At 46.8% G+C, this 52,761-nt stretch overlaps 3 protein-coding genes across 8 annotated transcripts; all 3 read left to right on the forward strand.

The window, feature by feature from the left end:
* Positions 1–1,136: 1,136 nt before the first annotated feature.
* Positions 1,137–14,423, forward strand: LOC135394773 (uncharacterized). The gene is made up of 6 exons (XM_064625738.1): positions 1,137–1,369; positions 3,407–3,467; positions 5,153–5,278; positions 10,819–10,878; positions 11,799–11,978; positions 12,635–14,423. The coding sequence occupies exons 1-6, from the start codon at positions 1,334–1,336 to the stop codon at positions 12,796–12,798; spliced, it is 627 nt and encodes a 208-aa protein (XP_064481808.1). The 5' UTR covers positions 1,137–1,333; the 3' UTR covers positions 12,799–14,423.
* A 2,958-nt stretch (positions 14,424–17,381) lies between these two features.
* LOC135394779 (uncharacterized) lies at positions 17,382–33,507 on the forward strand. 3 transcript variants are annotated; one of them, XM_064625755.1, is made up of 7 exons: positions 17,382–17,500; positions 17,564–17,669; positions 19,496–19,550; positions 19,986–20,099; positions 30,363–30,422; positions 31,143–31,319; positions 33,145–33,507. In XM_064625755.1, exons 3-7 carry the CDS (start codon positions 19,511–19,513, stop codon positions 33,303–33,305), a joined length of 552 nt encoding a protein of 183 aa, XP_064481825.1. In that variant the 5' UTR covers positions 17,382–17,500; positions 17,564–17,669; positions 19,496–19,510; the 3' UTR covers positions 33,306–33,507. The 3 variants fall into 3 exon arrangements, with proteins under 3 accessions (XP_064481825.1, XP_064481826.1, XP_064481824.1); XM_064625756.1 differs by lacking the exons at positions 17,382–17,500; positions 17,564–17,669 and adding an exon at positions 18,017–18,409 and having other exon boundaries at positions 31,203–31,319; XM_064625754.1 differs by lacking the exons at positions 17,382–17,500; positions 17,564–17,669 and adding an exon at positions 18,024–18,409.
* A 6,715-nt stretch (positions 33,508–40,222) lies between these two features.
* LOC135394776 (uncharacterized) lies at positions 40,223–50,789 on the forward strand. 4 transcript variants are annotated; one of them, XM_064625748.1, is made up of 7 exons: positions 40,223–40,477; positions 40,562–40,612; positions 45,674–45,734; positions 46,104–46,241; positions 48,166–48,225; positions 48,995–49,189; positions 50,579–50,789. In XM_064625748.1, the coding sequence occupies exons 2-7, from the start codon at positions 40,577–40,579 to the stop codon at positions 50,749–50,751; spliced, it is 663 nt and encodes a 220-aa protein (XP_064481818.1). In that variant the 5' UTR covers positions 40,223–40,477; positions 40,562–40,576; the 3' UTR covers positions 50,752–50,789. The 4 variants fall into 4 exon arrangements, with proteins under 4 accessions (XP_064481818.1, XP_064481817.1, XP_064481820.1 ...); XM_064625747.1 differs by having other exon boundaries at positions 40,223–40,612; XM_064625750.1 differs by lacking the exon at positions 40,562–40,612 and having other exon boundaries at positions 40,223–40,437.
* Positions 50,790–52,761: the final 1,972 nt, after the last annotated feature.

Raw genomic sequence — 52,761 nt, forward strand, 5'->3', positions numbered from 1 at the left:
CCACAAACGTCATTGAAGAGCGGGTGATCGGCGATACAACTGCCCCTGCACTTTCACAGACTGCCGACACCCGGCATCCGTCAGGTTCCACTGGAGTACAGCGAGTGCAGAGGCATCTGTCATTTCCGAGAGGACAAATGTCAAAATGCCTGACAGTGCACAATCATCATGAGCGATAGGGTATTATACCTGAAAGTGTCGTCGCCATCGCACGGCTCGTTTTCACTATCTGCACCGGCGGCAGGGTCAAGTGGCAGATGGTCTGCCAGTCGAATTCGCCGCATGGGATCGTTATTATCATTCAGACTCGTGCCCGTTACTCGAAAAAAGTAATTGATTACCGTTACCATTACTTGTACGGAAAAAGTAATTGATTACCGTTACCAATTACTCGACTCCAAATGTAATTGAGTAATGGGTAGAAAAGTAACGCGTTACTCCAGTCGTTACTCTGCATTCACGCAAATTGTACCCATCTTTGTGTGCCCCAGAAAAGAAAAGAAAAAAAAGGCCCAAAAGCAGTACAGATGAGATTACAAAAAAAAGAAGAAAAACGCCTAGGACAAGTAGATCTGTACGTCTACTGTATTCATCGCACGGGAAGACGTTGACCCGATTGTGGAAGAACATTGCGTGGAACTTCCCCATGACTCACTAAACTTACAAAGCTTCAGGTACCACTAGAGTCACTAAATAAGCTCCACTAGAGTCACTTATTTAGTGACTCTAGGTATAACCACACAGGTGTAGAAAGAGATTAGGGAGAGAGCCCCTGAAATTCCAGAACTTTATTACAATGACTACCGCTTCCTATAATACAACGGCCCAACAAAGGCTGGCTGACAGCACGAGGGGATTGACCTGGGCCAGAACACCTGAAGGATAAGTTAATCTCTGCCGGAAAAGTAATCAATTACTGAGTAATCGATTACTCCGAAAAGTAATTGATTACTCGAAAAATTACTTTGACAGTAAAGTAACTGATTACTCAAAAAATTACTCAAAAATGTAATTGATTACAAGTAACGTAATTACTAGTAACGCGTTACGCACAAGTCTGTTATCATTGAACACTTCCCCCAGTTCCGACGTCACTCCGCGGCGTTTTCCCTCACTCTCTCGGTGAGCCCGTTGATATTCTCATATTCTTTCTCCCGCCCGCACAGTTGGCTTCGAGCAACTGTACTCCTCGGTAGAGCCGTAAGCGCACTCGAGTGCTAGTGTCCCGCGATACGTGAAGGGTTATACCAGCTCCTGAAACCCGTGGCGCCGATGTCGTTGCTCTACCTGTCATCGAACATTGTCGAATGTGCTCCAGTGTCACTCCGTTGAAATGGCGTCGGAAAGGTCACGACTCGTCGGAGTTCAGGTAGTCCTTTTGTTTCACATGTCCTTCGCTCGTAATCCTTTATTTTAGTAAGCATGCTGTAGAACATTGCGGTGCAGCAAAAAAAAAAATATATATATATATATTTCATCACTATCGCATCGTATTAAGACGTGACAAGTTGCTTGATACCCCTGTCACGCGGCAAACCGAATGTCATTCGTTTGTCTTACATCGAGCTATACGAAGAAACATAATCTCATTCGCAAATGATGTCGGTGTCCATAATTAAGACACCAGTGCCGAACATTTAAAGCATTATAGAGATGCATTAGTTACATTTTTATTTCTTTTGCTCGAAACTAGCGAAACACTAGATTTCACAAAATCGTTGCTTTTTCAAAGACACTTAATGGGCTAAGTACCACAAGCAAAGATAAAGCCTATCTGCACCGCGCTTGGCAACGTGGCGACTGGGAACGAGAGTATAGTTCTCGGAGAAACAGTGTTTAGCCTTCCCTCCTTCGTGTCAAAAGTTATCAAATTCGTGATAAAATATTGGAGTACAACTTTTCATTCGTCTTTCATTTCTCGGAACGATTTATCGTTGTTGTTGTTTTTGCTACCTCTCTACTGCGAGGATACGCTGTCGGTGCGAGAGGGAAAAGCGAATGAGTTCCCCGAACTCACTCGCTGGGCGAATATCATTCGCATGTATTGCCATTTGATTTCACCGTGTGTGGCACGAAGCGAATGTCATTCAGTGCGAATGTCATTCGCTGGGAATGACATTCAATTTGCCGTGTGACAGGGGTAGAGTTGACAAGTCGGCACCGGACCAATTCTTCGATTCTGTTTCTGGGCTGTTTCGGTTGAACCCAAGCAGCACAATGTACTGAAAGTCGAGTCCCAAGCAGCACAATGTACTGAAAGTCAAGTGCAATAGGGGTGGACGGTATGTGTCTTATCAATGTTCTTTAGTTTCATCAGTCTGTTCAAGGCCTTCCACCTGCCCGTCCACCCCTATTGCACTCGACTTTCAGTACATTTTGCTGCTTGGGGTACAACGGGGTAGGACAGATAGGTGAAAGACCTTGAACAGACCTGTGAAAGAAAACATTGATAAGACACGTACCGTTCCTCCCCTGACAACGTTATCTGCTACAGATATGCGTGAGCTTCCAAAAAATTGTGGAAAATTGGGCTGAAAGAGAAAATATCTGCGCCATGTTTCGCGTGTAATGGGGTAGTGTACTGCTTTATTTAATTATTTGCTGCACGATTTATTTGTTGTTGTTGTAGCGCCATCACACGCACACTATGTTTTGTATGTGTGTTGTCACAACAGCATAAACGAGACTCCGAAAGGCCGCGTTTCATTATTATTATTACTTTAAAGGCGATGACAAGGGAATTGCGCTACGAGACCTGGCGCTGGTGAGGCTGAATTCGTCTGCTGTGCAGTTGGCGATTATGTTCGGTTACGCGAGTGTACAATGTGTCAGTATTTAGTGTTCCACTTTTCGCTGATCTCCATGTATGGCGGGCTACTGCCTGCGACCGTGCTTTATTTTTCCGTTTTCAGGGATCACTAAGTCATCATCACACTGCTAGGAAAAAAGTTATATCGTTTTGAACATAAACTGGGAGCTTGCCTAATGTCGTACCTCCTTCAAGGTATAATAATTTTGTACCTCACTCAAGCAATACTATATACACCTTACAGGAGCTAACTCTAATTGCCTAAAGGGTATTGTTTTCAAAACGTTGCGGCACACAGCTCCTTCCGATGTACTAAAACGCGCAAAAAAACCGAGCTCCATGTCTGCGCATTTGCATACACCCCAACTGCAGCCCGATAAGCTATCTGCAATGCACCAGAAGGGAGCACGAGAGCTGTACGTTGTTGTTGACTTCGCGTATTGCGCAACGTTGTGTAACTAGATTTCGCGGGACGAGACCCATGAGTAATTCTAGCTTCGTGACGGCAGCGTGTTGTCAAAGGAGGAAGCAGTATCGTTTGAACTCGTCCGTATTTTATTATGTGTTTTGTAACACGGGCGCCTTTTCCTTTTGCAGACACAGGAAACGCATGTGTTGGTTATTCCACAAGAGGCGTCGATAAACGTGGACTCGGATGGTACGGTGAACACAGTCTGAAAGCAGCCAAGGCTTTCGTATTGCTATATGCCAACTATGTTCAGACGACGTTTCGTTTCTATGGAGGGCAGGATTCGAGTGAGGTTTTGGCAGGGGAAGTGATATGCGTTGCGAAATATACCATACGCGATACTCGCATATACGCTTCGTTAAAACTTTGTTGTATTTTTTTTTCCTTCTTGGCAAATTACAAAACAATGAAACTAATGTATACGCTCCGTCTGTTCGTCCAAAGGTTCGTCTTTTTAGTTGTAGAAAAGTAAAAAATAACAGACGGTTAAGAGCATCAAATATTTACTATATACACGTTAAAAACAAGACTATCGTGCAGTAGGCTGCACTTCTTTAGGTTTGAGAACCTGTTACAAGTGGTGAAGGATATATAAAAAGAAAACCAGTCACATGGTACAAGAGACACACCCTCCCCCTTTTCTCTTGTGTCTCTTGTACCACGTGACTTTTTTTTTATATGTCCTTCACCACTCGTAACAGGTCCTCAAACCTGAAGAAGTGCAGCCTCCTGCACGAAAGTCTTGTTTTTAACGTGTATATATATATATAGTAAACAGTTGACGCTCTTAACCGTCTTTGTAGAAGAGTCGAAGCTCAAACAAAGACATGGACGAAGAGTGGTGAGGGGATATATATATGTCCTATAAATAAAAGGGAGGTAAAAGTTAGCCCATACGACGGCTCGCTATGTTCCCATCAAAGAAAAAAAAAATAGAAGAGAAGAAAAGAAAACAAACACGAAATTGGCCACAGCTCTCCCAGAAGGCCACAGACCGGCAAGGACTGGACAAGTGCCTTTGTCACCTGACTATGTTGTGTGGGGGCCTAGCATCGTAGCTATAGGGAAAAGTCCGATATCCTGAGGCGAGCGGTGTTGGCTGTAGCGTGTGCAGTGGAGCAGCAGGTGCGGAATGTCTCTCCTTCAACGTGACAGGTGGGGAAGTTGGGTGATGAAAGGTGGCCCATCTTAAAGAGGAGCAGTGGAGTCCGCGTCACATCTAGTGAAATCTGGCGCAGGCGTACACACTCCCTAACACGAGCTGGAGGGGGGGGGATTATATTTACCTAAAAGAAATAAAAAGGGGGAGGAAAGGCGAGTCAAACAACACGTTGGCTTGCCATTCCGCAAAAAGAATAGGAACGAAAGAGAGGAACAAAAGGAAATTAAATAAAAGTAAAATAAAAAGAAAAGAAAAGAATTGGAAAATAAAGGATAAACTAACAGAAGGTGAAGGCAAGATGAGATAGATTAAAGACAAAGATGACTTTAAAAAAATATGAAGGTAATGCGTATGAGGGTGATAGGTGAGGGTGGGACACTGAAGAATGAGGAATTGGGTTTATATTGTGTCCACGACACCTGTGTCGCTGAGCTGTGGGGTTGCTGAAAGTAAGCGCTAGTTTGTCTCTCCTCCGCTCTTCGTCCGAGTCGTTTTTTGCTCTTCCACTCTTGCACATGTCGTTCTTACCTAGGATGCCCAAATATCAACGTTACTCAAGCACGTTTTGTTGTTCTATTTACCGAGCAATAGTGATGCAAGCTCGAACTCGTTCTAACCCGACTTTTACGCATGCTAGTGTTGACAGTACCTGCCCGTCTCCTCTTGCAGTAACAAACACAGATTCATCAATCTGTCCCGTTTGCTTTCCTAGGAGCGGTAGTAACAAGAGGGCTTTCAAGGGTTGTACGAGTAACTCAAATCAGACGTATCGTTGGCGTTCAGAGCGTTGAAGCGGTAGAAAACCAAGAAGATGACTGCGCATCATGTTGTAAAGCAAGTAAGTGTATATGCTCCTAAAAATACGTGCCTAAAAAGGATGCTTTGTGACGCCTAGAGACACTAAATACGGGTACAGAGTATCGCATTCCTTTTCCGCGCCAAAGCCGCCGTTCGGTGTCTGCTATTGGGCCGATCGTGTCACGTGATTTCTCCTTCCAAGAACTCTTGGAGCGCGCCGTCCATATTGAGTCCCCTCCATCCAAAACCGGTCTCCTGGCGAGCTGGTCCGACCTCTAGGTTCGACTGCACGCTGCTCTCCAGCGGATAAAAGGGAGATTGGCGTCCCATTGCTAGGCAACGCAGCCGTGCCGGACTCAAAATGGCGGGCGCGCTCGCCGGCGTTTCTCAGTGTCGCTACTCTTCTCCCTATTTAGTGACTCAAGTGACGCCGCCTTTCACAGTTTTTATGTTGCTACTTTTATTTACGTCTTCACTATCTACTATTTGTATCTTGCGTGTCTGCTCTGTCGTTAGCAAACTGGAGGCACTTACGAGACCGGCGAACAAGAAGTGAATAAGTGACCAGTGGCGCCTCTAGTTTCTCCATTCTTTCGCCTTCGTTCTCTTTCTTTCTTCTTTCTAACTTCATTCCTTTACCGCCATATCTTTTCTTCAATTTATGCGTTCACCACGTTGCATGGTGGTACAGTGCTGGACAAAAGCTTACGGAACACTCTCCGGCGCCTTCCTTCGTCAGAATGACACGCAATATAGCAGCGAATGGGGACCGTACGGATTTGCAAACGGGTGACTGGGTTATGTAAACGCATGTCTGTAAGTCCGTATACGGTCCAATTCGATACTAGCGTTTCACTCTGAGGAAGGAATGCGCCCGAGCGTATTCCGTAAACGTTTGTCACTTGGTTTTGTCACTTTTGGTTACGTGACAGGGCTCTCTCGCCAAACGCACAAACACACAGATATACATAACAAAGAAAAAAAAACACTGTTTACAACTAGGAAAGAGCAGTAACGATGTTCAACAACTGAGGACGCTAAATAGATATTGATATTTTTTTAACAAAGAAAGTACGAATACTCTTTTTGGTACGTGGATTCTCAGTAGCACCGTTGCTGGGTTCTTGATTAAGTAACTCTGGCAGATTATGGCGAAATGATTGGCTGCCATAAATCATACGGGAAAATTGAATTTTCCACTTGTTATATCCGCGGAGGTTTCATCCTCCGCTTTCGTCGTGCCAGAGGAGTCCCTGTCATGCGGGTATAAAAGCTTTCGCGCCGCATGTCCATCCACCTGTGACGCTATACTCTTTTTCCTGAAAAAGCTATTGGGGCGTCACTTTCAACCCAGCTCCTGGGTGATCTATACTGGTTCTAAACCAGCCCTACAGTGTATCGAAAGCAGAGGCATTCGAGGCTCCGTGGCATCAATCGCTACTGACATATTGCACGAAGAGACTACAAGAATAGGGGCACCGACGGGTTTTACAGCGGAGATCCTGGGCCACATCGGTATACGCGGTAATGAAGACTCAGACTTAATAGCTGCAGAAGCCCACCGCCGTCGACATACGATCTCCGTCATATTGCCAAAAGATGACAGACGATCTTAGCTGTTGGCGATTGCATCAACAAAGGCCTCCCATCAATGGCGTCAAGACATCCCGGAAGGATGCCTCCTCCACTCAGTAGATCCCACACCGTCCTTATTCCACTGGGTATTCCAATGAGCGACGAGTCCTCCAGCCTCAACTTGAACCCACTGGGACACCCTCACTTGCCCTTCCTCAACTGCTTGGTCTCCTGGCTAACCCAGTGCATCAGCTACGAGTTCGTCAAGCCCTCATCACCATTTTAGCAGCAACAGAGCTTCTGCGTGAACTCTGAACATTCATCATCATCATCCACCACCTTCACCCCCTCAAGCAATGGGACAGGGTGCCGCCTCAGCGGCGATACATCCCACTACACCGTCATTACTTATTTGTCGTTGTTGTTGTTGTTGTTGTTCCATAGAGGCAGATGGAAGGATTGGGTTCTTCCGACTCCGAAGCACTTTTTAGAAAGTATACCAATCTATATAAGTAAGTACCTTTGTATAGATGTCGTCCCGTAATTTGCTAGTTTACTTGCGTCTCCCCCTTTAAAAATTACTGAAACCTTTGAACGTTCACCTGTTCGGCAAGCTTTCCTCGTGAAAGCGATACACTAAAGATGAATTCTAAGCATGGAGCAAGAACTTCAATGACACACTTGATCGGTTTTGTGTTCAGTATCATTAATGTCTCTACTTCTGCTATTCCTAATTTTGGGATTCTGATCGGCTACTAGTGGACACAAAATGGCTGTCAAGTGCATTGGCGAGAGCTATGCCGGTTAGAACTTTCCTATCAACTAAAAGTTCTCTGATTAGGCCCTGTTTCACCAACGCCGATTAACATTTGAACCGAGATTAACGGTCCCTTAACTTGAATTTAACGCTTAACTCTGCTTCCCTAGAGGGAGCTATTGTCACCGAAACATTCATCATGTCACCAACTAACGTTTGTAAAAAAGAATAGAGTGTCAACTTCAAGTTTTAGCAACCATTGATCTGGGTTCAAAGTTAACCAGCGTTGGTGAAACCGAGCCGGCTGTCATGTGAACGAGGTTTAATGAACTCGTTGGTAGCTCCGTGCATCCTGTGCTCTCTCCGACATCGCGTTGTGAAATAGCCTATATTGTCGTGGTTGACTTTCGCAATGTTTACTGTTTTTTTGTTACTTTTTAATTGTTTGTCTTGCTGACTTTTTCTCTGCTGTCACAATAAAGGTACCCCCCCCCCTCCTCCCGCTCATGGGTGTTCCTGGGATTTTTTTTTTCCAGGTGAAGGCAAAGGGTTTCCTAGGGAGAGGGGGTAGGCGTGAGGTGACACTAGAGAAAGGACAACGGGAAACCGAAACGTCTTGCACAGAGTAATGATGAGACGACATGACAGTATAAATCATGACTACCTCCGAGTAATGATCGCGCAGTCTCTACAGGTGGCCTAGAAACTCCACCCGGGAGGGGAGGGGGGCACGGTACCCCTTGCCTCTCCCCGCCTCTCGGAACTCCCTCGCTAAGTTGGTCAGGGAGGGAGAAATTGCTTGGTTGCTTCGCCTGCGTGCACTGTGTGAGTGCAGTGAAAGCACGCTTTACAGAAAACTGGGACGGACGGACGGACGCATTTCTCTGGTAAAGGAGAGAGGGAGAGAGCGACGAGACAGATGTCGTTTGCGAGCATCCAAATGGCTGGACGAAAAGAGTCCGTGGGGCTGCCTAGAAGAAACAAGAAAATATACGTATGTTGGAATCGAGCTCCAGGCCAGTGAGTCGCTCCAGCCATGTACGAACTTCACCTTCACGACGGCACGAAATCTATGAAGTAGAGATGGGACGAGTCCAGTATTTCACGAATTCTAATCCAAATCCAAGGGAGGTTCTGTGAATCCACGAATCTTAGGAATCTCGAAAAAGAAAACGACTGTGAAGAGTAAAAAAGAAGACTAAAGACATCTCTACTGAAAAGTGTTTTAATCAAAATTTGACACCTCTGTTTAATGAAAAAAAAAAAAAACTTTCGAGAGAAAACATGGCCCTATACTTCTTAAATGTAATTCCTTCGATCAGCTGTTTATGGACTACAGGAAATACATAAACTCTAGGGTCTTAATTTTTGCCATAAGACTAAAACAATCAAAAGCATAAAACTAAAACATCAACATCACTAAAACATGAAAAGCATATCAGCACATAGCGCTGATACCGCCATTAGTGCTCCAGAAATTTCGATTGTTTCATAAATACATTTGAAGCTCAGATACAGCTACAGACGCGTAATCATTACGGTAGTGTGAGAAGATATCACATTTGATCAAACCGTTGTTTGCGTTCATATTGGGTCGTTTTCGGCGACGTCCGGATTGCGCTACAGTGGCGTTCGTACGATGACTTCCACGCAGTCGCCAGTGCAAGAAAAGCTTACGACGATCACTGTCACTAAACATCAGACGTCTAAGACTAACATTACTAAACTTTATCTATTACAAAAACGGGCAGCAAGATTGATTGCAGGTGTTCCTTTCGATCATCACACAGCAACTACTTTTGATGGCCTAAAAATTATCAAGGTACAAAATATCTACGATTTCCTCCTTCTAAAAACATACCCTACGGCTGTAAAATATAATAATACATTAATGTTGTCAATATGTAATCTACAACATCATATAGCTAGCAAAACACGTCAGGCTCTATATTGGAAGGTCCCAAGGACGCGAACAATATGCGGAGATCAGTCGCTACCCCATAATATCACAAAGCTGTTGAATTATTATTTAAAGAAGGGAATTGATCTTGGAATCCATGACTAAGGCGCTCTGTTTTCTGCTGCGGCAAATTCAAAATTCCGCGGCACTGACTTGTAAATTCTGCGATTTTCCGCGGTGAGCAGTCAACAGCTGCTTGAAATGGGAGACACTTTCTTTTCTTGGATAATGTGGGAACAAACAATATGTTATAAAATTAGATTCAAAGCACTGTTGTGGCTCAGCATTACATACATGGTATCTCGTGTTCTCATCTGATGCGGTCTGTCGCCTGAAATCATTTTATACCTGCTGAAAGACCTTTCAGCATCTACAGAGTTCATAGGAACTTTATAGGAAGGAGTTTACAATACATGCCCTGGGGAAATTACGTTTTTAGTACACCCCTTTTTGTTCTTGGGCTGTGGCCATTATTTAAAAGTCTTAAGGCAACCTCCCAGATATCAAATCAAAATTCCCCACTGCTACCACTAAACTGCATACGGGAGGGACGCTGCCCATTCCTCAAGTGAAGTATACACAAACTTGGGCTAATGTTATCCTGAGCTAAACTACAATCTGTCTGTTTTGTCCTGCAGCGTAAACAATTTCGTAAAGCAGGCTTCAATTTTGTAGGGGCGGCTTCACCTCATGCAGGGAAGCGTCAGGTGAAGCCCACTTTCGGAAGGTGTCGTCCGTATTCGGCGAATAGTCAAATTATCCGGAAACCCGAATATTGTGTATTTCGATTCGCGAATCGTATACGTCCAGTGATTGATATTCGATTCGAATTTGAGAACTCTAATATCCACACACCCTTAAAAATAAAGGATTCCGTGAAACTCTGAGCCAAACGAAGGATTCCGCGATTAATTCCGAATTCCGCGAAATTTCGCGGAATCACGGAATCGCGGAAAACGAAGGGCCTTATCCATGACAGCTGTCGCACTCCGGGCCATGTTTAGTGGTTAATGCTGTCTGCGTTTTTTTTTTTATTTACTGTTATGTATATATGTATATTTATCTCGTTTCCTTGTTTCATTGTAGTATTTTTCAGGCTTAAGATTGGTGATCACAATTACTGTATGTTGCTTGCTGTTGCTGCACTGAACGAGGGGGATGCGCCCTCATCAAACAGCATGATGCTGTTTTTTGGCCACTTTCCTATGTAACTCTTACACTTGCATTGCAATAAAGTTAAATTGAATTTAAAAACATTGAATTAAAAATTGTCCGTTTCTGTTTACAGCGTTCCTCCTGTTGCTTGCGCTTGTGCTAGTTGCTGTCTCGCTATCCATGATCATCATTGGTGAGTCATCTTCTTGAAAAAAAAAAATCGAATTGGGAGTAGATTTGCACGTAAGGTGAGTCAGCCCACTTGTGTGGCAACATGCTGTACGTGCCGCGTGGTTGGACCGCGGGGGGCAGAATATATTTATTAGAGGAAATGAAAAAAAAAAATGGGGGAAAAGTCTGCCAAACAGGACTTGATATTCCGCAACAAAAAGAAGAAGAAGAATGAAGATGAAGAAGAATGAAGATGAAGAAGAATGAAATAAATAAAGAAAGAAAAGAAGAATGAAGATGAAGAAATAAGAATAAAATAAATAAAAAGAAAAGAACTGGGAAGTGAAGGATAGACCAACAAACGGTGAAAGAAGGATGAGATCGATTACAGAAGATGACTTTAAAAGAGCCGCGGATAATTTCGCCCACCTGGGGTTTTATCATTGACACAAGCTACCATTTTGAATAGCGTTGTGTCTTGTTAAAAGATGAGCGCTAGAGGGGCTAAGGGAATTACACATTTGGATGTTGCGAGCGCGTTCTTTTATAGAGCATGATAACTGGAGAATGTTCGCCGATCCGTTTACTGCACTCTTAAAAAAAGGGTGTACTTCCTCCTGTAACTCCTTTCCTTGCCACATATATAACACCCTTTTGGAGAGTACAATTACGCTCAAAAGGATGTCTCCTCACTCCCTCAAGGGAGTAGCATAACACCTCTTCCCTGCCGGGGAGTAATATTACTCACCAGTAGGGAGATAGGTGTTACGCTACTTCCTTGAGGGAGTGAGGAGACACCCTTTTGAGCGTAATTGTACTCTCCAAAAGGGTGTTATATATGTGGCAAAAAAAAAAGGAGTTAAAGTACACCTTTTTTTTTAAAGAGTGTGCCCCTGCTAAAAAAGAAAAAAGAAACATGCTAACAGGGTTTGTGTGTTTCAGGGTCGCTCTACTTCAATGAATGTCCTGCTCAGAAGAATATTCCTATTTACCTCGTCGTGGCCGGTGTTGTCCTGTTGCTAGTGTTCCTGAGTCCGTGTTGCCACTCAGAGTCTTGGGAGAGTTGTTACATCTGCTTCTTAGGTCTCGCCTGCTTGTTCCTCATGGCATGGAGCATTGCAGGTGCTGTATATTCTTTAAAAGCGCGATTCACATTGTATCGCACCTTCAAAGTTACGGAATTTGAAAGCGACGGGAGGGAACGGGACTGCAAAGAGGAACATGCGGAGAGGTGTGCTGATTGAGTGGGGATGGCGGTTGAAGAAAAGGCACGAGCAGTGGGATTCGAACTCACACCCTCTGGTTGCCGGTCAGAGGTGCTACCAATTACACCATCCTATCTACCCTCCCTACAACGTGCCAGGCGTGTGTTAGCATTGGTAGCTCTGCTGAATGTGAAGCGCACTGAACGATGCCACTTAGCATGAAAACAGTGGAAAAGTTGACGAAGCTGACAAAATGCTGTTCAATTTTAACGGTCGACTACAAATACAAAGAAAGTGATGACGAACTTCCAGTGTGCTCTTCGCGCCTTTTCGACACGCCGATTACATAGCCACAGCTGATCAAAATGAAAAACAAAAAGAAGTGCAACGAGACGCAGATTTTGATTTCTGACATTGTCCTGTCAACCGCATGCCTTCCATTTGCTTCGTGTGTAAGCTACAATCAAAAATGGCATCAACGGAGATTCCGGACATTTTCTAATTTGTTTAGCCTTTCAGGTGCGTTTTCTTTGAAGGAGAAGTATACTCAAGTGTAATCTTATTCTCTTTCAGGGGCAGTGTGGGTGTTTAATGTGGAAAGAGTGGATACTAACGACCCTCTCAGCGCACATTACTGCAACCACATAGTCTACACGTCTGCGAAGTACTTTGCTGGCATCGGTGCTGTCTTGATAATCGCCCTTTGTTGCTGCCGCTGCTGCTCATCTTCTGGTTAAGGATGTCAAATAGATGCCAGACTGCAGAATGAAAATAAGTGGCGTACAAGGTTCGACTTCTAGACAACGAAACGGGCGTACATAATCTGCGATTAGAGAATTGCATGTGTTTCTATGATGTTAATAAGTCTTCGTACGTTTGTGTTTCAAGTTTCTATTTTTGTTTCACAAATTCAGCGCACCGGCCAGCAACACAGTAAACAACATTATACTTGACGTTTCGGGTTCCATACGGGTCCCATCATCAGAAGTGAGCCGTCCTATCCGCTAATCTGAGTTATGTACTAGTGGGGTGTAACAGTCTGGGAGAGGGCCAGGGTGCTTGTTGATAGTATCTTTTGTTTTCTTTATGTACCAGGATTCGAGATGCTTCCGTACACCCCATTTGGTTTCCCGTGCAAGAATGGATGGATTATCAAGGTTTACCACGTGTCCTACCTTGCACGCGTGTTCACTTAGTTCAGTCCTGTTAAGCGCAGACTTCTCGATATCTTTCTTGTGCTATTTCACCCGAGTCTTCATTTTTCTTCCCGTCTCCCCGCGATGTAGACCGCCGGCCAATCTTGACAATATATCTTGTATACAACGCCCCTCTCATCCTCAGGCGGCGTTCTGTCCTTTGGGTGACTAATCAGGCTCCTCAGTGTTGAAATGGGCTTGAAGTGAAGGTGGTCTTCACGTTTATCTGAGACAGTACGCGCCTGATGGGTTCCGCTAGACCTTTGATGTAAGAAATGGTGACATATATATGGGCTTGTCCTGGATTTCATCATGTACCTCCGGGCGGGGCGATAACATTCTATGGTATGTGTCATTAATGAAAGATTCCGGATAGGCCCTTCTTTGAAGGTTTCTTTTCGCTTGGGTGAGTTCCTCCTGCCTCATTTGGGGTTCTGAGGAGATCTTAATGGCACCTGATAGGAGGGAACGAACTACTGACCGCTTCTGCTCCAGCCTCCTGTCGAGGTCAAACACCCAAGGAGGAGAACATGACACGTGCCTACTTCTTATGTAGGCTTCATGTAGCTGGCGTGGAGCAACAAAGATTTATTATCGGCGCGTTATTATTCATTATCATGGGCGCGTTAAGTAGCTCCTCTCTTACTCCTTCTCGAGTGCTCCGAGTTTCGTGCTCCTGGAGCAGCTATTAAACGGCACTTGGACGCTTGAACACACCTCGCTGTGCTGCCGTTTCTCTCTTTCTCTTTTTTGTACTCTCTCTGCCCTGCTGCCGCTCCACCGTCCTGCGTTCTCTTTCTTCGCTTTCGTGGGGAGGGGGGGAAAGAGGTCACGTGACGGAGCACGGTACCCCTTTTCCTTGCACCCTCCAAAAGGTGGGGCGTAAACAGCGCGCTCGCGTACGAAACTCGGACTTCGAGCGTAACCACATAACGGTAGGAATTCCAAACGCACGCGCTCCGTAGCAGCCACTTAACGCGCCCATTGTGTCTGTGTGCTTATTGTCCGTCGTCGTTCTCTTTTTTTCGTCGCTTTGGCGTCTGGTGGTGACTGCCCCACATTCAATGGAGTTATGAAATAAACGCAGAGGAGAGAAATCATCGTGAAAATCTACAATTTCGAAATAAATTATCTAGTTACTGAGAAAAGTAGCTAGTTAGTTACGAGTTACATCTTTTGTTACCAGTTACAGTAACTACCTAAGTTACTTCACGAGACTGCTGCCAACCACGCAGTTCACGTTCTTTCAGCCATCTTTGGCTCAACTCACCATGTACCTGCACCGCTAATTACATTCAAGTAGAGACATCATCTGATCCCTCGATGCCTCACCTGATACGACATGCCTGATCATCATCATGCCTGATGCCTCGATGAATGGTGATGTGATTCAGTGTCAAACTATGGGATTTATGATCATTGGGTTCTTTGCCAGTTCTGAAGTACTCCGCTACGCTCTCCCTCAAACGCTCATATTCTTTCGCCCACCGAGACGACTTCGTACAGCTGTGCTCGTCGGGAGAGCTGTAAGCACTGCAGTTTTGTCTGGCTAGTTTCCTGGGATAAGTGAAGGGTTAGGTTCCAAGCAGCGCAACATCTTGGCCCAAAATTGGCCCAATATCGGCAATATTGGGCCGGTATTGCCGATATTGGGCCAATATTGGCCAAGATGTGCTGCTTGGGGTGGTATCACCTCAATGAACCTCTGTGTTTCTCATTCTGTGCGGATCATCTCGGAAAGAACTGCACATGTGGAGTAAAATGTCACAGATGTAATACTATGAACGATCCCATATAGACTGATACTTTTTTTTAGTCCTGTGTGGACAACGTTGTTGAATTTACGCAAATTTTTGTATTCTTTGCATATGAATACATGGAGCTCAATGGGAAGGAACACTAAAATACTCATTAAATTTTTCGTAAAATGCAGAGCAGCTTGAGAATGGTGTCAAATTGTAAGTCTGCTCTCAATGATCATAATTCGAGCCAGTTTTTTACTTGGACTATCCTAATATTTGCGACAAACTGGACAAAAAGAGATGCATTCTGTCGTCCGCTTATATGTAGGACTGCATTGTGCTCACACCGCAAGCAGTTTCCAATTCCGGAGAGGAGCACTATAGGGAATGGGGAGTGTAAGAGTTGTACTTTTTAGAAACCTCGCGAATATTGTACATTTCCAACTCAGTGGAATAGCCACCCGACAGAGATTCGGGGAAGGCACGTTGGACGGGGGACACTTGACGCCTCAGGGGGTCTTCGCGACCAGATGCTCGCTGGCAATAAATCAGTAGAGTGGGCCAAGGAAGTTGCACTGTCCAATGTTGCACGGGTTGACAGCTTGGTCCGTTACCCATAAATACCGAGTAGTGGGCGGACAATTAGGAGGTGCCTGGTTCGGTCTAAATTCAAACTAGGCCAGCCATGAGTTGGAGATGTTTGGACCGGGCTTCTGGGGATTGGCGTTTGCTGGCGGGGGTTGTGTCTCAAATGTCGCCCTTTTAAGCGGAGGACACACGAAAATTCGGGTGTGGAAGCCGCAACGATTTTGATGAAGACGAGGCGAAAGCCCCGTGACTTCAGTCGCTATAGTATTGTCTTGTATATAGTTATGTAAATAACTACGTTAATAAAGCCCAGTTATTGTTCGAAAATACCGCCTGTCGGACGTCTCTTGGGAATATCTTCGATCTGTGAGCACATCAACGGACCACCTTCCAGCAACAACGGAAGAAACTTTACTGTGAGAGAACGTTCCCAGAAGTTGAAATCGAATCCTATATGCAGTGTGCGTAGATTTTGACCTCTTTCTTTTTTTTCGTCGCATCAGCTACGCATAGTTTTGACGAACGCATACAGGCATGTGTTCGAAGGCATCGGCGCCAGAATGGAGGTGGGCATTATAGGTGTTCCATGCATCTGTAGACAATCTCTCACTTTTATCTAGTGGCCCAAAATTAATGAACATAACAGCAGTAGGCAGGCTAGCTGATGTTGGCTTGATGTTAACATTGCCTTTGGGTTTGAAGGAAAAACTCGGGACGAGAAAAGAACACACGACAGACTCACTCACGAGACGAAAGCTGCATTGCGGGTTCGCGAGTCTGTCGTGTGTTCTTCTCGTTCTGTTTTCCTCAAGACTCAAGGCAATGTTGACATAAAAATTTAATGATTGCTGTGGAGCATCTTTGTTTGCCGACTGCTGCTCCTGTTTCTGCGGGATGAGGATGTATACATGATACAGAGGTACAGGTACAGAGGTTCGGGGACGGGGGCCGTGCTTTTCCTCCTTGGGCTGAATTTCGCACGCTCACAGATCATTCCACTTTGCGATAGAAATCCTGAGTTTCGACGGCTTCCACAAATTGTGCATGACGTAGCCGGCTCATTTCGTCATGTTCCCGCGTTCTGATAAATTTCAGTGCTGTAGGAATAAATTTAAGATAATTTAAATAAGGATATAATAAATATATATATATATATATATATATATATATATAAGGATATAAATAATAAATAAGGATAAATAAGGGATAATTTAAATCAGGGGTCTGATAAATTTCAGTGCGAATTTCGGTGCTGTAGGAACCCTCGGCACAAAGGGCGCCAAACGGCAGGCCCTGTCAGGTTATTTGTACAATATAAAGCGGGAATGAAGAAAAATTGAATTTACGATCTCGGCAGTGCGAATGGGCGTTTTCTTTTCTTTGTTTACAGACCTTCTCACGGCAGTGAGAGAGAGAGAGAGGGGGGAGGAGGGGGGGGGGGAGGCGCTTCACGTTTACCCTGCCTCGGGCGATAGGGTAATAATTATTTTTTTGCAAATAACTAGGTTTGAACTGTACATCTTTGTGGATAGCTTAATTTATACTGATCACAAAACTGCATACGTGAAATGTAATTGACGACAAAACCCGACGTCAACGCCAATTTGGCCAATAACGCTGTGGACGGCTATTTTCGAGCGGTATTTATTTATTTATTTATTTTCAGTACCTCAAATGCACTCCTGGTGCGAATTACCAATACAAATACATCTACGAGTGTGGTTCAATAAGTCATCTTAAATAATTTCTTGACGAAGAGTGAAAATGAATATTCTGGGAAGCATTTGTGTAAGTTATTGACGAACTTACAATGTACTAGGTGTCATCTTGCTGTGGACTTGGCTAGACCCTTCAAGATTTTGACATTTGCTGAGAATAACAGTTTTCCTGCTTCCCTAATTGCTTCAGATGTGGTGAGCGTTTTGGTACCTTTTGCTATATTCCAACGTTTTCACCATACAGTTTACGCATTGCAGGTATATTACTGATCGACCGCAAGAAACTTCAGTGTGAACAGCGAGAAAAACGCTACTCTGCCCGTGACCAATCAAAGTACTAACATAAAATTCGCCGCAAACCGTGGTACAATATCTATTCTTACTCAGTTTCGTACCATAGTTGGGTTCCAGTGGATAAATTCAGTAGATGCGTTAGCGGTACCCCAAACAAAAGGAAGCGCATGTGTCAGCACTCATATTCGAGCTTGTAGCCTTCTTCAGCCCTAGAGTGGAAGTTTCTTACTATGGGTTTTTCTTTTTCTTTTTTTTCAACGGCATTCTCGTTACGTAGCGCAACTTTGCTTTCTGACGCTTTTTGCTTTTTGATGTAATGTTTTCCGTAATGTTAGTTTTCGCACATTGCTCGAACAAGAGTGGCACTAAGACAGTCACAAAACCATGCATCACATTTCTTCTTCTTCCTCTTCTTTTTTATTTTTTTTTAATTTTTTTTTTGAGCGACCCTTTTAGCGGTTTATACACAGCGGAAGAAACGGGCAGAAGCGCAAGCTTGCGCGTCTGATCCTGGAAGAGGGCTTGATCTGATCCTACGAATGATTATAAGCCGATACTCGATCACGGAAATAGAAATTCGCTCACAGAAGAAGCACTTCAGGAACGATACCTCCCATCTCTGTTTACGACACTGACGTGTTCGAACAATGTACGTACACGTCACTTCCGGTTGTGCGCCGAGGAAAATTTCACACTATACTCGGTCGCTTGTGGCGCCATCCGTGGACATCGGCCATTGTTGCGGAGGATTTACTCCGGTGTTCCTCAGTTGAAATGGCGGCAGAAAGATCTCCACTCATTGGAGTACAGGTATTTCTTTTGTTTCAGATATCGTTCGCTCGTTATCCTTCATGTTTGTAAGCATATATCGTAAAACCTAGCAGTGCAGAAAAAAAAAAATCGCAGTTGTTATGGGAAATTTTATTCAAGACGCAGGGAACTGATCAAACAATCAAGAAATGAACAGTTATATACTACACTAGATGCCCCACCCAATCTCATCGTCAGCATCTATAGATGAAACTCCCCATTCATCATCTCGCAGTGAAGTTGTTGTTGTTCTACACAGACATTACAAACACAAACATACACACTCAAGACAGATGCATACATAAACCCCACATTATCTGCATTACATTATAGATTACACTCTATACATTACCTACGACTAGTATATATATATATATATATATATATATATATATATATATATATATATGATCGATACAATATGCATGCAATATGTACATATACATATCCTCGTCGTCAGTTGAGATAGCCGTGGGTGAGTAACCGTTTAATGACTGTGACATGAGATGCAGGGAATAAACATGCTGTGATCAGTACGCAGCCAAGTCCAAAATGAGAACATGAAGTACGCACTCTCGCGCTTCTTCGTTAGCCACCAGTGGCGCCACTACAATACACATATACATATATTTGCACTGAACATATATAAGCACATATTTCTCACTATTTGCGTGATCTCGCTGTAGAGATCACGCTGTTGAGCGTTGAACAACAGGCTTGTGGCAATGAGTAATTCTGCCTCCGGGACCAAGGTATGTGTTGGGAGTGTGGCCGACCGTGTGTGAAAGACTGAAGGCGAGAGGGTGAACTTGGACACATGAGGTGGCTGTTGCTTCGTAACAAACACTGTTTAACGTTAGCGCTTAGTCTGTGTCGTACCTCGGTGCTCCTCGTATTGGTTGGTTTCCTTTGGCGCTCTGCTACGTAATGGATATACGGCAACAAGCCCAAGGAAAAGTGCATGAGGTATAGTCGTCGAAAAGCGTAGCAGTATACCACAGTTTCGTTCCAATTTGTTTGTATTTTTTGTTCGGTGATTTGTATACACTTCGAAAGAAAGAAAAATGTGCGTGTTTCCTTTTGCAGACTCAGCCAGCATGTATGGCTCCACAAGAAGCATCAATAAACGCCCACTCGGATGGTACGGTGAATAGACTATGAAAGCATGTACATCTTGTTGTTGCTATGGCAGCTATATATTCAACTGATGTTTCGTTTCTATGAAGAGCGCAATTACGAGTGAGGTTTCCGGCAGGGGGAATGATGCGCACGCGCAGTTTCCATGTGTTGCGAAGTATTCGCATTAACGATGTACTAGCATTAACGCTTAGATAAAACCCAATGTTTTTAACTTGTTTTCCTCTTGCAACATGGCGAAACTAATGTATGCGCTTTATCTGTTTGCCTTTATTTACCATAACATAGACGCTGGAACTGGACAGATCTGCTTGAAATGCACTTAACGGTCAAACCATCTGGTCTAACTCTTGTTCTAACCCGATTTTTACACACGTAAGCGTTGGCAACAGCCTCTCCCGCAGCAACAAACAGAGGACTGTCCTCTTTACTTTCGCAGGAGATGCAGAAACGGGATGGGTTGCTAAGCTCGCCGCAATGAATCGAAGACGTAGCGTCAACTTTCAGCGGCTTGGAGAGATCGGAAATGACGGTGTATCATATATTAAAGCAAGTAAGTGTATGCTTCTAAACACACGTGCTCAGAAAGACCCGCCTTGTGACGCCGTTCCACAATTTTCCAACTGGCCTCCGCGTCCTCCTATTGGCCGGCATCCAGGAGGCGGAGCCTTCCTCGCTCTTGGTCAGCAAACGCAAAAATAGTACGCGGAGACTCAACACTTGCAGCTTTTGAAATACATATATTATATTGAGAAACATTGCACGAATTCACGAGCCCAAACATTCGAAACGAAACCCATGAGCAGGTCATATTATCCAGGGTAGAATACACATGTTTTTCCTGTATTTGTATGAATAGCCTCGGAAATTCTAACGCGTGCGATTAACGTTGGGACGGAATGATTCTCGAGCAGAATGGCCATAGCATGAGGACGTGTGTATTGGGTGTCGTGCTCTCATAGCAAGTACAATGCAATATCTTTATAGATATGATATCTTGTATATGTCTTATTTATCTTATTTACGATTTCATATACTCACGGTTATCTGTTGTGTTGCTTTATATTTATCACGCAGGGAATGCCCGCAAGTACTTGACGAATCGTAGTTTGAAAAAGGTTGGCGGCTGCGTTTATGACGAACTGTGTTGCCAATAAGCGCAAACAAAGAAAACAGCAGGCAGGAAGTAGTCTTTGTGGGATGCACTTTTGGGAGGACCTTTTCTCCTACACCCTCTTTGACTTGGTGAAGTGCAGGCTCTACACTAAAGTATTAGCAAAAGGTGCAAAAAACGCTGCGAAGTGTTACAAAACGGACAGCGAAGGGACAAACAGAAACGAGCGCCACTAACAACTTTAATACAATGAAGAAAGAAAACACACTCAACCCGTAAGAATCATAGCGGGCTCTAGAAGCAGCAAGCTGACAATAGCCTGGCTGACATGTCCTTTTTTTTCTTTTTTTTTCCACTCTATTAAACATATCTCCCCCCCTCCCCCCGGAAGACACGCCTACAACCTCTATCTCATAGCGAGACAATAGAGACTTAGCGAGACCTAGCAGCATATCAATTGATATGCTGGACGTGTTTTTGTCTCGCTAAGAGATAGTGGTGCACTGAGGGTGGACGGTGGGTAATGGTCGGGTGCAATGAGGGTGTGCGGTATGTCTTATCAATGTTCTTTAGTTTCACGTGTCTATATAGTCACGTGTCCCTATTGTCACTCGACTTTCAATACATCGTGCTGGTTGGGAAGCTCCCTCCCGCTCCGTGGCGCAACCAAAGGCACAACCGCTCGCTACCGAGCCGCCAGATATGATAAGCTTCTATCACTTCCCTCTTTAACCTATCTGTCGCCCTATCCAAAATGGTTGTGTCACCAGACAAAGGCGGTGTGCAGTTTTTTAACACTTCGCAGCGCTTTTGCGCCTTTTTCCACGGCACACAAACCAGCCCAACGGTCTGGTGTTATTTGACTAAAGTCTCGTTCATTGTACTGTGTACAAAGTGTCTCTATACACGTTTTTACCTCCCATTAGTGTAATCACAGTTAGTAGGACTTTGGCATCGCTTCTTACTTCTTTGATTGTATTGTTATCTAGTGTGTATTAGAGTCACTAAATACACTCTTAAAAATGAACTTCACCACATAGCACGCTCCTAGCCAACCATCACCCCGAATGACAACGTTCTCGCCTTAGATTTGTTGAAAACTGGAGGAGGAGCCTATTTTGTGCCGTGCATAATGGCACACAAAATAGGCTCCTCCTCCCGTTTTCAGCAAATCAGGGGCGAGAACGTTGTCATTCGGGATGATGGTTGGCTACGAGCGTGCTATGTGGTGAAGTTCATTTCTAAGACGACGACGACGAAGCCGAATCGTGCGGACGTACGATTTTGCTGCTCCTGATTCCTGCGAATTACTCATAGCCATTGTCAGGGGATTATTTCGGGTATCCTCTATATTGCAAGCCGACGCTGCGCACTGGACTCGGGCGAGCTGCCCGCTCCCCGGCGTGCCCCTTGTCTTGAGGTCATGGATTCCTCTACTGAAGAGGCGAACAGCTCCGAACCTGGCTCTCCCGCGAGCAGCCACACTGTCAAGAGAGGTGCCTCTTCAACCGACCACTCCACTCTCGAGTCGTCCGATGAGGATCAACCTTTCAAAGATGTTGTCAAACGGGCTCGAAAGGCAAGCAAGCGCAACATCGAACGCATCACCTCGCTCGAGGGAACCACAGTCATCTTCGCGCCACTAGAGCGGGAATCGAACCTAGCTAAGCTCAACCACTTAAAGCTCTCGCAATTCCTCACTTCTGAGCTCCCTGGGAGAATTAAGGAGATTCGGCCGAATCACGCTAGGAACATTATAGCGGTAGATGTTGTTGCCCCTGCTGCGAAATTAGCCCTCCTGCAGCTGAATCGCATATGTTCCATTCCTGTCCGTGCCTATGAGCCCCGCCCATTCAACTCATGCTATGGCGTCCTTTTGGGAGTTGATACCTCCATCTCCGACAGCCAAATTATGGAGGCCATTAAGTCCGACCCTCCTCTAATAGCAGCCAGAAGAATCAGACGGGACGCTGGTGCGGTGAGGCTAACGTTCCTTGGGCCGAAACCTCCTAAGCGCGTCAGCTTTCACCTCCTGACCATGCAAGTTCGTGAGTACCTACCGCGTACGGTTCAGTGCGACAACTGCCTTCGCTACGGTCATGTAGCTGCATGCTGTAGCCGACGGAAAATATGCCCTAACTGCGGGTCCTCCCACGAGAGTCCGATGTGCCCTGAATCTGAACCCACCTGCATAAACTGCAAAGGACGTCATGTCGCCACATCAAGGGACTGCCCATCCCTAAAGTTGCAACGACACATCGCCAGGGAACGCTCTCGCTCCAATAGCAGCTACCGAGAGGCGAAGGCTAAACTCCGGCTCACAAAGCGTCGCAACCAACCTAAGGCAATGGGTACACGAAAGTCTCAGGAGAAGCTTTCACACAGGGGTGTACAACCCGCTCCCAAAAGCCTCCAGGCGTCGCAACAACAGATCGTTTGGGCGGAAACTGATTTCCCCCCTCTAGGCCCTGTCGACCATTCAGAGGATAACGATGCCTCCCCGGCACAACCCCATGAAAACAAAAGCGGCCCCCCGCTCCCACTCCATTCCCAGCCAGCCTACCGTAAGGTGTTAGACCGTCCAGAAGGCGCAGACCTGCCCATGGTCATCATCCAGCTTCTCTTTGCTGCACTGAAGGCTATCGTCTCGGCAGTCCCTGAATGTACTGCTCTAGCAGAAATCCAATCGGTCCTCCAACTCGAAGCTGTGATAGCACCCCTGCTCCTCCCCGGCAGCAGGCGTTAACAACACCAGCTTTCGTACATCGATCGGCGGACAATTTATGACCGAACATAGAAACAAGAAAGCGTTCCTTCCCCGCATCCTGCAATGGAATGCCAGAAGCTTGATTCATAAACAGGCCGACCTCAAACTCATTTTACGGAAGATGGACTTTGATGTGTTAGCGATACAAGAGAGCCTTACCCAACCATCATTCAAGATCCCGCCGTTTGTCTCCTACAGCGCCAAAGGCCACCATGCGGACGGCCTCCCGCGGGCATCGCTATTTGTCAAACGGTCCATTGCCCAGGCTGAAATTGACCTATCCCACCTTTGCTCTTCAACTGAAGAATATGTAGGGTGTCTACTGAGGGCCGGCTCCAAGTCAGTCACAGTCATATCTGTATACCAGTGGGGTCATGCTCCGCCCAACGCCGAGTCTCTCAAGGCTCTGCGGCTCGTTTGTCCAGGTCCCCTAATTGTGTGCGGAGATTTCAATGCGAGCCACAGTCTCTGGGGTGGTCGACGAAACTGCAGACGTGGTAATTCCATTGTCAATTACCTCTCCTCCAGCGACCTCGTGGTGCTCAACACCGGCTCTCCTACATATGTGCGTTCGCCGCGCTACCTAAATGCCATCGATTTGACTCTGGTCTCTCCTGACGTCACCCTAAAGTGGGAAGCCGAGCCTGACACGGGGTTCAGATCATTTCCCCATCCTGCTTTCGCCTCCGAGTCGCAGCAACGGCCCCAGGAAAACGAAGACTATTACCAACTGGGTGAAGTTCAGGGAGGGACTGGTCGGCTCCACGGCAGATACCTTGCTCGACTCTGTAAAGGCATCATTGGCTAATAGCTCAAAAGCAGTATCCTACCTGGCCAGTATGCCTGCCCCTGACCTCCGATACCTCAACCTCCGTGCTGCGCGACGACGAGCACAGCGACGAGCTCTGAGAACCGGCCTTCAGGGCGACTGGGTCGCTTACAGGCGTGTCTGTGCTGCCCATAGAAGGTATACCTTGAAATTAAGGCGGACCCAATGGAGACAGTTCAGCGAGTCCCTCAATGCCCACACTCCAACAACGAAGGTTTGGCATACCCTGCGAGCGATCGAAAGCCTTCCCGAGCCTGTCGACCCGCTTGTCACTTTATCGGTAGCCTCAAACAGGGAGCCCAAGAACATAGCCGAAGACTATGCCAGTGAGCTAGCTCGCGTCGCAAGTTGCAGTGCCCAACGCCTTTTTCCTAGCCACACAGGAGCAAATGGTTCCCCGGCGGACGACGACCTCACGATGTCCGAGCTGAAGTCCGCCATCCAAGGCTTAAAGCGGCGCAGTGCAGCTGGCCCGGACGGGATCCCTAACCAGGCGCTCAAGAACCTAGGCGACGACCAACTCGACGCTCTGCTCCAACTATATAACAACGTCTGGACCTCTGGATGCATCCCATCTGATTGGAAACATGCTCGAGTAATACCCGTCCTAAAGCCGGGGAGGCCACCGAGCCAACTGTCCTCCTACCGTCCCATTGCCCTAACCTCGTGCGTTGGCAAATTATTGGAGCGTATAATTCACAAAAGGCTGGCTTGGGTCTTGGAGCGAGGCGATTGCTTCCCAGATCACATTACGGCATTCCGGAAGGGCTGGAGCGCGTCTGACGCAATCGCCGAAGTGGCTACTAGCCTGAAGCAAGCGAGAGAGTCCAATGAGTTTGCTCTCGCTTTCTTCATTGACGTGAAGAAGGCATACGACTCGGTAACGCACTCGGCATGTTTCGCTGCGCTCGAAGCAGCTCGAGTCACTGGCCGCCTTCTAGGATACCTATGTGACTTTCTGTCCAACAGAACGTTTGACGTGAAGAAGTTTGAGCGAGGAGTCCCACAAGGAAGTGTTCTATCACCTATACTATTCAACCTAATCATGGCAGGGATTCACCGAGGAATTCGCCCTACACCGTACGCCCTTCATCTCACCATCTACGCGGACGACATCTGCCTCCGCATTGTGGGAACGGACAAGGAGAAAGTTCGTGACACAGCTGATATTGCCTTGAACGGGCTCAATGCAGCGCTGCTTGCGAGAGGGCTGGAAGCATCACCAGAGAAGTCAAAATGCATGGTCTGCATTCCCCGTGGAAAGTACGTGGGCAAAGACTTCCCCAGCCTCAGCATTAACAACAATCCCATCCCAAGATGCGCGTCATGTAAATATCTTGGTGTCACCATCGATAGCACATTACGCTGGTCTAAGCAAGTAAACGAGACTATCTGCAAGGGGAAGAAAACGCTCAACCTGCTACGCAGAATCAGCGGTAAATCATGGGGCTGCAATGCGCGGTCACTGCTCACCCTTCACAAAGCCCTGATCTTGTCACGCATTCTCTACGTGGCGCCATACGTAGACCTCGCGCCTACACAATGGCAGGCCCTTGAGCGCCTTCATCGCGCTGGCATAAGAACTGCGCTTGGTCTCCCAACGTTCTCTAGCGTCACCCAAACGTACCTGGAAGCTAAGGAAAAGCCTGTTAGTGTCCACTCTGAGCTCAAAGGACTCCAATTTCTGGATGATGCATCAACATCCATCAGCAAGCATTCCCTCTTCACCGACCTCGAACAGAGGACACACACCTCCCTAGGACGCCTGGCTAGTGTCACCAGCTCTCTGGCCAACAGGGGCGCTCTTCCTCGGCTCCCAGCTAGTCCACCTACGCCGCCGTGGCGGGAGTTCGTGCCCGCAACAACGCTTCACATCCCGGGTCTACGGAAGAAGAGCGAGTCCAGCCCCCTAGTGGCCAGGATGGCGGCTGAGAACCTGATCAGCGACGTCTATCACACACATACTCTGGTGTTCACGGATGGCTCCATTGACCACCGTTCCCAAAGTGCTACCAGTGCGTACTACATCCCGTCAATAAACAAGGCCTGGCAAGGGAAATCAGTTCGCTACCCAATCTCATCTACGACGGCCGAACTCCTGGCCTTGCTACACGCAGCTGCTGCGGTTCAAGTCACCGGAATACCTAAGGCCGTCTTGCTTACGGACTCCAGAAGTGCCCTCAACAACGTGATAAACCCCATGTGTGGTAGCATTCTGGCCCGATGTATAAGGAGATCGTGTGCCCAGCATAGGCTAACCGGAGGTGAGCTTACGCTCCAATGGATCCCATCTCATGTCGGCATCAGAGGCAACGAACGAGCGGACCAGCTAGCTTCCTCAGCACACAACAGCTGCAGCCCATCCTTAGCAGTCCCGGCCGACACTGACAGGCTCATGGTCGTCAAACAGCTAGTTGAGGTGCGTCACCCTGGCATACAGGACATCATGCAGAATCACCGACCCTCTCTTCCCACGAAAGATCTTCCCCGTGGTATGCAGACAATGCTCCACCGATTACGCACAGGATCTGCGTTCACGAACTCGCAACTGTGCAAGATCGGCTCCAGGGAGGACTCCAGTTGCGGACACTGTAATCATCCGGAGACAATTGCGCATATCCTGACAGAATGCCGTGCATACCATGCCATGCGGGAAACCCATCTTCCCCACGCCAGGCCTGGTATACTGACGGACGTCCTCTTCCCCGAAGGTTCTTGTGCGGAACGACTTTCAAAAACTCGCGGCCTCGTGCGCTTTCTACAAGCAACGGGCCTAGCGGAGAGACCACTCTAGTGCACCTCTCACCTACAGTGTGCTTCTGTCCCATCAGTACCGGTCATCCTGCTTCTACATCACTTTGAAGCCCTCAACTCCCCTTTCTCCCACCTTCTTCTCCTTTTTTTTGGCTATAGTCGTGACGATGCCCACTTGAGTGCGGCCAACAACGGCAAGCTACCTCGACCCCCCCCCCCCCCTCATTTCTAAGAGTGTAGGGGTACAGAGCATCGCATTCGTTTTCCGCGCCGGAGCCGCTGTTCGGTGTCCGAGATGGGGCCCGATCGTGTCACGTGGTTTCTCTTTCCAAGAACGCGTGTAAGTGTGTATTGGATGCACACTTTACATGTTACCTCCTTGGTGGCGCATTCCCCCCTCCCCTGGAAAAAAATTCGGGGAACAATGATGAGTTGGCGGGGGGGACGCGTTTGTTGTGATAGCAGAGAAAAGGTTTATGGATGGCTATGAGCCCCATAAAAACACGCACACATACATGACGACGAAAGAAGGATCGTATGAAGCAACTATAGAGGTGCCGGTACTCACTGTTCCCTTGCTGTTCACTAGACTCGTATAAGTACTTAGTTTCTTTTTAACGGGACCTCTCAGTTAACGGCAGACACGCACATTGTGAACTGCTGAAACTCCGTTACATGCTTTGTGAGACAAACACTGTGAGGCTGGCTTGCTGAAGTAAGGATTCCACCTGAACCGTCTCGTCTACCGGTGCTTTAAGATTTATTTCTGTCCAGTCCCGGTTCAGCGAAACATAACGGTTTTTGGCGCTTTTCGGTTCTTGTTCATCTCCGTTTCCGATCTGCCGCCACATGCGTAAAGGGACAGGAAGGCTCACCTTGGAGGCGTGGAACGCCGACGCCACGCAAATAGTGCATCATGTTTTTACATATGATACAACCGCGCTCCTTTGTACAGTCACGAGAAAAATATTAAGTAGGTAAATGATGTGGCTTTTTTAGAAATTGGCTCGAATATATGACTTACTTTCCGAATCCCCCCCTGTTGCACAGCTGCAGCGTATGGCACGGTACACCTACAAATATCAAACTTATATCACCGAAAAAGACATTTCAGAACGCACAAGATGATATATCGCCCATCCGAAACTTTGCAATAGACGATACGCTGAAGGTCCCGCAATACAACAGTAAAGTGAACGACCGGCCAAGTTTGCCATTTTTTTAACGTAAAGATGGGATTCCGTACAGCATTTTTGTACGCCTCTGTCCACTGTCCTCTATGTGAGTAACAAGAAAACAAAATCACCAAGGTTTCTTCCGGGCGTCGCAACAACAACAACAAATAGATCATGACTACGGCCTGGCGTCCTGACTAGAGCCCTGCACGGGCCGACTTTTCCGGGCCCGACCCGGCCCGGGCGCATCGAAAAATGGCCCAACCCGGGCCCGGACCTTCATAATTTTATGCGGCCCGACCCGGCCCGGCCCGGAGTCTAACCAAATAGAGCCCGGACCGGCCCGGTGACCCGGCGAGTAGATCATGGCATAGTATTTCCAGCCGCGACGTACACGTTTCCGGCGATTATCAAATAAATTTATCAGTAAATTTATAAGGTGAGAAGACAAACATACAAGTGATGGCGGTTTAATACCATAACCGCACCAGACCAAATTAAATCCAGAACGTACGCGGGCATGGGAGTTATCGTTAGACTGTCAAGATTTTGCGGAGGTAGAAGATGCTGTCGACAAACTCCTTCTCCCAGTCCATACCCCTCTCACCAAGCTTTGCCAAGTGAGTGTGAAATACGTGAGGAGTGAGGAGCAATGTAAAGTGGCTTTCAGAATGTTCTAGAGGGTCGAATCATATGCCCTATGCAGTAATGCAGTATATAATGCAGTATATGCAGTATCCGTTGCTTGTCTTTGCAACATATGCACAGGAATGACGCAAGCGCATGATGATATGAACTAATGCATCTTCATTGTGTGGAATTAGCTGCGTGGCCCGGCCGGGCCTGACTCTCGGAAACATATTTGTCGGCCCGGCCCGCGGTGGTGGCGTAGTTTAACGGCCCGGGTCCGACCTGGCCCGCGGTGCTAGCATATTTTGTCGGCCCGGGCTCGGCCCTGCCCGGCCCGGAGCACACAGCCAATAACAAGCCCGGCTCGGCCCACGGACCGGGTCGGGGGCCCGGGCCCGTGCAGGGCTCTAGTCCTGACTATGGGGTGGTCCGGACGTGGCGTCTACGCCAGGAGTGGCCAAAGTTCGGAAAACGAAAAGTACGATAAATGCCAATTCCACCTGACTTGACTTTTTTTTTCTTCTCGGCAGCAAATGGACAAACAGATTGAAACAAACGATTTCGTCACCTGGCGTTATGCCCTCTCAGAGACTTGGGACACAGGGGTGACACAAACCCACCGTTGTTGTAACTATACACTGTTAAGACAGAACTTCACCACATAGCACGCTCCTGGCAAACATACCGAATGATATCATTCTGTGTCATGATTTGTTCAAAACAGTGGGGAGGCGTCTATCTGGGACAAGATAGTCTGTCCCAGATAGGCAACTGTTCCCATTTTCAACAAATCAATGCACAGAATGATATAATTCGGAATGATGGTTGGCTAGCAGCGTGCTATGTGGTGAAGTTATGTTTTAGCATAACAGTGTACCCTCAAGCGGGTGCTTTTTGCAAAACTGCCACCTTATCCTGGTCGCACGTCATTGAAAGCCTCATTTTGAGGTCACGTGACTTTGTTTTCATGTCGTTTTGCTGCTTACAAACATATTTCCGTCGTCAAAACGCATTTCTCTTTAGTTTAAGTACACCGCATCAGCTCAGTGAATCTTATCGCGCGGTCGTCATCACATCTTTGTAAATCGTCAACGGTACGAGGCCTTATGTGCAATACTGCGCGTTTTACTGCGAGATTATCGGATAAAAATAATTACCGCGCGGAAATGACAACGACATTGTTTACGAACGGTTTGGCTGCCGATCACGGGCGCCGCCATCTTTAAGGTCACGTGCGCATTGACGTTTGCTGTGACGTGCGACCAGACCGGTCCAGGATGCATTGCGTTCGTCCAGCACGCATTCGTCTACGAAGCAATACATTGATGCCTCCCCTGTGGCCTGGGAAGTGCCTGCCCTCCGCGTCCTCCTATTGGCCGGCATCCAGGAGGAGGAGGAGACTTCCTCGCTCTTGGTCAGCAAACGCAAGGATAGTCCTAATGGCCAAACTCTCCCAGTAAACGGCTCTTGTATTCGCCCGCTTTCGAGTTGAACACAAACTTGAAAGGAGCTCAGCCAGTTAAAACTTGTCCGTTACTTCTTTACAGTAATCTACTTGCTGCTTGCACTTGCGACACTTGCTGACTCGATATCCATGATCGTAATTGGTAAGATATCCTCTTACGTATCATTGACACGTGCTACACTAAAGTGACAGTAATAACAACAACAACTACATGAGTGATAATGAATGGGGAAATTCGCCACGTAAGGTGCGGCCCACTACCTCAAGGCACAATGGGTGACACTAAACGGGTATAGAAGGCGCACTTTTTCGTTACACTGCGTGTCAGTCACAATATGGGACGCTTATACGTTAATCTATTACAGTACTGGGGAATCGAATAATCTTTCCACTTCAAGCTCCCAAGATAACAAGTTTAATCCGTACCAGTAGTCTACAGTGTTCCATTTCTTGTTCGCACTGTGTTTTCAGCTCAGATTTGCTCCGCGAGGTCGTCTCGTCACCGAGCTCTTCCCGTAACCGCCGCACCCTACACGCCGCAGCTTGTCTCAACGGGGCACGTCGTTGGCTGGGAATTCGAAATGTCATCAATCACCAGTATCTGGCTATACGTGGGAGTTTTGTGACGTAACTAAGTTTCAAGAAGGAAGGAGCAGGTCGCGCGGAGTATGCTTTTTGAATGGCACTGTAGTCTTTGGTAAAGACGTTCGCTAGAAGTAAAGTAGATACACATTTGGATATTACGAACGATTTTTGTTCTTTTTCTTTTTTTTTGGGGGGGGGGGGGGCGTGATAATTGGATAATTTGCGCCGAGCTATCTCCTACGAAAAAGAATATGCTAACAGGGATTGTATGCTTCAGGAACTCTCTACTTTAATGCCTGCCCTATTGAGAAGAACCTACCTATTTATCTCGTCGTAGCCGGTGTCATCCTGCTGGTATTGTTCCTGGGTATCCATTACCGGACTGACCGAATCCTGTTGTATTACGGATGCGGATGTTTCCTCTTCTTGTTTTTCATGGCATGGCAGATTACAGGTGATGTATATTCTTTTCAAATTGTATCGCACTTTGAAAGTTCAGGAATTTGAATGCGGGAAATGGGAAGGAGGGTAGCAGGGAAGAATATGCAGTGGATCATAGACATGTGAACACGGCATTTGTATGTTGTTGCAGCCAAGCAGAACACACGTGTCCCTGGTAGAAGTCCGCCAGCCACAGCTTAGCGCACAGCACCCGCGACATCACAATCAAAGATGAGAGGCCCATCCCGCATGCACGAGGAAGCATCCTCGTGCGTCGATGGCTATTCGCTCCGAGATCGAACGGTGTCGGCGCGCTGCGGAGAACTACCGCAGTGTGGACGCGTCGTCTGCTTTTACACGCTTATTCTGCGTTCAGTGCAGTAGGTGAAGCATTGGGGAACCGAACAGTATCGTACCATCGCGGCACAAGTGATCTTCCGGTGAATACACACAAGAGTTACGGAAAAGAACCATCAACTCCGAACATCGGCCCTCGTGTTATCCACACTAGAATGGTGACAGTGCCGCCCCCTATAGGTCGATCTCGCAGCGAATAGGCGCGGGGACGATGCATCAGCCGACGGTGCTCGAATAACTTTCGCCCGCCGGGCGATGACCATGCTCGTAGCTACGTACAACGGGATATGTGTGATTTGATAAGCGAGGAAATACAGCGAATGCCCTTCATGTCCGCCCGTGTGCAGAACCTAATCGCCGCATGGGGCGGATGGTAACTTCTACCGGCACAAGCTAACTTAAGTTAGCTTAACTTATGCTTAGCTTAACTTAGTTAACTTATGGTTTGTGCCAAATTTGGCACAAACCATAAGAGCAGCCGTCCTGGAACGAAACAACGGACATGCTCCAATCAGGTGCAGATCCAGGATTTTTCTGAGGAGGGGGTCCATCCATGGACAGCATAGTAGGCACGCGATCCAGCGTCAATTAAACAGTATGTGAAGACAGAAATTGAGGTGGGGGTCAGGACATTCGGACCTCCCCTTTAGATCCGCCCCTGCCTCCAATAAACCGTCGCAGTCGTACTATTGTTAAAAACTGAGGAATATCCCCAAGGGTCGTCCAGTCAGCCTAACGAGCTTCTCGTGCAAAATAGTTGAAAGGTTTCCTACGCCGTTTCCAATTGTTCTTATAGGGACAGTATTATTGATAAGGTATCGCTTTTCGAAGGACCAAGTGGACACCTTGAGGTTTCAGTATTTTTGCGCATGAAGATGAGCCTTTGCCACAGGCACTCGATGTACGCGGTTGCTGACTATACGGTAGGCCCTTGAGTACAGGACAGTTTCAGTTACGGAACAGGACAGTCAGGACAGGACAGTATACGCACATCTGCTGACACTGCTAACGGCCACAGACACGATAGCTGGCGTGCCCCAGGAAGGACTGAATAGCATTATGTTATTTAATGTCGCAATGACCCCCAGCATTGGGAGGAATGCTTTTTGGCGGCCCGCTTCCGCACGCTCATTGCTCCACCAGTAACATGAAGTTCCTCGAACTTCAGGACAACAGCGGAAAAGCAGACGAAATGGGAAACCTTCGTCGCTCAGTATCGAAGCCCGACCACAAATACGAACAAAGCGAAGGCGACCTTCGAGGAAGCTGTCAGCATGTTCTTGGCTCTTCTCTATATATGCCGATTATACAAAGACACAGCTGATCAATAAGAAAACTAAAAGTGCGGCGAGACGCAGACTGTGCTTTGTCAACCGCATGCCTTTCGTTCGCTACGTGTTTGCGCTAATTCCATTTGTTGTGCTTACAGGTGCATGTTCTTTCGAAGAAAAACACTAATGTGCAATCTTATCCTCTTTCAGGTGCCGTGTGGGTATCTAATGTGAAAGATGTGGAGATTAACGGCTACATCGACCCACGTTACTGCTACTTCGTAGTTTATGATTGTGCGAAGTACCTCGGCGGCATCGGTACTTCCTTTATGGCCCTCCTCAATTATTACACCACGCGCTGTGCTTTTTAAGGACTTCCAGGAATTGCCAGACTTCACAACAGATCTTGATTGATTGATTGATTTTAAAAGAAAAAATGGAGATGGTAGTCTCGAGCCACTCGGGACTGGCTACTCCAGGACGCGTTATTAATAAAAGAAAGGGAAACTACCGGAAACTACACTAACCTCGACGCTTTGAAACGCTTTGAAAGAATAAATGAAAACATCATCACCGAGCTTGTCACCAAAAGCGAAGTCTCAAGGCACTAAAAACAAAGAGTGTCACAATGTGTCAAACAGGTCCGTCGAGACTAGAAATTGCACAAGGGCGCGCATGGCAGGTATGAGCTGATTTGCTGGCCAGCACCCAAGAACCTTTTCGGTGGAGTATGGCCGATTATCCAGGCGAGACAGGGACGACACAAGGGTACATCGGTGTGCACTGTACCTCGGGCAGTCTTGGAGTATATGATCCACGTCCTCAACTACGTCACACAGACTGCAGTTGGGGGACGGGACCATGCCGAGCTTAAACAAAAGTCGTCCACTGTATGGCACGTTGAGGCGAAGCCTGTAGATGAGCGACGTGATGGGTCGAGGAAGCGCTGACGGCATATAAAAACGGAGATCTGGGTCCACCCTGCGCAGGAACGACGTAGAAGGGACACTTCTGCGCCAGTGTTCACTGCACAGACGTCCCATGAGAGCACCAATTGCTTGCTTCGCGTCCGCTTGGGTGAAATACGTACGGTGCGTCGGTACGCCTCGTGCCACATGAGCCCGTCTCGCAAGTAGGTCGGCAGCCTCATTCCCAGGGACGCCACAATGACCTGGGATCCACTGCAAGGTGATGTTATGTGTCTGTGTGACAGCACATGAATACTCCCTGAGGACGTCACACACCAGTGGAGCGAGGGAGCTCGAGCCCAGGGTGCACTGCAGAGCTTGGAGGGCGGTTTTGGAGTCACTGTATATGGTCCAGTGCATCGGTGGTTGACGGGACACAATGAAGGAAAGCGCCATAAGAATGGAATGCAGCTCGGCCACAGCAGCCGACGTCGGGTGCGACAGCTTAGCGCTTCGTTCAATCGACAGCTCAGGGATTACGAATGCACAGGTAGAGCCGGTCTGTGTCGATGAGCCATCAGTAAAGATTTTAATTCTGCCTTCATCGCGATGAAGCAGACTCAGGGTGAGTTGGCGAAGAACAATTGTTGTAGCCGATTTTCTGGAAGTCAAGCCAGGGACATTGACATGCACAGATGGTGCCTGAAGGGCCCATGGAGGGACTGCGGGTAGAACCAGTTTTTTATGCTTTGGAATGAGGCTGCGGTGAGCTAAAACGGCTTGGCAGTACCCGGATGCTGGTCGCCGAAGAATGTCGCGCACTAATGTGTGACGGTAGTGGCGAGTGGAGAGCCTCATGTAGTGCCCAAGAGATTGTGCCGTCCGCATAAAGATCAGCGAAGGCTCCTTTGCTTCAGCCATGACAGGGGCAGTTGACGTTGATTTGTGGACACCAAGGCACTGTTTCATGCTCTTTGCAAGGACGGTTTCCAACACTTGTTCAGACGAAGGACAAAGACTATGCAACACTGGAAGATGGTACATTAACATTTGTCGTATGAGGGACCGGTGCAGACCAAGCAATGCCCTTGAAGAAAGCCCCCAGCGGGCACCACAGAGGTATCGCAGGACACTCAGTCGAGACTCAGCTCTACCTCTCAGACAACGAACCTCCGCTCTCCAGGACAGACAGCGGTCAAGAACCACACCAAGAAACTTATGGTGTGTAACACGCCGCACGACATTCCCACCTATATGAAGCTGAAAGTTCTTCAAATGACGGCGAGTAAAAGGCAAAAAAACAGTCTTCTCATGAGAGAGGTCCATGCCTCTGTTTTCCAGGAAAGCAGCTACAACATCAAGGGCACACTGTAAGCGGCGCTGTAGCGCTGGCCACTGCTTGCCGGATGTCCATATGCATATATCGTCAGCATATAAGCTGATGTTGACGCCCCGTGGCAAGAGAGCTGGTAGAGCAGCCATCACGACGTTGAAGAGGAGTGGGCTGAGGACCCCGCCCTGTGGGACACCTGCTGTTGTGCTGTGATGAGACGTTTCACCATCCGAAGTCATCACAAAGACAGTTCTACCACGTAGATAGTTGGCTATCCACCTGAGAGCTCGCCCAGTAACGCTCAGGGAGAAAAGCTCATGAAGTACATGGCCGTGGCTTGTAGTGTCATAGGCTCGCTTAATATCAAGGAATGCTGCCACGGTTAGTAGACCATCCGATCTAGACTGTTCTACGTGGGTTACCACATTCAAGACACAATCCATTGTACAACGAGCTCTCCTGAAACCTGCCTGCGCCGGGTGTAGGAGCGTCCGGGACTCCAGAAACCAGTCAAGGCGGTCCAATATTAGCCTTTCCATTACCTTGCCCAAGCAGCTTGTGAGGCTAATGGGACGAAATGAAGCCAGTTCCCTTGGCGACTTCCCTGGCTTCAGAACTGGGATAACTCGAGCCGCTTTCCATACGTCAGGCACGACACCAGTTCTCCAGGAGTCATTAATGAAGCACAGCAGTTTTTCAAGCGACGCCTCCCCTAAGGAGGCTATGGCCTGATACGTAATCCCATCGGCCCCAGGTGAGGATCCTTTCCTAGAGTGGGAGATTGCTGACTGCAACTCGTTGATGGTAAAGTCCAGGTCCATGACAGGGTCACAAGCCATGCAGCCAAAATCAACACCACTAAGGGCATCAGCAACCGATTGCTTGTGGGCGTCAGTCGAAGAGGCGCAAGATGGTCGTGTGAGGAGACAGCAGAACTCTTCACCAGCTGTAATTTCTGAGATCTTCAGATGAAGCGCGAGAGCTCTGAAGGGAGCCTCCTGCTCAACAGGGCAACTAAGTGTCTTAACAATCTGCCATATTCTTCCGGTAGGTGTATAAGGGGAAAGCGTGGAACAGAATGACTTCCAGCTTTTGCGACCCAGGCGCTGGAGGTGTTTTCGGATGATGCTACGAAGCCTACATACTTCCTGGTAATCCTGTTGACTTCCAGAACGACGGAACCGGCGCTCTGCTCGGCGTCGTATTGTTCTTAGGCGTTCAAACTCGACATCTACACTTGAATGCGTTGCTGGAATGGGGACCTGTTTTGTTGCGGTAGACACGCTGGACGCCAGAGCACAGTTAATATCGTCCAGACTTGTCGCAGAGCGAAATAAATCTTCAGCTGTCGTGTTAAAAACCTTCCAGTTAGTAACTTTCTTGGTCTTACGGGGGCCTCGCAGCCCAGAGTAGCAGACAAGCAGCGGCATGTGGTCACTCCCCATGGTGTCCATATCTACTACCCAGTGAACCTCCCGGGCCAACGAAGGAGAACAAAAGGTGACATCAATACAGCTGGAGTACAAGGGCCCACGAAAAAAGGTCGGAGTGCCATCATTTAAAACGATGGCGTCAAAATCCTCCAAGTATTGCTGTAGCAGCCGGCCCCGTACATCATCATGCGAGCTTCCCCATGCAGTACCATGAGCGTTGAAATCACCACACACGATGAAATGATTATGGAGAAGCCGAAAAAAATCCGTGAACAGATTATCTTCAATGCGTACCGACGGAGCAATGTATACACTAGCAACAGTCATGCGTCTAGAGCGCAGACGCACGCTGCACACGACATATTCAAAATCTTCATCCGATGACCCACCAAGGAGTACACTTGACACAACAGATCTTATTGTTCATCTTCGCGACACTTACATACATAACTTAGTGTACAGTCAGGGGTCCCTAGGAAGGTAGTATGGGACCCTACGTTGATGTCCAGGATAATGAGCAGCTTACTGTGCTTAGTTTCTATTTAGTAACAAGATTAAGTGTAACACTGAAATAACTTGTGAGAGAGAAAAAATAAAAGAGAAATAGAGAACAGAAAGCGTTAAGAATAATATATGGTTAATACCTGTGACACATAAGACGGATACCCCTTTGGAGTTCTTTTTGCATGATATGCGCACAGTACAAAGATATGAGGAAAACTTACACAAATTGGCTTGACGTAACAATGAAACAAAATGTAATACAGTCAAACTCCTTTACAACGAAGCTCAGGGGACAGCAAAAAAAATTCGCAGTAAAGGTATTTTCGTTCAAAAGGATGTCCATTATTGGACCGCAAAAAACTTTGCTGTAGTGGTATTTTCGTTAAAAAGGTGTTCGCTATAAAGGAGTTTGACTGTATGACGTTTCGATGCCTGTTCGGGCTTCATCATCACAATGAGACAACAAACAGTACGCCATCAGAGTTCTACTTATAGCTTAGTCGTGACCCATGCAGCACAATGCACTGAAAGTCGAGTGCAATAGGGGTGGACGGTATGTGTCTTTTCAATGTACCTTGGTTTGAAGAGTTTGTTCAAGGTCTTCCACCTACCCGTCCACCCCTATTGCACTCGACTTTCAGTACATTGTGCTGCTTGGGGACCTTGTAGCAATCAGGTAGTGGCCCTTTGTGACTGTTACATGCGTTATCATTTTGGTGAATGTGCCAAGATAAAAAATAAAAAAAATCTTACCCCCATCTATGCTCGTGTGCCACGGTCTTTGCAATGTGAAAGTCAAAAGAATGACCTGTTTTTAGCACGTGCTCGACAAGTTCTGTACGGTGATTCACTGCCAGTGGTTTTGATATCTGTTGCTGATGTTCTTTGAGTCTCGTGGCTTTCTTTCCTCCAGTTTCTCCCACGCAGCAGGCACTGCATTGTTCACATTCCAACCTGTATACAACACCAGGTTCTTCCATGTGGGGTTGGGGCACATTGTCTTTGGGGTGGTATAAAATATTATACAGTGTTTTGATGGATTTAAAGGCCCATCAAAAAAAAAAAACATCAAAATACTGATGTCTTTCGCCCACGGTAGTGATTTTTATCCGATAATCTCGCAGTAAAACGCGCAGGTTTGCACATAAGGCCTCGTACTGTTGACGGCTTCCACAGATATGAGATGACGACCCCGCTTTAATACGCACTGAACCGATGCGATGTACTTAAACTAAGGAGAAATGGGCTACCATGTTGCGGAAGAAGCACGGTATAGTTTACGCTGGCAAAGTACTTCCATCTCGTGGCGTTATGACGACGGAAATATGTCGATAAGCGGCCAAACGACATATGAACAAAGTCACATGACCTCAAAATGACGTTTTCTATGACGTGCGACCAGGACAAGATGGCAGTTTTGCAAATAGCACCCGCTTGAGGGCAGTTACAACAATGGCGGGTTTGTGTCACCCCTGTGTTCTAGAGCACTCCAGAGCGACGTTTCATCATCCTCGACTGGTCGAAACAGAGCACTCTCACTAGATTCGATTGGTTCATTTGGAGCTCTTTCCTCCAATCCAGAGCGTTCTAGAGTGCTTTCATCAACGCCGTCGGAGCGGTTGGGAAATCTGGTTGGGTTCCGGTCACGTGACTAGTAGTAGTGTTGCGTAGTGTTGCTGTTCCGCCATGCCTGTCATGTTCTGCATCGTCGTTGTTTCGACTACACAGTATCAGTGACGACGACGACGATGACAATATTTGTTTTTGTTTTCTTCGTGAACGCTTCCATTCTCTCTCCCTGTCTTCTTACTAATTTCTTTATCTCTATGTTTCTAATTTCGCATTTCTTTTTATTTCATGGCCCTCTCTATCTTTTCTCTTTTACTCCCCTTTCTCCCTTTCCCTTTTCACAAAGGAGTGAAACTTGCCGCCTTGTGTGAGCAGGCAGACCTCACTCCTCTTCCTTAGAACATCACACCACTACCACCACCGTTGGATATCCTACTGAGTGGCGTCAAGCAGACAACTGCCTCCGGTCCGCGCCCTCGAAATATTTAAACGTACTAAATCCGATAGGTAGCGAGGCGTCACCTCTCCTACTTTCCACCAATGCAAGTTGTACGACAGAAAGAGGCCCGATTCGCCACCAAATTCACCAAGATCGGTGACGGTGCTGAATTGGAACCTGACGAACTGCGTCTGCTGGAGAGAGAGAGAGAGAGAGAGAAAGATCGCCTTCGCGCGCTTTGCTCGTCGCGGTGCCTTTGTGGACACAGTAAACAGAATACACTGGCGAAAGTGTTTCATATGCACGCTCGGCAGCACAAACATTGCAAACTTTATGACGGTTAACTTCCACGCGTCAAACGACAAGAACAACAACCCTATTTTCAGGATGAAGAATGGGGAGTTTCATCGCCAGAGGGCGATATTCTACACCATTGCTAACGGTGAGTTGGGCAATGAAATAATGAGCCCATTCACAATGATGTTCCAAATCCTATGGTGCCCAAAAATGTCACTCCCATCAGGGTGACATCTCACCTGACGGGAGGGATCACGTGTTACGTGACCTTCTGACGCCATCCACTCAAACGTTGCTTGCCTGCGTATTGTTGTTGAGGCCCAACAAGGCCGAAACAGCTGTCCAGTACTGGCATGGCGACGTTTGGGTTACAAACATATGCTATACGTGCAGCCAAAGAGCCCCGGCTATTTTTTTTTCCTTGTACACTTCACTGGCTTTGCACTGGGCTTTCAGTGAGTGAGTTATCCCACCCTGACGGGAGGAATCACGTGTTACGTGACCTTCTGACGCCATCCACTCAAACGTTGCCTGCCTGCGTCCTGTTGATGAGGCCCAACAAGGCCGAAACAGCTGTCCAGTACTGGCATGGCGACGTTTGGGTTACAAACATATATATGTATATATATATTCCTGCCTCCCCTGAGAAAGCTCGAATATAGGCTGGAGCTCCAACGAAGGATTGTGTGACTTCCCCATCTCCGACACCGAGCCACCGGAAGTGTCGGGCAGACTAGTTTTCCGGATGTGAGTGGGACTTCCGTCAAGTTCTTGTCTCGAGCGCGATTGGTTTTCGGTGGTGGATTCGGATTTGGTCCCTCCGTGTCTGACTTTGGTGCTCTGTAGCCGATTTATGTGCTTTCTCCAGGTCGATCTGTCGAATTCGCCATATGGGATGTATTGTCATTGGACTCTTCCGCAGTTTTGACGTCACTCAGCTACACTTTCTCTCATACGTCCGTTGATATTCTTTCCTTCTTTCCCAGGCGACTCCGTTCAGCTGTAGTCGTCCGGAGAGCCGTAAGCACTGTCGTTGTTTTTGTTTGGCTAGTTTCACGCGGTAAGTGAAGGGTTAACGGCTCATGAAATCTGTGGCGCCGACGTCGTTGCTTTAACTGTCGACGAATTGTTGAATGTACTCCAGTGGTTCTCCGTTGAAATGGCGTCGGAAAGTGCACAGCTGGCTGCAGACCAGGTATTCCTTTTGTTTTATATATCCTTCACTCGTTTTCCTTTATGTCTGTGAGCATGTTGTAAATCCATGTACTGTAGAAACAAAAACAATCATTATCGCGTCCATAGTTCTGTGGCGCTGTCTCGGTTGACATCCCTGACAACGTTACCGCTTACTTATGTGCGCGAGCTTAGAGAAATTGGGGGAAAATTCGATGGAAAACGAAAATATCTGTGCAAGCACACGCACTAGTGACAATGGAATTGCGCTACGAGATCTGGCGCTGATGCGGCTGAACCCAGCTGCTGTGTGGTCGAGATTATGCGCATGTGCAATGTGTCAAGATTCAGATGGTGTCGTCTCCCACCTCCGCGAGGCCGACAACGACGACCCCTTTCATTACCACCACCACCACCCACGTCAAGATTTAGTGTTCGACTGTTCACTGACTTTCCTGTAGCTACTGCCCTCGCGTTACGATGTTTTATTTTTTTCCTTTTTCATGAATCGTAAAGACATCACACTTTTGCCAAAAAAAGAAAGAAAAAATGACTGCTTTGCATATAAAGTGCATGTCCCTGGGTGGTGAGCTCTTCAAGTTACAGGAATCTTATACTTCCCTCAAGGAATACTGTTTACGCCTTACGGCTATAAGCGTTACCCCTATAGGGGGTAATGTTTTCAGAACCTTGTGGCAGTAACGTAGCCAGAAAAAATATTTCCGGAGGAGTTCTACGGGAACTTTAGATGGTGGAGGAGGGTTTTCATCCTCGCTTTCCCTCTCTCAAATGGAATGCTAAAGGCACGATTTCGGAGGGGTTTAATCCCCGGAACCTTGGACACCTTGCAAATGATAAGGGCCGCAAGAGGCAATGCCACAAGAAAGAGCGTTTGTTGTTGGAGGTTGGGAAGCCCCCACGAACCGATATACTTTGCACCTGCTCAGGTTGTCGCTACTGATATGAGGACAGATCTAGGGAGTTTTAGTATGTCGAAAGGTGTTCACTATAATGATTCCGAAAGCCAGTCGCCCTGTTTCTTTGAAGCGGGTGGCAAAGCTTGGACAAAGCCTGGACAAAGCGGACAACAGAGCTTTACCAAGCTCTATGTATGCGGCTTTGAACAGACCCCAACTGCAGCCCGATACAGCTATTTGCAACGCACGAGAACGGAACACGAGGCCTATACTTTCCTGTAATTTTGCTCATTGCGCAACGTCGTGCAACCATTGATAGCAGAGTTTCCGGAGACACGACGGAATCAAGGAATGACAGCCAGTGTTGAACGATCACTGCGAAGTGCCTCGTACACATCCCGACAAAAGTTTACGGAACAGTAGAGCGACGTATTTCTTGATCGGAGCGACACCCTAGCAGCGAACAGGAGTGGACACACTTACTGATGGGTGCATGGGTGCACTACTTATGGGTGCATGGAGTACCCAGTCACCTGTTTGCAAGTCCATCTGCTCCTGTTTGCAGCAACGGTATCGCTCAGATGACTATATACACCACTCCGGTGTTCCATAAACTTTTGTCGTGACCTGTGCGTTCTCGGCGGTGGTGATCGCAGCTCATCACCGTTGCCAGAACAACGCAGTGAGCATGCAAAAATATTCCAAAAGCCGGGAGACGACATAACTGGACAAAAAAGGTTTACTCAGACGTTTCGTCCGTCATGCGACGGACACCATCAGTGCCAAACTGAATGAGAGATTACACAGCCGGTCGCTATTTAAGGAGATGGGAGTATTGTTCGGGAAGGGGGCCACGGTTTTTGTTACGTCTGAGTAAACCTTGTTATTTTGTTATGTTAAGTCGGAGTTTCTCTACTTTTTTGTCCAGCAGTGAGCATCGCCAGAACTCAGACATGGCGGAGATATATGCGTACATATGCTTACTTCGCGTATGCTCTTCTTCTTCTTCTAACTGGATGATGTCTGGAGCTATGTGGTCTCCCTGGTGGGCACCTGCAGCTCCATATCCTTTAAGCTTCAGCGTAAGTGTGAAGACGTGTCTTGAACGTGCGACGCTCTGACATGAGCGCCCACTGTTTCCTTCACTCTCTCATTTTCACATCAGCGTGAGAACGGCTTAATAGCGGTTGACGATACCGGCTGTCTTTTAAAAATGCGCAGAGGGCTTTCGTTATTTTCACTTGTTGCTGTTTGCAGCGCCAGTAACCAGATAGTTTGCAGAAGCTGCAAGGTCGGTAGTCAAGCTTATCAAGCACAGCCTGAAGACGTTCTCTGTGAGCTTCGTAAAATGGACACTGCATGATTATGTGAAGCGTGTCTTCCGGAGTGTTGCATGTGCGGCATAACGAAGTTGATATGAGTTTCATTCTGTAGAGTGTTGTCCGCGAATAAAGCTGACCTAAGCGGATTCTGTGGATGGGTGTCTGCAGTGGTCTCTCCAGGCTTCTTGGGACGATAGCTATCAAATTGGGATCGATGAAAGAGAGATAATCAGTAGGTAGGAGGGATGCCTTCCATAGTTCTCTGGATTTTAGGATCGTCGTTTTCCTTAGATAGGCTTTGGAGTCAGCTTTCGAGAAAGGTATGGCGCTGAGCTTGGTCTTGCTTAGAGCTTCCTTGGCTGTTTTGTCTGCTGCTTCATTCCCTGATATACTACAGTGGGATGGAATCCACTGCAGTGTTACTCTTTAACCTGACAGTATGGCATCGGTAAGGGTGATGAGGATTTTGTCCACCATATAATTCAAATCACTTTTTGTGATGGTGGCTTCTCAGGAGGGCTTTGAATCTGTGCAGATGAGCCAAGTTTTCGGGTTAGATTTTTTTTTATATGGCATAGTGCTTTGAATAGCAGCGGTAGATGAGGTGCCATGTGAGAGCCTGTATTCCTTCCGCATGGTTTCAATGATAAAAGCACTTGCGGATCTGTCTTCTGTACAGGAACCATCTGTATAGATGACCGTTCTTGATGAGAAGGTGTCCTGAAGGTATACTAGGGACAGTGTCTTGAGCACGGAGGCGCCCGTTTCTGATTTATTATTGATTCCAGGAATTTCTGTGTGTACTTCCGGGTGCGGTAGGATAAAAAAGCTGCTGTTCTTGATGAAGAGTGTGAACCCTTTTCTTAGGCAGATTTCCTTTGAGTTTCCGTACTGTCTATGCAGCCTTACTTTTACAGCGATTTTCCATACAGTTTTCTGATGAGCTGATGATTGGAGTGCTGGGTTAGGAGTCGGATAACATGTCTTTCTGTTTCTTGCTATCTCAAAGCTACAGAAGGTGGTTCCCGTCCTTCCGCCAGGAGGAGTGAAATCCTGGTTATCGCGTATGTTGGCATCTGTGAAGATGATGTGGCTCGCGTATTTCGTCTACATACTGAGCACTCACAACCTACAGCGTGGATTCTGCGTGGACGACCTTTATCACTGGGGCGAACGCTGAAGAAGCAGTCATGCTAATCTACTACGAATCAAGGGTGGAAGTACATGGGTGGAAGAACATGGCGGCGTCCGCAAGCGCCTACTTGATGATGGCGAAAGCGGCTTCAGCTGTTTCAGACCATTGGACGAGTGGCTTTGGGCTTGAGCTAAGCTGGTCAATGACGAGCTGAATGATAGCCGCGCACTTGGCGATAAACCTGCAATGAAAGTTCGCCAGCCCAAAGGATCGTCGGAGCCTGAAGGATTGTCTATTGGGCGTGGAGATTCCTTGAATACCTCGACTTTTTGCTCGGGAGGTCAGATACGGTCTAAGGACACGTGGTGGCCGAGAAACCAGAGCTCAAGCAAGCCGAAAAGGCAGTTCATCGACGACAAGGCCACACTCCCGAGGCCTGTGAAAAAACTGTCCGAAATTCTGCTCACGCGACGTCCGACTCAGGCGACGAGCTAAAGACCAAGATGTCGTCGATGTAGGCAACAACAAAGACCAGGCTTCGAACATACTTGTGCCCGTTACCAAAAAATAGGAACTAAATACCGTTTCCCGTTACTTCAGAAAAAAGTAACTAAATACGTTACTCGTTACCAACATACAAAAGTAACGAGTTCTCATTACTCACAGGTAACGAGTTACTTTTTCGTTACCAACAAACATGCCATCACTTGCCTTCAACTCATTATTAATGAGAAATTGCACTTTACAAGAAGCTGATACTCGAAATTTACATCAGTGATCTTCGTTCCCTTTCGTGTGATGACATCTGCTGCCGAAGTGGGGGTGATCGGAGGTTATGAAAACACAAGAAAAGACACCGGTTTTCGTGCCACCGATCACCAACGGTTCCCGAAAACAGACGAGGGGCTGCGTCATAATTTAGGGCTCTCAGAAGCTTAGCAAAGACAAGAAGAGGCTAGAAGTCGAAACGCGTTTTTTGTGGCCATAGCACAATTGGTACCCGTCCTCGGGAAGGAGTGATGGTCGGAGATTACGGAAACAAGAGAAAAGACAAGGGCCTTCGTTTAAGACGATTCAGCACGTCAACAACACATCCAACGAGGGACTGCAATAATACTTTGAGTCACACGTGGTCGTAAGTCACGCAGGTCCACGCATTGCGCCACACGGAGTGCCGAAATGTGCTCTATCGCGCTGAAGAAAAGGAACGAGTAACGTCAGTAACGAGTTACCAATTTTTGTAACTGATTCCGTTACTATTACCATTTTTAAAAAGTAACTGAATCGTTACTTCGTTACCAAAAAAAGTAACCGTTACCAAGTAACGAGTTACTTGTAACGAGTTAGGCACAACTCTGGCTTCGAACAACTTCACTGACGAAGCGTTGGAAGGTTTGAGCGGAATTACGTAGCCTAAAGGACATCCGGACGTGCTCAAATAAGCCAAAGGGGGTATGGCGGTCTTATGCTCCAAGTCTACATGGATCTGGAGGTACGCTTTTATCAAAACTCGCGTTACGCTCGTGTATGTTTGCTTTGGTTTCACGCGACGATGCCTATGACTGTGAATCGCTCTGCCTCAGTGACCGAAGTGGTCGTCAAAAGTCGAAGCAGCATCACGGTTTCGTTTTAATACGGTGGTATTTTTATTTTGTGCTTCCATTATATATATATATATATATAAAATACGGGTACCTTTCTTTTCGCAGACGCAGCAAACACAAATGACCGTCATTCCACAAGAGGCGTCAACAAACGTGGACTCTGATGGTACGGTGAACACATTCTGAAAGCAGCCAAACCTTGTTATTACTATGTGAGCTATGTTCAGGTAACGTTCCGTTTCTACAAAGAGCACAGTTCGAGTGAGATATGTTATAAATTATACGCATTAACACCGTTCTTGCGTGAATGCTTCGATAAAGCCCAATGTTTTTACCTTTTGTTTTTCTTATTAGCAGACCGCAACCTGCAGACACTATAGTGTATGAGCTTTGCCTGTTCGTCTTTGTTGTTGTCTTTATTTACCGAGCAATAGTGATAGAAGCTGGAACGAGCCAGTCCTATTAGAAGTGCACTTAACGGTCCCCAGTATTTGCACCAACACATAGAGATTCCTCTATCTATTTGCTTTCCCAGGACAGGTAGTGGCAAGAGAGCTAGCAAGGGATGTCCGGGTAACTGAAGTCGGACCTAGCGTTCGCATTCAGCGGCATGAAGCGAGAGACTGTAACTGCGACTGCGACTGTCCATCATGTCTATCAGAACCTGTAGGATGTAAGTATGTTTCTAAAAATACGTACTTGCCGTTCCGCAATTTGCACGTTACTCTCTTTACAATGTGAGTGTCTGTCGTTAACTGACGCAAGCGTCGTTCGTAAACTGGGGTCGTTCTTATTTCACCGTAATTGTTTTTATTTCCTTTGTTTCGATTATAGTCAATCCAATTCAATTCAGTTCAGTTTATCCGTTCACCACATTACAATGTGGGACGAGAGAGCAAAAAGTTACTGAAAAGTAGCTTCTCGAAGTCCGCAGCACTTCCACATCCAGTACTCCCACATGCCACCATGCCACAACTGCATTGTTTCGGTTTCCACTGTCCTGACAAGATGGCGCTGACATCGCAGAGTTCTATGCGAAGCTGGCGAAACCTGCTTCGCACCTTTTCCTCGCGAGGCACGAGGGCAAAAGAGCTTACAAGGGGGAGGGGGGCAAAGCGTGCGCCCCATATACACTAGACAAAAGGATATAGTAACTCACCAAGGTAGAAATTTGGGGTAGTTGGTACATAGCCATGAGTAAAATCTTGCAGCCAAAGAGAGGACGGAGACACAACGGTAGAAACACACGACAGCGGAACTGCAGACTCTCAACTAAAGGATTTATTGACAATACGTCAGTTAAAAGGCGCAAGAAAGTAGGACACAGGTAGTGATAAAGGTGACGATAAACATGCTCTAACAAAAGTTAGATTAGTCTCCTGCAAGATAGATTCAGTCGAGATTGACTATCTTGCAGGAGACTAACTTTTGTTGGAACAAGTTTATCCTCACCTTTATCACTATCTGTGTCCTACTTTCTTGCGCCTTTTAACTGACGTATTGTCAATAAATCCTTTAGTTGAGAGTCTGCAGTTGCGCTGTTGTGTGTTTCTACCGTTGTGTCTCCGTCCTCTCTTTGGCTGCAAGATTTTAACTCATGGATATAATAACAATCAAAACCTCTGGCTCAGAGTAATGACGATGAGTAATAACGTAATCTCAGTATAAATCATGACGACCTAACAGTAAAGATCGCGCAAATTCCACATGTGTCCCTGAAACCCCAGGGAGGGCTGAGGGAAAGGCACCCCCCCCCGCTCCGTCAAGGCACGCCCATGCCCCGCATTACATCTGCTCGATAAGTTAGCCAGAGGGCTTCTCCGGCGTGCACCACGCCGACACAGTGAAAGCACGCTTTATAGGAGACCGCGACGGACGAACGCTTTCTCCAACTTCACAGTCTATTTGTAGAACGCATTATCTAACACTTCTTATCTAATCTAATCCATCATCATCACCACCATTCACCATCTTCTCCCCCTCAAGCAACGGGATAGGGTGCCGCCTCAGCGGCGAAACATCCCACCACATCATCATTCCTGACTTGTTGTTGTTGTAATCTAATCTAATGTAATCTACATTCCCTGAAAAAAGGGAGAGAGGGACGAGACATCCGTTGTTCGCGAGCGGTCCAGCTGGCGGGACGAAAGGTATCTGTGGCACCGCCTAAAAGAAAGAAGAAGAAAAAAAGAAACGTATGGTGGGAATCCAGTTTGAGATCAGCGTCTCGCTGTTGCCCCCCACGAACTTCTTCGCGGCGGCACGAAAGCTAGAAGGCTTACACTGCGAGGTGAAAATGCTGTGGACATAGGGCTGACACCATGACATGGCCGCCACGACACCAGTGCTCAAGAAAGTCAAATTGTTTCGTACCTAGATTTAAAGTCCAAGTACGGCTTCAGCTGTGTCATCATTACGGTAGTGCGAGAAGAAATCACATCCGATCAAACGGTTGCCGGCGTTTATATTGGTCCGTTTTCGGTGAAATCCGGCCTTCGCTGCAGTGGCGTTAATGCGACGACTTGCACGCACTCCCTAGTGCAAGACAACTATACCGGGACCTCCGTCAGTAAAACTTGTCCGTTACTACTTTACAGGGTGCATCCTGCTGACGGCATTTATCATATCTGTTCCTGCACTAGCCATTATCATCATTGGTGAGACATCTTCTTACATATCAATGACACGTACAATAAGGTATACACTAAGATGGTACACAAGGTGCGCCTCTTCATTGGGTTACATCGCCGATGGTGGTCGCTTTCCAGAAATTATTGGCGAAAAAAAAAGTACATAATGCCCCCAAAGCGACGCAATATGTGTGCCGTGCACTCTTTCCTGCTCATGCCCCACACGATGTCCTGTCCGGAACAGCCGTACGCCATTTGACGACGCTCTCCATCAATCAGTCAAAATACGGGACCCTTATACAAAAGTGTATTGCGGTATCGGGGAGTGATGCAGTGATGCGGGGACTGAAAACCTCCAACAAAGCGACCGGAAGACTTCAATGTTCCATTTAATGTGCACACTATGTTCTTGGCGCTAATTTGCCCCGCGAGATAACGGCGATATTCTCACAACCGGCGCGTCCTGCGTGCCGCAGCTCGTCTCAACGGAGCAAGTCATTGACTGAGAGTTCGAAATGTTACCAATCTCCAGCGCCAGGAATGTAGCGTCGCTACACATGGGAACGTAGCTGAGTTCCAAAAAGATTGGTGAGGGTTGCGCGGATTATGCTTTTTGAATAGCATTGTGTCTTTTGTAGAGAAATACAAAAGAAATTTTTGTGAAGAAATACAAAAGAATTTTAATGTGATATATTCGACGTTCTTTTATGGAGAATGACAATTGAATAATGTTCGCTGAGCTGTTTACCGCCCCTACTAAAAGAAAATGCTAACCGCTAGGGCCCGTGTGTTTCAGGCTCAGTCCACTTCCATGAATGCCCCGCTATGGAGAACCTACCTATTTATCTCATCATGGCCGGTGTCCTCCTGCTGTTATTACTCCTGAGTCCGCTTTGCCTTTGCGAACAAGATTATTGCGAACCGTTCAAGTTGTGTTACATATGTCTATTAGCTGTCCTGTGCTTGCTTCTGGCGATAGCGAACATTTCAGGTGATGTATATTCTTCGAATTAATGATTCACATTATATTGCACCTTCAAAGTTTCGGAATTTCAAAGCGGGGGCGGGAGGCCGGGTCTGTAAAGACGAATATGCGGAAAGTTGGGTCACAAGTATGATGATGATGATAGATAGAAGAAAAAATGGGGAGGTGAGTCACGACTAAATCGGACTGGCTACCCCAGTACACCTACGTAGAGAGAAAAAAAAAAAAAAAGAAAGGAACAGAGGGGACGGTGGTAAGAAGAAGAGTTCCGTCGGTGAAAGAAAACAAAAAGCAGCAGTCAAGCAGAGGAGTCAAACACTGTGTGAGTCACAACATAGTGTCACGGTTGTCGATCAAAACCAACGCGATAGTCAAGTACGGGGTGAATTTAGCAAAGGTTACACATTTCGATCGAGTCGTAAAAATATAAGATAACGTCTCCGGCGCTTCAAACTTTGCATACTGATAGTCATTCGCCTAAAGTTTTACTCTTTTTCTTGTTTTCTTTTTTTTTTTTTTTCAAATGCTATCACTTTGTAGAAAAAAAGTTAGATGCAAAGCAAATTCTCACCCCATGCATTTCCTATGGCATAAACCGCCCGCAGACCGCCATTTTTTTTTCCTCTGTCTGCTTCGCGTTCACATCACCACGTATAGGTGGCGCTGCCTGGAGACGAAGCAAAAGCAGAACCTATGGAACAACCAACAACCAGATGGACCAGATGCAGGGTTTCAAGGCAGCGCCACATATACATGGTGATGTGAATGAGAAGCAGACAGAGGAAAAGATGGGTTTGGGCTAAGTACTTTGGACAAGCTGAATGGTCTATGGTCGAGGGGCTCAAGTTGTCGTCGAAACACCCGGCATACACATAAACGATGCAGTGTAGTATGAAAACAGTCGAAAAGCTGACGAAATGGACAGAATATTGCTCAGTTTTAACGGTCGACCACAAATACAAAGAAAGAGAAAGAATAGAAATAGAAAGAAAGAGAGGGCGAACTTCCAGCGTGCCCTTGGCTGTTTTCTATACGCCTATTACAGAGACACCGCTGATTAAAAAGAAAACAAAAAAGAAGTGCGGCGAGACGCCGATTTTGATCCCTAACGTTGTCCTGTGAACGGCATGCCTTTTATTTGCCGCGTGTTTGCGCTACAAATAAAAATATGCCACGAATGGACGTTTAGGGCATATTTTTATTTGTTGAGATCACAGGTGCATTTTCTCTTTAAAAAAATATTCATGTGTCCATAACTTAAAAACCCGAGACGTCGTTTTTTTTTTTTTTTGTCCCCTAGCCTCGGGTTTTTAAGTTATGGATCTACATATACCACCAGCTCGCTTGCTACCTCTCTATCCTCTCGTACTCATGTGTGATCTTATTCTCTTTCAGCTCTCGTGTCGGTGTTTTCTCCCCAAGAAATCGTGAATACTAGCAATCCCCGCAGTCCACATTATTGCAACAACATTGTGTACACGTCTGCGAAATACTCTGCTTGCATCACTGCTCCATTCTCTTTCTTAATTTGTTGCCGCTGCTGCTACAGCTGCTGCTGCTCCGGCTGAAACATAATGCGTAATAAAAATAAGTGGTCTACAAAGTTCGCGATGAGTCTACCATGAAACGGATTTCGCATGTTAAAGAGCCTTCGTACGTTTGTGTTTTACATTTTTGTTTTCATGTTTTTCCATTTTTTCTTTTTTTTTTTGTACATCTTTCAACCTTGCCGGCGCAAACAGCATATCAGAGTGTTCCACAAAACAGCATACACATAGTATAATCACAAGAAGAGTGTAATGTAAAAGGGTGTCTATTTTTATCCTCTACAGAATTTTTATAAAAAAAGGTATGGCAGTTGTTCACCCTTCAAAGGGTTTCCTCATATCCATTTATTCCAACTATGGGAAAGAGTAAAGGAACGTCCCGACCAGCCTCTGGTTGGTTGATGGCGTGCTATTGCCCAGCAGCTTCTGGCCTATTGTTTTCGATGCTTGATTGATTCGACGTTGTTGGATGTATACTGGTATAGCTCTACGTGCGTCGAGATGGCATTGTTACAGTCCCGCATGGACCATGTGAGTCATATGTTTTATTTCGCTCTTCGATTGAGAAGACTTTGTGAGCTACGTATGCATGAAGGAAGAGGAATGCCTGTAATCGACCACCACCCCTTTAACGTAGGCAAGGTGCTGGGCACCTGGCCCAGTAGCCCTTTAGCAGTAGTAGTATGCACCAAGGTCTCTGTCACCTTTGGGATTTCCTGTTATCAACAGGCCTCTCTACCCTGCCTTGATCACACGAATCCTCATCTCAATCATCGTCTTCCACTATCTACAAATGGCACTGGGGCACCGCCCAGCCTGCTAGCCGGCGTCAGCCCCACCTCATCATTGTCTCTGTATGTATACATGTATGTATGTATACCGGGTGTTTCCGTTAAATCCCCGGGCTTGAAATGCGAAGAGAGCGGTAAAAGAAACAACGAGCGATACTTTTTGCTACTTGAGTAAGAAACGGGCACTACTTGTGACCTAATACCTGTTTCTTACTCAAGTTGCAAAAAGTACTTCTCGTTTTTTTTCTTTTCTCGCTCTCTTCGTATCTCAAGCCCGGGGATTTAACGGAAACACGCTGTATATGTATGCTGTCTGTCTCTGTGTGTATGTATGTGCGTGCGTATGACAGATCCACACCTCTCTCCAGAAGGAAGTACACTACGCGATCAAACGTATTCTGAAGCACGCTCCCCTGTGGAACACTGGCTGATAATGCATACAGGGTGTTTCACATAACGTGATAAAAAAAAACCCTAACTGGCGACGTACTCGCCGGATGATTGTGGGATTTTCGGAAATTGCATTTTGGAAACGTTTGTCACGATTGAGGAAGACTTTGGACGATTTTTGACTGCGGGAAATTTATTTTTTCACTTGAACTTTGAAAATTGCCAAGCGAACATTTTTCCCTTTCTTCTTCTTTTGAAGTCCTCCACGGATAACCACAGACCCAACAAAACTATGCACAGTATCGCAACAGAAATAGTCGAAAAAAAAAAATTAGTGAAATTGTCACTTTAGCCCAGCCTACGCGATTGTCGCAAAGAAGAGCACACGGAAGATGCGGGGAGAGGAGGCAGTTTTTCCGCCTTTTGTATTACCCTTCTTTCCCCTGCTTTGACCTTGATGCTGGTGACAACCGTCTTATCACAAAAGCAAATCAAATGAAGGCAGGGATACTTCCTCCTCTAGACGCACATTTCGTGCGCGCCTCTTTGCGAAAATCAACCAGGCGGGGCCAAGGCGGAATTTTTATTTTCGACTTACTGTGCATACTTTTTGTTGGGTCTGCGATTATCCGTGGAGGACTTCATATTTCCGTTAAAAAGAAGTTGAGATTCGCTTGGCAATCTGCAAAGGTCAACTGAGAAAAATAAATTTCCCTTAATTAAAAATTGTCCAAAGTCTCCCCCAATAATGACGAAAGCTTCCAGAAGGTAATTTCCGAACGTTCCACAAACCTGTGGCACTTAAACACTAGGTAATAACCCCTCGACCTGAAACCTCGTCTTAACATTA

This window comes from Ornithodoros turicata, chromosome 5 (genome assembly GCF_037126465.1).
Source record: "Ornithodoros turicata isolate Travis chromosome 5, ASM3712646v1, whole genome shotgun sequence".
Lineage (NCBI taxonomy): Eukaryota > Metazoa > Arthropoda > Arachnida > Ixodida > Argasidae > Ornithodoros > Ornithodoros turicata.

Coding starts and splice junctions, on each gene's coding strand:
- LOC135394776 (XM_064625747.1), top strand. CDS start 40,577: ATGGCGTCGGAAAGTGCACAGCTGGCTGCAGACCAG. Junction 40,613..45,673: donor CACAGCTGGCTGCAGACCAG/GTATTCCTTTTG, acceptor TTCTTTTCGCAG/ACGCAGCAAACACAAATGAC. Junction 49,190..50,578: donor GGCGATAGCGAACATTTCAG/GTGATGTATATT, acceptor ATTCTCTTTCAG/CTCTCGTGTCGGTGTTTTCT.
- LOC135394779 (XM_064625754.1), top strand. CDS start 18,374: ATGGCGGCAGAAAGATCTCCACTCATTGGAGTACAG. Junction 18,410..19,495: donor CTCCACTCATTGGAGTACAG/GTATTTCTTTTG, acceptor TTCCTTTTGCAG/ACTCAGCCAGCATGTATGGC. Junction 20,100..30,362: donor TGTATCATATATTAAAGCAA/GTAAGTGTATGC, acceptor ACTTCTTTACAG/TAATCTACTTGCTGCTTGCA.
- LOC135394773 (XM_064625738.1), top strand. CDS start 1,334: ATGGCGTCGGAAAGGTCACGACTCGTCGGAGTTCAG. Junction 3,468..5,152: donor GATAAACGTGGACTCGGATG/GTACGGTGAACA, acceptor TTGCTTTCCTAG/GAGCGGTAGTAACAAGAGGG. Junction 11,979..12,634: donor CATGGCATGGAGCATTGCAG/GTGCTGTATATT, acceptor ATTCTCTTTCAG/GGGCAGTGTGGGTGTTTAAT.